Source organism: Callospermophilus lateralis, chromosome 9 (assembly GCF_048772815.1).
Source record: "Callospermophilus lateralis isolate mCalLat2 chromosome 9, mCalLat2.hap1, whole genome shotgun sequence".
NCBI classification, from domain to species: Eukaryota; Metazoa; Chordata; class Mammalia; order Rodentia; family Sciuridae; genus Callospermophilus; species Callospermophilus lateralis.
Genome location: NC_135313.1, coordinates 78,736,351 through 78,808,439, shown reverse-complemented (window position 1 = coordinate 78,808,439; position 72,089 = coordinate 78,736,351). Strand labels below are relative to the sequence as shown.

The window sequence follows — 72,089 nt, the reverse complement described above, 5'->3', positions numbered from 1 at the left end:
TAAAGTTTTGGAAACACTTAAAATTAGTGGAAGAAAGATGAATGCCACACTCCAAATAAAGAGAAGATTCCCTCTGTATAATGCTATGGTAACCATTCTTTGATCAAGAGACAGAAGGCATATGGCCTCATAATCAAAACGCTGGATTTAGAACTGGGTTATTTTGAACATAAGAGCAAATCTGGTTTTGATTTAAATCTAAAGTCTCATATTGTTTCTGTGTATATTTTATACTTCTACATTTTGGGAAGGTCTCTAGAATAAAAATTCCTAGAAAAAAGTAAAATGAAAATATGGCATTCTTAAACAGAGTAGTTAAATAAAAGATGCCAAAACAAGAATTTCTTCAAACTGTCACCCTTCTCCTGAGTAAATGAAAACTGGCAGGCTGTAGCAAACAAGGTTGATTCCCGCGTGGGGTACTCCTTGGCTCCATTCTCTTCCTGTTATTTGAACTTGAAAATGCCTTTTCTTTGGTTCTCAAGAACCTTCGAGTTGAAGAGACCAACAAGCAGAAGCTCCTGGAGTAAATACAGCATCCTTTGAAATGTGAATATATTGCTGGGCATCCTTGTCCAGACATTGTTTATCCTTGGGGAATTGAAGCTTTTTTGATGCAATTGACTGTTCAATCAGATTGGGACAAGACAGAAAGGCAGCTTTTCCCTCTAAGTCTAGCCTTGCCAATGGGCTCCAGAAAAAGAAATGAACATATTTTTAAAGCATTGCTTTTTATGAAAATAAATCTTCAATTGAGACGAGAAATGTCTGAACATCTGTCTCCCTGCAGATGTGAAAATAAAGCATTAAGTATTTAAGAAATCCAAAAGGGGTCCTCTCTGGCCAGTTCACCATTACTGACATTGTAAAAGCCAACTCTAACCTTTTAGCTGATAAGTCTGAAGGAAGAATTAATGTAAAGGGCATTCATTATGTAGGGAAATTCAAGCTGGTGGCTGGACCTTTTTGAAAATCTTTCAAATTGGTCGAAACTCCTGTTTGCAAAGGATAGAACTAACTTGGACTAGTTTGGGCAAAACTAGTATGAATACTGAGGCTACTATAATAATTAGGGGAAGACTTAAAAATTAACCACAAGGCAAGGATTGAACATAGTTGGGGCTCTTCTCTATCTCAGGCAGTAAGCTTCTTTTTCTTATTCTTTTATACATGGGAAAGGAACATGGCATACACATATACCCAAGCTTCCTATTTTGACTCTAGCACCAGAGAGGGCTTATTGTCTTTGTTTGATTGCAGTTGGAAAAATATCCAGGAAAAACTCTGATTTCCCTGGTTGGATCAGATATCCAACCCTGGACCAAACAATAGTGATCAGTCACAGAGCTCCCCTATAGCAATGTGTAATGGGGATCAGGGGAGGACCCATTCCCATAAGAAAGGGAGAGTGGAGGACAGAACTGATTCCAAACACACACTATAACTGGATTTTCATTATTTTAACCTTGTGTTTTGATTTGAAAAGTTGTAATGGAGTGATATTCCATTTTTAAGAGAAGAAAATCATGTTGCTAGGTAACATTCCCATCTTCCGGCATTTGCAGAAACATTCATTTGAGCTACCTTTAACTTTATTTTGCACTTCCAGGCTAATGAGTTATTTCGAATACTGTATTGTTTATAGCAGTGGACATCTGTGTGATTTTCCTGTTCCATTATCCAGGCTGCTTTCTTCAAATGACAGCACCTGGATTTTCCTTTGGAAACCATTACCTCCCCACTCTCAAACTATGTAATTCCAATGAAGTTGACAATAAACCCTTGTCCAGTAACAGAAGTCAGTTGGCCAATTGGAATGTCAAATGATCTTGGCCAGTGATAGATCCAAGATCCCCATCTCAGAAACAGCTGAGAAAGAGACTACTTTGAATGCTTCTGGTGCTGCTGGTAGCCATAGTTTGGGAGAACCCGAGGTAGAATAAAGGCAAAAGGCGGGGGCGGGCAAGGTGAAGTTGAGGTATGAATTCTGCAAACAGGGTTAAAAGTCTGGCTGTGTCTGGATAGTTAAGGAGACAATATAAATTGTCCCTTTTTCTCCCAGTCCCAGCTTTGGTTACAGCCTGTTTGATCTAGATTTCTGAACTTTATAACCAATGTGCCCTGAAAAATGCAATTATCTTTATGAGCTGAATTAAAGTTCCTATTTTGCTTTTTGGCTGTATTTCCTTATGTTCCAGGATTGCTGCTTAACAAATCACCTCAAAACTTAGTGGCTGGAGGCAGTAACTAGCATTTTATTATTGCTCATGTTTTTGTGAGTCAGGAATGTGGAAAGGGCTTGTGTAGCCTGTTCTGAGAGTCTCTGTTTAGTTGCAATCAGGATGGGGTTAGAACTGGAATATTGGGTGGAGAGAAGACAGGAGAAGCTGGGGTCTGGCTGGGCATCTCCCTGTCTTTAGGTAACCTCTGTTGCTCTGTGTGGACTACTTGAGCTTCCTTATATCATGGCAGCCTCAAGGTGCTGAGACTGATTATATAGCATCAAGGGCTTCCGCATGAGTGCTTGCTCCAGAGCACTCAGTTTAAGTTTCATCATCTTCTGTGACCTGGCCTTAGAGGTTACATAGTGTCATTTCTACGACACTTTGGTCAACTGATTAATAAAGTTTGCACAGACTTGAGCAGAGGATGTAGTCTCCATTTCTCAATGAAAGTATGTCAAAGAATTTTTTAGATGTTTTTAAACTACCACATATTTTGAGCAACTCTCAAATTGTAAGAGGTGTACCAGTGGTCAGATTTAAGTAGATTTAACTCCGTGAAGACATGACTTTAGTTTATACTTTGAGGAGTTGAATTAACTCTTTTGGTCATTAGATCACCACCAATTTATCTATACATAGTCAAAATTAAATCAAGATTTGCCATGATCTCTTAAACCTTAGAATTCCACTATGCTTTCATATTAGCCATTTCAAATTTCAATTTGAATAGCATTAGAACATATTTAGATTTTCATTATCTCTACTTCATAATTGTTTTTACATTGACTGAGCACAGAGGTTATGTTTTATAGTACATGGTTCTTAAGTCATTGAGGCTTTCATAAGTGCTTAATTTTCTTCTGGTGACCAGTTTAAGGAGTGGAAGTGTTTACTTTAAGGACTCTACACGGGTGTTAGTTACCTTTTTGTCACTGTGTCAGAATAATCTGAGAAAATCAGTTTAAAGGAGCAAAGATTTGTTTTAGCTCATTATTTCAGAGGTTTCAGAGGTCTGAGTTCATGGTCCTCTGGCTCCACAGTTATGGGCCTGATTTGAGGCAGAGCATCATGATTGAGAGGGTGTGGCAAAGCAGAACTCTTCACCTCATGGCAGCCAGGAAACAGAGAGAAAGAGAGTGCAAGAGAGGAAGGGATCAGGGACAACGTATACCATTCAGAGCCATGCCCATAGTGACCTACTTTATCTGGGTCCCACCTGCGATAGCCCAGTCAACCCCATCATAATCCAATCACAACCCAAAAGCCCCACCTCTGAACATTGTTGCAATGGAGACCAAGCCTTCAACACATGAGTCTTTGGGGGGCATTTCATATCTAAACTATAACAATATAAAATAGTGTATAGATTATAAAACTTGACCTAGGTTACACTTCTGTCGCTTTACCTCTAGAGCTAGTGTAGAAATTCTTCTTTATATTACCCACTACCGTTCCCAGAGTAAAAATTCAGAATGCAGCTCTTCTCAACTTTCTCTCCCGTGAAGAAGTCCAATAGATCTCAAAATAATTTTTTTTCTATTTCTGAACGTAGCAAATAATCCATTGGAATAAAATCAGCAGTTGAGTAACTCATGCAAAGGTAATTTAGAGCACAAATTAAATCTGTCAGAGTGGTATTAGATTTGCAAAAAGCTCATAAATAACAAATGAAAGGTCACAGAGCTGTGAAAATGAGAATGTACTTCTTCATAAAGAGAACTGTGTTCAGGGATAGGATCCACAGTGCATATTCAAACAGCAGCATCATAAAATGGAAACACAGCATATTTTCTAAATGTCTAGAACAGTCCAAAGGCACAGTGGACTGCAGGTAAAAAAAAAAAATCACTGAAATCCAAGAAAAGACCCTTTGTGTCACCAGCACATGTCCAGCATCATATTTGTGAAGCTTGAGGATTAAAGCTCCATCTGCTCCCAAGAATCTGTAGAGAAGGCTGCATCCCCCTCAGCAGAGCCCATATTTCAGTCACTGTTAGACTAATTGTGAATGCATGCCATTCACCTTTCATTTTTCAGTTCCTGGAATATACTAATAGAGTGAGCGGTGCTTCGTGATTGACTGTTGGAATGTAAGCTTTGGTGATACTAATAAATGGTCCTGCCCATCCTATTTCTCTCATGGAAAAAAAAAAAGATGGAAAATATAGCCTTGGCCACTACAAAGTAGATAAGTTATTTTACTGTGCACTGTATGCAGGTGTTTCTTTTTAGTGTTGTGTGGAACTTGACTTTTGCAAGGGAGCAAAACTTATATTTATAAAAATCAATGTGTAGACTTCCTCAATATTAAATCTTTTGTGTGTCAAAGGACATGATTGGAAATGTGAAAAGACAACAGAGAGAATGGGAGAAAATATTTGCGAATCATATATTTTTTTCTGAATGTGCTAGAGTCCAGAATATAGAAAGAACTCAACAATAAAAAGACAATGACCCAATTAACAGATGGGCAAAGAATTAAACACACATTACTCCTATGAAGTGGGCACACAAGCATATGAAAGGCTGTTCAACCTCATAAGTTACGTGAACAATGCATATCAAACTACAGTGAGGTCACACTTCACATTCCATAGATTGGCTATAATTTTTTTTTTAAAAAAGAAAGTGTTGGTGAGGATATTGGAACACTTGTACTTTGCTGATGGAAAGCTGCAGTGGAACCCTGTCTAGCAGTTCCTCAAAAAGTTAACCACACAGGAAATAAACAATTACATTCCTGGGTGTATACCCAAGAAAACAGAAACATATGGTCACTCCCCCAAAAGGGTACAGGAATGTTAATAATAGCACTATTCACAATAGCCAAGAAGTAGAAACTACTCCAATGTCCATCATCTGATAATTAAGCAAATATATAGTATATTCATGCAATATTATACTGATTAATTTCAATATGGATGAACCTTGAAAACATGCTAAGCTAAAGAAACCAGACCAAAAAAGTTCATGTATTGTATGAATCCAGTAGTGGTCATTAGGGCATGGGAGAGGAAGGATTAGGAGGGACTGTTAATGGGTACAGGATTCCTTTATGATAGTAAAGTTCTAGACTAGATAATCCTGATGGTTGTGCAATAATAGGAATATAGCAAATATCATTGATTATAAAATAGTGACTTTTATATTATGTGAATTTTACCTCAGTAAAAAAAAATAACAGTTTGTGCATAAAAAGTAAAATTCTGTCAAATTTATTTTTTAATTTTTTAAAAATATTTATTTTTTAGTTGTAGTTGGACACAGTATCTTTATTTTATTTTTATGTGGTGCTGAGGATCGAAACCAGGGCCTCACATGTGCTAGGCGAGCCCTCTACCGCTAAACCACAATCCCAGCCCTCAACTTTATTTTTAAAAATTCCTCTATATAAAAAAATGCATGTTCATTAAAAATTTTTGAGCATGCAAATTTATATTAAAAGTTTCTAAAATTATACATCATTTTGATATCTATCCTTTGAGCCCTTTTACTAATCATATCTAACCCCAGAAAAGACCTAGTTTTCCTTCTTTCCAAAGAAGGAAAGATTTTTATGGGTAAACTTTTGGGAGTATTGAGATTCAACTACTTTAAGAATTTAGAAATTCCCCCCATTACACGCATAAAATTCATGGTTAAAAAAACTAAGGCCTCCAAATTTGGAAACCCATGCTAACCTAATCAGGGATAAAGAATGCAGCTTGTCTTTCCTATGGATAGTGGAGCTGGATCCTAGTATAGTTTGGAAATGTGTTCCCAAAGGCTCATAGGTTTAAGGGCTGGTTGCCAGCCTGTGGTGCTACTGGGAGATGGTGGAACCATTAGGAGGTAGGACCTAGTAGAAGGAGTCGGACATTGGAGTAGTAGTAGGAGGAGGAGGAGGAGGAGGAGGAGACTTGAGGACCTGGCCTCTCTCTTTTTCCTTGCTTCCTGGGCACCATGAGGTAAGAAACTTCACTTCACCATATGCTTCCTGCCATAGGCTCTGCCTCACTATAGGCCCCAAAGCATAAGATCCAGCCAACCATAGACTCAAATCTCTGGAAGTTGTGAGCCAAAACAAACTTTTCTTTCTTAGGGTTGTTTATTTCAGATATTTTGTTATAATAATGGCAGGCTGACTAACACTCATCTCTTGTAATGAATGAAATAGTTGGTTTAGCTTTACCCATGATAATCCATCATCAGGAGGGCTATGTGTGCATGCACACACAGGACGTGTACCTTGAAAGGGATATAAGGTGGGAGCTCCTGACCTTCATCAATACCTTTTATATAAGTAGAGTCTAGTTAAAGTACATGTGAAAGCATAAAGCATGGGGGTGTAACCTGCCTTGTAGTCTAGCCTACAGCAATACAAGGGGGCAGGTTCTAAGGGCAGCACCCTTTTATTTGCCTCATTGATGAGGGCTGGTGGAAAGTCACCTGGGTCTAAAATGAGCTTCAGGCACATTAAATGTTGGTAGGCAGGTAGGAGGGACCTCCCTCTCTATCCCCAACTCCCCCAACCCCTCACCTCCCCACCCTCGCTGCTGCTGGCTTGGTCCTTGCCTTGGTGACTCTGGGGCAGAGGTCAAGGTGGAAGAGACATATAGATCCTGACTCATCATACTTAGTAGTTTAGAGGAATTTTTACATTTTTCTAACCTAAGGAAAGTGAATTGTACGTTGAACAAAACTAATTTTACCATGTTTACTTGGAAGCTTCACTGATTTTAGACAAAACCATAGTAAACATATTAGGAACTACCACCTGTCATTAATTGTGGGTCAGACACTGTTCTGAGGGCTTTACATATGTTATCTCATTTAATCTTCAAAATAAACTTTTGAGGTAGGTAGTATCCTTATTTTGCAGATAAAGAACCTGAGGAACAGAGTGATTAAGTAACTTGGTTCAAAGCTGCACAGCAAGTAGGTATTGGTGCTTGGTTTCAAACCCAGTCAGTCTAACGTTTAATCTCTGCATGTTAGTCACACATATTCAATACAGGCTATAAAATGAAGATCTGAGGTTGGGTGGTCATGCTATAGTGGTTGCAATAGAGTTAAATGCAGATGACATTCAGATGCATAATGTTTGATGCAAGTACTATGCAGAGAGATCTTTAAATCATTAACTGAAAGGAATATGGTGAGTGAGAAATGCTTTAATAAAAACATGTCACTTGCAGAGCTTGATATATGCGAAGCACTGATGTTGACTTTGAGTTACACATTAGAGAAAAGAACTTAGGTTGGCAACTGGTTGATATTTAATGTGAAGTTATATCAAAATAAAACCAGATAGCTTTCCTCACCATCCAGCACATGAAAGAAATCAATATCAAAGTTTTGATCAGTGTGTGTTTAGCTACAAATGCTGAAGGAACTAGCTTCAGATCTCCAATTAGGGACCTTTTGTGATCTTGAGCAAGTCATTCCCTTATCTGAGCTCAGCTTTCTCACCTGTAAGACAGGAATGATAACCCACAGTGTGTATGTGTATCACACACACATGTGCACTGCTAGACATAAAACCTGCACTTACTGCCTGGTGGCAATGGTGGAGAGTTTGCAGTCTGTTCTGAGAAGTTACTGAGCTTGCTAAGTGGGGAGTGAGAATTTGTGAGTCCCACACTGGCATTCAGTGCTTGTGAAGAGCAAGGTAGGTCTGTGTATGCAGAAACCAAATCAGAGTTTGATCCATCCTGTAGACGATATTGAGGCTCCAAATGGACTTTTGTATAGATTGAATGCATAAACAAGCAAATGGAATTAACTGTGTGTAGACATTTATGTTTTCTCATAGTGATATGTCTACTCCTCCAATGGCAGTTGAGCTTTAAATTATTATTATCATCATTTTTTTTTGCTATATTCGGTATCATTAGTTAGTGAAAGTTGTAGATTGATCCATATGAAGCTGTGAATAAGTAACCAGATACTTCTATGAGTGACTCAAAATCCAGAAAGAAAATTTTAAAGAACTCTATAAAAAATGCAAATGTAGTTTTACTTTTACTTTCTATTCATAAATATACTGTGGTACAAAATGTGATTTTAAAATGGTGTATTCATTTCCTGGAGCTGATGTAATAAATTACTACAAATTTAGTGGTTTAAAACAGCACAAATCGATTACCTTTCAGTTCTGGAAGTTAGATGTATAAACTCAGTCTTGGACTAGCTAAGGTGTGGGCAGGACTGGCCCCTTCGGGGGTTCTAAAGGGGCTCCCCTTCCTCTTGTTTCTAGACTCTGCAGCATTCCTTGGCTTGTGGCCCCTCCCTCATATCATTCCAACCTTATGCTTGTACCTCCTCCTGCTGACTCTGACCCTCTTGCCCGCGACTCACGGCACTTCTGTAGTGACACTGGGCCTACCTGGACACCAGCCTGATTTGCCCACCTCAGGATCCCAACTTAATCACATCTACATCTTCCCTTCTCCACTCCCAGTGTGCCGGGGATTGCGATCTCTATGTCTCAGAGGGTGTATCATTCAGTCGACCATAATGATCACCTTTCTATTCCGTTTATTTTCAAAACTCAGATAATTCCCTACTAAAATTCTTCTACCTACATTTTTAGTGCAGAAGAGACTAGAAAATTTTCAAGTGGATTGCATTTTTGAAGTATTCTGGGAAGAAGCAAGTCTTAGCAGGTAGGCAGAGACTACCAAGAGAAACTTCTAGGAGGAGCTGAACCTCAGTTGTATAACTGAACTCTTTAGCTCCACTATTTTTGAGATAAGTATTTAACACCTTCAAACCCAGGCTGTTTGTCCCACCACAGGTGAGGCGCTATCCAGTAACCATGCTGTCTCTCAGTTCTGCACTTAAATATTTATAAACACTGATTAGATGATGGATAAGTGATGTGGTGGGGAGGAGAGACATATCAGACAATTTCAATACAATATTTTTTATGAAGTGAAAATGGAAAATTCTGCAAAAGATTAGAGTGAAATAGTAAATTAAAAGTTAAAGTGATACCACATCATTATATAAGTTCTTCCCCTCCCCCCCCCCAAGTAACTGGAACAAAAATTTCACCATACTCAATCCTCACCCATTTAACTTTAAATTCTACCAGGAGTTTACATTACTATTTAATTTACCTTGCTATAAAGATAAACTTCCAACTTCTTGATATTGCAGATTTTAAAATGTTACCTCATGATACTTTCCACACCCTAACAGAGATCATATTTTGGATCATAAAATAGATATAGGATATATATGACTTCAAATGAAGTATTATTCTATAGCATGGATCTGGATCTTATTTTTCTTTTTAGCAGATTTGATGATGTTTTTAATCCTTCATCTCTTATGGAAAACCACAGGATGAGCTGGCAAAGGCAATAAGCAGAGGGCAGGAGACCATCCTTGGGATATTAGAAGAGTCTGATGCAAAGACTCCACATTTTACAGGGGAAGTAAAGATAGTCATAGCAAGCTCTAGCCTGTGGGTGCTGATGGCCCCACCACCTGGGGAGCAGATTACACCTCTTGAGATACCTCAGTTCATTTACACCACTGTAAAATTATTAACAATCTCTCTGGGACATACCGTGTAATGGAAAATATTTGAAAAAAAAAATCCTGTGCTATGGAATGAAATGTGGTCACCCCAGATTTATATGTTGAAGCCCTAATCTCTAGCAGCTCTGAATGTGACTATTGTTGGAGAAAGGTCCATTACAAACATGAACAAAATTCAATGACATCATAAAAATGGGGCCTTAATTCAGTACGGACTGGTGTCCTTTGAAGAAGAGGAAGAGACATCTGGAAAAAGTCTATGAGAGGACAGAGCTAGAAGGTGGCCATCTCCAAGCCAAGGAGAAAGTCATGTTTATCAAGTGACCAAGAGCCAATGAATGCAAGTTTTCTGAGAGAACCAAATCATAGCTGGAAGACGGTAGAGTGAGCATGGAATTGGCAAGGCTGTCATTGTTCTATGGTGATGGGGTGATAAGGGCTTGTTGTGGTTTGATTGTGAAGTATCCCCCAAAAGCTCATGTGTAAGACAATGTAGGAAGGCTCAGGGGTGAAATGATTGGGTTATGAGAGCCTTAACCCAATTAGTGAGTTAACCTCCTGATAGGGATGAACTGAGTGGTAACTGAAGGCTAGTAGGGTGTGGTTGGAGGAGGTGGGTCATTGGGGGTGTAACTTTGGGATATATATTTTGTATTTGATAAGTTTCTCTCTGCTTCTTGATCATCACATGAGTCACTTCCCTCCACCACATTCTTTTCTCATGATATTGCTTCACCTAGGTTCCTGAGGAATGGACCTGGCTGTCTATGGACAGAGACCCCTGAAACCATGAGCCTCCCAATTAACTTTTCATCTTCTAAAATTGTTCTGAATAGGTCTTTTAGTCATAGCAGTGAAAAAGCTGACTAAAGCAGGACTCTACTATATTTTCCAACGACTTACCAGTATTAAAAAAATATATAATGAACACACTAATGTATCTGGAGACAATTTTAGTGTATTGTGCATTGTTTGGTTTTAGTTAATTTTTTTTTTTTACAATTTTAATCAAGTTGTTATAATACAATTCATTTTATATTTCCCAGTTCTGTAACTTTGTAAAATTGCTTGCAGGATATATAGTTGGGGTCATTTCTGGGGCTCCTTAAAGTTCTCCATTTTCCAAATTTATTGTCACACTTTTTATCATTCTGTTCGTTTTGATTAATATTGTTTTGTAGTACCTTTTAATATCAGATTGGGTCATATGGATTTTCTGTGCCGAGTGTCTGTTTCATAATATTTTTAGTCACTGTTTGTTTCTACAAAGTAATTTAAAAGTTTATGGCTATTTTAAAAAATCTTATTAAACATTCGTATTAAATTTGTAAACAGAATGTCTACATTATGATTTTTAAACAAGGTGAAAATAAAATGAATATCGAAACCTTGACCCTTGCATGAGAAAGAGAGATGACAGTCCTTGGACAATAGTAGAATATGAGGGGCAAGCTGTGTGGGAAGCTAAGAAGATAGCAGGCAAATAGCAAGCAGGTGCAAATTAGGACATAGCTCTGCATTTGGAGTAAGCTGGATGGTTTGACCCTATTACAAATTCTTACTGCCCTCAATTTGAGTGAAAAGCATAAAATCAGAATAAAGGACAAACAGTAGATGATTACTTAGTGTTAAACAATAACTTGATCTTATGTCATCAGTTTTGTTTATATACCTTGAGTCAGTTTTAGGAAGCACACAATGTGGCCTTACGTTAAAAACTCAGGCTTGAAATCCATACTGCCTGGATTTCATGCAGCTCCTCTACTTATTTGCTGGATTTCAGTTGACTCAAAATGGGATAATCATAGATAATGAGAATGCCTTCTTTATAGGGCTATTAGGAAAATCAATTGATATTTGTAAAGGACTTCAATGGCATCTGACCAACAAACATTGGTTATATTGAGAAGATTTGTGTTCTTGAGATACTTTTTGGCTTGGCAGAAGTCAGCTTACATGTCTTTTCTTTTCTGAATCTGAAAGTGTACCCCGTACAGTTCTGCATGGCCACGACCCAGTAAGGCTGCACCCTCCTGCCTGGTCCACACCGTTATCAAAGAAATGCTTCTGAGCTTTTGTACCTGACTTATTTATTGTTGCTCTCTGGCAGCTATCCCCTGACCTCCTGGCAAAAAATAGCTGGATTTCATTAAAATTCGCTCTCTCTTGATACCATCTCTGTTGGATATTAGAAGGGATTGCTACCAGTGGAGCTTTAGCAACCTGATTAAGAATAGATTTGGACTGGAATGTTCCAAGTGCTCTACAATTACCATTTAGAACGTTTCTCCCCATAGCTCCTCACTTTCCTGAGCACTGGGCTCCCAGTCCCTCCCCAGCCTGTCTCAGCCAGGTGGGAGCCCAGCCAAGGCTCCTGTGGCATTCTCCAGCTGGACACTGAGATGCGTCTTTCTTCATATTTCAGGTGCAAGTTCTCTCCCATCGTCTGGAGTCCCCACTCTGGGGCCCTCTGTATGAGTGACACGTGGCCTGCCATGGAACCTGGCCCTGCTCTGGCCTGGCTCCTGCTCCTGAGCCTGCTGGCTGATTGTCTGAAAGCTGCTCAGTCCCGAGACTTCACAGTGAAAGACATTATCTACCTCCACCCTTCAAGTAAGACTGTTTGTTCTCTTTGCTGCAGAAATGTCACTATTTCAAATAAGAAGTGGCCAGAAAAGTGGCTAGGGGAAGGCAGCCTTTAATGCAAGGGAAACAATCCAGTGATTTAATTGAGAGGTGACTTTAGTTAACAAAAGATGCTTTATGTTTTACCCCCACCTTCTCACAGGATGTTTGGTTTTTAAGTCAAATCACTAGACTTGTTTCCTCTGTTCCCTGCACAATTACTCAGATTCTAAATACCCTTCCCTTTTACTATACCAGTCCTCAATCAGTTATCAAAGTGAACTGCTGTGTCCCAGGAGGCAGATTGTAAAAGATCAGTCCTCTCTAGGTAAGATAATAGCAGGTCTTCCTTTCTGGGCATCTAATTCTCAGTTTCAGCACCAGTGACTCCAACTTCCTATTTCCTCTGCCTTTTTGTTTTCCTGTGTTTAAGGATTCTCTGAAAAGTGCATAAAAGTGAAGCTGCCCAGATCCCTGCCCTGATTTGCATATATCTGGTATTGTACTTGTGGATTCATGCATTCAGCAAAAATTTCAGATCCTCCTGTTGCAGGTATCCTGAGGATCTTACTTTGGGAAGCACAACAGTTCTACTTTCTCCTTTGGTCTCCATCTCTGTATTTATTTTGTTTCCTTTGGTCTTCTTCTGAATTTCCCATGTGGTTGTGAGAACTGGCTATATTGTATGGGTTTTTTTTTTTTTTTTGGTTGGGGGGCTTTACCTTTGGCCTCAAGGTACACTGTTCTTTTAAAATTTTCTGCTCAACAAATATTGTTCCCATATCCACTGTATGGTGGAGCATTGTGATGGGCATGAAAGGTGCACAGGCAAACAAGACATCGCCCTTTCTTTTGAAGACTGTACAGACCCAAAGCAGAGGCAGCCACCTGGACTCCTTCTACCCCACAGGGCTAGAATGTTCCATGTCTGCATGTTTTGAGTTAGCTAAGAGGTGGTAGGTGGAATGCACAGGGGCTTGGAGCTACTGGACTTTGGATCTGTCAGCTGCTTCCTTAGTTCCTGACTTGGAACAAATCCCCTAACTTTGTGAAGATTAAATGGCATAATGCATATGAAGAACTTAGCACAGAGTAAAAGCTGTAGTAGATGCTCAGTCGATGTTGGAAAACATTTATCTCTTCATTTCTAAAACAGTATGTACCCTGTATGGATCAGAAATAGTATCTGTACCACACTAGGCCCATACATAATAGGCAATTGAATGATGGTTGTTTATGTTGTTATCATTGCCTTAGACAACCAACGAAGGGTGCTGAGAATTCACCACTCTTATTTTGTATAGCTGCAAATATACTTTAGCTAGGCAGCAAGAGATTTCTTCAGACTTTATTCTGTACTCTCAGCAGGGCAGTCTGGTGCCTACTGCTTAATTGCATGAAAAACTTTTCTGGCTGCTTATTTTGGTGGGTCTTTTACTTCGTTTTAATAATATCCATGAAAAGAAGATATATTGATACTTGCTCTGTTTTCTAGAATGAGTTTTATTCTTTTCTTCAAACAGCTGTGCTTTTTAATTTAATTACACATTTTGAGGCAGAAACCCAAATGTCAGTCTCTTTTGGTTGACTACCAGGGTTTGTGGCTCCTATGAAGTTCTCTGTCAGCTGTAGTGACAAACTCAGTAGTAAGTGGGATGCAGAACTGGCCTCTGGCCTCTTCTGAGCCTGTGATTGTAAATGAAGGATAAAAGGGAAAATCAAAGTGAATGGGTTTAAGCAAATAAGAACAAAGCAAACATACCATTCCCACTTTAACAGGTTGTGGGCCAATGCCCAGAACAACTGCACCCCTATTTGGAAAGTCGAGTTCAGAATGCTTTTTGAAGGATGAGCTCTGCCAGAGCACAGGGGGGAATCACTTCTGCTCTTTAGAAGTTAATGGAAAAGTTCTGCTATATGACCTATGTTAATTAAAGCTATGACCTGATTAGAAGGAACTTGCCACATATAATGAATTGATGGTGTTTTCTGATATGATTTTGAATCATGGAAGATAAAAGTGACTTCTACCCTAGATTATAAGTAGATGGTTTACCAGCAAGTCTGGATGTGAGTTTTTTTATATAAGAGAGTCTCCATAAGGGGTCACTGGCAACAAAATCCTTATTGGATTGAAGTTACCATGAATGACTTCTACTCGGTTGGAACTTTATTCTGCCCACTTCAAATCAGAGTTAACTTGATTTCTCCAAACTATTTCAGGAGTTTGTGGTGTGCGTTTGTTTTCAGTTTTGATTTTTTAAACAGCTATGGTCCCCTGCCCTTGAGCCCTAGATCACGTTTATATAGAGTGATCTCTCTGCCAATAAGCAGGTTTCTGTTGTAATTTAGGCCATAAAAAATATACGAGGGAAGTGTGAGATTAGTGTGATTTTTGCATAATTTATTTAATTGCCTCGATTTGTGGATGGAGGCACCAAGAGCTTTCTGAGGGTCACTGAGTGAGCCAGATTCCACTAATGTTAGGTAGAAAAGCTAGGCACCTGCCACAGGAGAAATGCAGTGATGCAGGTGATGTGGGAAGACACAGAAACTCAGGGGCCTGGGTCAGCCATCCTGGTGATACCTGCATGAGGCTGGAACCCAGGCAGAGAAAATTCAGCCTCCCATAGCTAATCTCCTTTGCTTTCTGTGTTCCCTAATCTTTGAAGTTTCTAAGCCTTTAAAAGAAAGAAATTTTATATAAGGCTCTCAATGTTGAGGCACTGTCCTCAATAACATTCTATTCTATACTTTCTATGTCCTTTTCTTCTCTTTTTATATGAATAATGATGCTTTCTTCTCCATGATTAAAACACCAACATCTAATAAAAAACTTTCAAAACAAGAGTTATATTAAGAGCAATGGAGATATTTGATTGTCACACCCCACATGATAGCAGAATGTAGTGTACTAAATGACTGCAACCTGTTCTTGGCCTCCATTTATTCTCATAGAATAGAGACCTTTTCTAAAAATATCCAATTTTCCTCTGGATGCATGTTTTGAACCTTTCCTTAGTCATGTGAGTCGAAGAATGATATTCCTGAAGGAGGTTTGTTTATGCCCAGGTCGGGAGCCAACCAAATTTATTCACAATCCTGTGCTACCCAGGTAAGATCGAGGAGACTTTCTAGATCGGAACCAGGAAATGCATTTCTATCAGAAATCTGTTCCTATCAAAATCATACTTACAATATTTTGTTGACAAGTGGACTGAGAAGATTTATTAGATTTTATTAGATTTATTAGATTTCTAGAATTGTAAAAATGATATCCAGTTTCTAAAGACAATGGAAATTAATTTGGTGAGACTAGAAGTCTGGATGCATTACACATCAGCATACATTTCAAAACATCTGTTCTCACCACACTTTGGGTAACTGAAGGCCTTTGTCCAGGCAAAAGTTCCAAGAGATGGAAACAAAGACTAAATCTTTTCCGATGCCTTACGAATGAATTATGGTAGGTTGAACTAGGGCTGACCACGAGAGTTAATGGACAGATTATTTTACAGGAAGTAACTGGGCACTTTGGTGTTTCTTTTTTTCTTTACAATCACCTTTTCTTGAGGGACCAAGGACTTATGCCCTGAAATACAGAGTACTAAGCTTATTAACTCTGTGATCAAGAGCCAAATTAGATTCATTCACAGCTGGGGCCATAACAATCTGAAACTCTGCTTGCTCTGTAATGCTTTGAAGTAACAGAGAAGAAAAAGCACATCTCTCAGGAACCTCTTTCTATCCTTTAAAAGAAAAGAAAATCTCTTTATCAGATGCAGTATCAATTAGCAAGTTAGTGGAGATAGTTGTTTATCTGTAGATCTTATTTGGGGCTAAATATTTCCAGAGGGAAAAATTCATCCATTTTCTTGGGATTGTACCATAATTAGCCACTTAAAGCTGAGTATGTTTACAGAGATTTGTCACAAATCAGCAGTTATTCACTGAATGGTATTACCTTCCAAGATGTCAATAAAAGTTTCCATGAGCAAATATTATGCTGCAGTTATAGAGAATGGACACAGACAGAAGTTGTAGATTTTAAAATAAAACTAGCCCAAAAAGAGCTCATTTGGTTAATTGCCAATGATAGATGCTGATGAAGTCATTCAGGGCAAAGCTTCATTTTGCTGGCTGATGTACTTTAGCTTGTACTTCTGTTTAAATTTCTATATCCTCTGGGTCAGTTTCAGAGTTGAGGCTGACTTATGTAAGAAATGACAGGATTTAATTTGTCACTACTCTTGTATCTTTTTGAAAAGTCTTTTAAGGAATCCAAATTTGGGAACACTACCACTTATTAGTGTTTGGTTCTCAATAACTTTGTTCTCGGAGCAGTTGGATCATCAATCTTCATTCAAACTTCTTAATTTATCTCTTTAATGGGAAAGTTTCCAGGAATAACTAATCCAACATTTCAGCCAAAAATTTTTTGGCTGCAGTGACATACAGATAAAACTGGATGCTCTAGCAAATTAATCATGAAACTGATGTGGTACAGCTAGCTTGCAGTCACAAACCTCGGAGAATATGATGATCATTTTTTTTTTTTTGAGAAATACTGTTTTTTGTCAAACCCTTTCAATGATTTTTTTTTTTTTTTGGTGTGAAAATCCTACTTTGATCATTCTGCTTCAGATTTTATAAGCTGTATTTTAAAGTTTTATTTTTCAAAGTTATATGTAGATTCATTCTTTAAGTTAATAGTGAAACTATTTTTTAGAGTGTCCAATCAAGAGGATTTCCCAAAATATTAAATATGGTTTTTCTCATAATGGTTTTTTTATTAAAAAAAGATAATCAAAATTCTTGTAAGATTATTGAATGGCTTGGGAATTTGAAATGTAATTTGTTTGAAATTCTTTAGGCATGTGCTTAACAAAACAGAATCTGAATTCAAATGTAACTCATTTTGCTAGGTGGTAGAACATGTATATATAAAAAACGTGTGTGTAGTTTCACAAAATACTTTCTTGTGCTTTGTCATAATTATGGGCTGCAAGAGCGTTTTCCTCCTGGTGAAACTGCCTCACGGGAGTGAGGTGGGAGGCGGCTGCCTCCAACCTGCTTTCCCTCACCTTGTGAGATGATCCATACCCCTGCTGTCATTCTGGTTTTGAATTGAGTCACTAACTACTTGGAGGAACATAAAACTCGAATGTGCCATGGAAAGGTCCAGTTACTTGTCTTTTTAGACTAAGTTTATGACTTTTTGACCATGTTAGGGTATTGGATATTGTCACAGTCAGCTCTGTGAAATATTGCAGGCGAGTACATGGATGGGCAGCTATTCTAGGCAAGGTGAAAATCAAAGTTATATCTGGCCCATAATTCTGGCCTTAAGCTGCTGCCTCCTCCTTCATTTATTTTTGATAACATACTTAATTGGTTCCATGTGGGCAAAGCAATTTACCCTGAGATGATTATTTCCGCCAGTGGGATACGCAGGCTCAGCCATCTGCGAGGGAGAACAGTTGGCTCCTGCAGATGAAGTGTTTGAGTGTCTGCAGCTTTCAAATAGGCCAGGTAATTTTACACATTAAAAAGAAATGCACAAGTTTTGTTTATGAAAGGCAGGACTCTAAATAGCAAAGCAAGCAAATGATTACAATTACGAAGTAATTGAAAGCACATTGAGGAAAAGGACAGACATTCCTTGTTGATCCTCATCCTTTTGCTAATGAAAGCACTAGTGTGCTGGGCATTCTCCAGAGCATGACTGTCCATATGAGACCTCCCACCTGAGCCAAAAGTTGGGGCAAAGAACATAGGTACCTGGAGGATAACCTCTTCAGAACACAGGAAGAGGTCAGAATCGATGGGAGGAACTTGTTGGAATTGAATATCTCGTATCTCTTTCCGAATATAGCACATGCTACCATCCCCAAACCTGGTACTAACTTACCTGTACTTCATTTTCAAAATTTTATCAATTTTAAAATGTCACATGAATGAAACCATATGTAACCTTTTGGGGTTGTTTCTTTTTTCCCCCATTAAAAAAGATTCTCTGGAAATTTATCCAAATTGTTAGCTGTATTAATAGTTCATTTCTTTTATGCTGTCTAGTATTCCATAGTATGAATGTACCACATTTTTGTTTAACTGTTCACCCATTGAAGGACACGGGGTTGTTTCCAGTTTGGGGTTATTGCAGATTGAATATCTTATATCTGAAATGCTTGAGACCAGAAAGCGTTCAGATTTGGGATTTTTAAAAATATTTGCATATATAATTAGTTACCTTAGGGATGGAACCCATGTCTAATCATAAAATTCATGTTTTATACATACCTTATATATTATACATTATATATGTATTTATACACACACACACATACCTTATGTATATGACCTACAGATTATTTTATACAATAATTCTGGTGCTCCTACAATTTGATTATGACCTGTCACATGTGGCCCAGGTGTGGAATTTGGGGAGTATCATGAGAGTGCTCAAAAAACTTCATATTTTGGAGCATGTTAGATTTCAGATTCTTAGATTAAGAATGTGCAACCTATACAAATGCTGTCGACATTTATTTACAGATTTTTTTTGTGTGTGTGGACATAAATGTATTTCTCAGGAATATATTTTTAACAGTGAAATTGTTGGGTCATATGTTAGTTAAATGTTTGGTTTTTTAAGACACTGCCAATATGTCTAGAGAATCCTTTTTAAAAAAAAAATGAATATGTCTAACTTCACAGGATTCTGTACTCAGTCTAAAAATCAATCTTTTCTTTTGGCTTTTTTGTAGCCACACCATATCCTGGTGGATTTAAATGTTTCACCTGTGAAAAGGCAGCAGACAATTATGAATGCAACCGATGGGCTCCAGACATCTACTGTCCTCGAGGTAAACTGTCAATAGACAGATTGGGGTCCCCGAAGCTGTTCATGAGTGAGTAGCCCTATAGACCTGGTGCATGCCTGCAATCTCAATGGCTCCTCTAGTCTTAGGTTTAGTATATCTTTTAAGCTGCACCAATAACTTTTCCTCAAAGACTCTCAGAAATATAAAGGGATCCATAATATTGCCCCCTTTCTCATGAAGCATCTGTGGAGCTCTAGAGGACTTAAAAGAGACTTCCCCAGACAGGTCAGCCAAATGCAGAATAGGAAGATAACCGCCAGTTTGTCTGACCCTCTTTGAAGCATTAGTCATTGCATAGTAATTTCTTTCATGTAAAGTAGGCATTGATGCTCATATAAAGATTCCATTTATTACATATCTTACCAGAGACTTCTATACTGAGACTGCATGAAAGCTAGAATTCCAAATGTCATCATTGCCAAAATTAAAAAATCCTGAGCTCTTTTAAATATTAAACTTAATGTTTAAATGGTGTCCCATTTGAAGATTGAAATTGTAACCCAAATCCCCATTTTATAATGAAGGCAAGTCATAGTCAGATCTCTTTTATCCTGACAAGTAAACAAGATTTTTCTTCGTGGCTCTGGAATCATTGTTGATTGGCTGCTGTATTTTGCAGGAGAGTGGATTTGTTTAGTGTGAGGAGGATGATGAGGGAGGGGTATTTTATTGGCAAATGTTTGAGTGAGTCGTTAGCACACTTCACTGCTAATCCAATTCAGTTATTAAAGTGACTGGACACCCCAAATGCATTATTTTTTCAACATAATGCAGGAGCTCTCATGCTCAATCCAAAGAATGGCCTTCTGCTTCTCAAGGTAGAGTGGAAAGTGAGAGAGCCCAGAAAATGCCATTAAAAGACAGATGTCAGCTACCTGAGCCAGTGCTGTTGAACCCAGGAGCCTGTACCTAGGCTGTACAGTAGAAATTCATGTATGACCTTACAGATGTCCCTAAAGCCTGTGTCCTGCCTAGACCAATGGCTCCAAACTTCAGTGCAGTCACTCCAGGGAGAGCTTATTAAAACACCCACTCGCCCTCTCCACCTGAATATCTGCTTCATTACATCTGAGATGGCTTCAAATTTTGCATGTCTAAAGAACCCCCCCCAATGATGCAGATGCTTCTGGTCTGAAGACCACTTCTTAAGAACCACAACTTTATACAAATTAAACAAGCATCTCCAAGATTAGTGTCCTGCACTAGTACTTTTAAATATCCCAGGTGATTTTAATGAGCAGTCAAGGGCAAGAACCACTGGGGCCTCATCTACCTGCTGATCAGGAAATGTGTTGCCATTTCTAGATTCTTCTGTTTATTGTTAGGTAGAGATGTCAGTGGGGCCCCAAAAGATTACAGGGAAGAGAAAAAAATGGAGACACCAAAGACTGCCTTAATCACAAATTAGATGTCCAGTCACCTGGGTAACCAATGGTAAGTCCTGTCCCTAGTGTCTTCTGCTGCCACTGCTCATTTCTGGATGAGCCAGTATTTTCTGACTTTAACACTGCAGGATAAACAACTGGGTAAGGTACTAATGGATGGGATTGAACCACTGCTTCTCAAACGTGGCTGTACATTGAAACCACCTAGTAAAGCTTTGAAAACACTGATGTCTGGGTCCATTCCCAGAATTCCTAATTAACTGGCACATGGGGTATGGCTGGCAATAAGGATTTTCAAAAGTTCCCTGGGTCACTAATATGCAGCAAAATTTGACAATTGTAAACAGTGACTCTGGACAAAAACAGGATGATTTGCTGTGTATCCAGTAACTTCTGAGTTGGTTCCTGCTGGGACAAAGCTAGCCAGTTGTCTTCTGAAACTGTGGCTACTGGTCAGAGATAGTACACAGGAAGTGTATCTTATTCTGTGCTGCTCTAACATAATATCTCAGACACAGTAATTTATAAACAACAGACATTTATTTCTCATAGTTTTGGATGCTGGGAGTCTAACATGGAGGTGTCATGTTAGCAGGTCCAGTGTCTAGTGAGGGCCTCGTTCCCATGCCTGCAAGATAGCATCTTGTTGCATCCCATGGAGGGGAAGAGTGTTGTGTCCTCATATATCAAAAGGCAGAAGGGATGGGAGGGAACACACCTAATCCCTGGAGCCTTTTGTAAGGATCCCAATCTCCCCATGAGGGATCTATTCTCATGACTTAATCACCTCTTAAAGACTGCACCTTTCAATACCATCACATTGACAATTAAGTTTCAACATGAATTGTGGGGGGCACATATAGGCCACGGCAAAGTGTGGCTGTGCTTGTCTTAGGATTGACTCAGCTCTGAGCTACCTTAGCAGATGTTATGCAGAGGAAAAGGAAGGTATGCGAGCTGGTCTTCTCTGCAGACTTGGTTATATACAAGTACATCCCTGTCTCAGAGAAAAACAAACAAACAAAAAGAGCAGGTGACCGGAATCACAGTGGGCATGCTTCTCAGGGAAAGAGAAAGCTCCATCTGGATGTTTTCTTCTAAGATTAGAATCTATCCTTTCAAAGTACAGATACCTAAAAGTACCACAGAGTGATCTTTATACAATTTATCCTTTTCTCTTTTCTCCTCTATACATTTTTATCTTTCTTTTTTTTTGTTTTGTCTTTAAATTTATAGGGATAAATGGAAAGTCTTGCCCTGAGGTTCATGGCAGAAAATGACCAGCCAAGCCCCTGGGGCGATTAAGCAGTGAGAGATTGGAATCTGGTTTCTTCTTTCCAGGAGCAGGCAGTTTAGCCTGGGAGATAAGATCTGAATATATCAAATGTCAAAAATAGCAGGGCAAAATTAAGTGCCAAATGAAACATGGCATTGAGTGCCGTGGGAGTTTAAGGGAAGAAGAGCATCTGGGGGCTGAGTTTTCCAGTGAAAGCATCATGTGCTGGGAACGCTGCAACAGGCCGTTGGACACCTGGGAAATGGGTTCAGAACCCTGGAGAAGGCAAGTCTTCCTGGAAGTCCTTCAGAACCATGGAGACAGGATTTTCCAAGTGTGCTCCGTGGATGAGGAGAGAGACCTCACCTGGGAGTAGCAACCAGTTAGTATGAAAGAATAATAGGAGCAAAATGGTGGAGCCAGGTTGTTTGTGTGGAGCCTTGAGCATCAGGTAAAGGAGGGAGCACTCAAGCCCTAACCTGGGGAAAGGTCTAACCCTAACCCTCATCTTGTTGCACACTCAGCCTCCTGCTTGATCAGCCTTCTTCCCATGGATCTGCTGCTGTTTAATCCATGTTTTCTCCATATATTTTTAATCAAATAAAAATAGCACAATTTTATTATTAGATTAAAATGTAAAATGTCTTTACTAACCAACCCTGTGTTTGTTTTCTGGCTTATCATGCCTGGAGCAGGTCTAAGAATACCAACAGGCTTAGTAAGTGGAGCTCAGAAGCTGCCATGGAAAGGCGTCCTGGCTTTCTGAGACATTTCTGGGGTTTTCTTGCTTGTTTTGTGACATATTTAACTAGGTTTTAATTATTGGAGGTGAAAAAAAAAAGTCATTTCACATAAGCATTTAATTTTATCTATATGGAATTAGCACCCACACCTAATTGTTTGGGAAACGACTTTATTCTGAGAATTTTTGAAAACTCAATTCAGTTAGTGGTTGAACATGGAGACCCAGTGTGTCCTAATGGCTCATGCTTCTGGAGTTGATAGGTTTGTTGTGAATCATCATCGGGCCCATCATGCTTGGAGAAAATCTGGGCCTGACTAGAATCACTCCTCCAGCTGTGGTGGAGTCAGCCAGCCACACTTGTAGCTGACACAGGTTCCCTGTCACTCTTACTTTGGGAATGTGCATTGTGTACATATTTCCTCCTCCATTCCATTGCTTTTACCTCTGTGCTTCCAGATTCCTGGTACCATACTCACTCCCTAAAAACGAGAATTGAAGATGTCCTCCATAAATGGCTCCTATTGCCATACGTGTAATTTCAGGAACTGCACCTGACAAATCTGTTCAATTTCTTGGTTTTGTGAACCAGAATGAGAAAAGATCTTAAAACCGTGTTATAAGAGACCAACTGAAGGAACTGATATGGTAAAATAAAAGCTGAGTGTCACGTACTCGGATCCATGTCATTTCGCCCATGACTTTTCTCTGTGCTGCAAGATTAAAAGTTCCTTGAGAGAGGAACTGTATAAATGTTTAGTAAGTGTCTGTGGAATTAAATGTCAAGTCAAAAACATTACAGTTTTTAAAAAAGACCTGTTCTGCAGCGGACACCTAAGCCAAGGATAGTATGTTCCTTCTTAATTAGGAAGTATAGTTGCCTTCCTCTAAGGCATGATCTTCATGTGAATTTATTGCTGATAGGAAATCAGAAGAAAATTTTTGAGATAGTGGACACATATTCTTTTGACTCGAACCTCTGTGCTGCTCACTGGTTTTCTCTGAAAATAAATGAACGAAGATGTTCCTTGATACCTCTTTCTAGACCAGTTGTCTCATGGTTCCTGGTACAAGCAGGAAATGGAAATGGGATTCCCAGCTCAACTGAAGGTTACAAATGTCCAGGAAAGACTTCTTCATTGACAGACAGAGGCATAGCTGAAATAGATAACATTTTATTTTAACACATAACTGAAGGGTGTTTTTTTTTTCCTTTCTTCTACTCAATTTTACACTTAGAATCTGGCCCTTCAGGGTTTCTATCCTGTATACCTAGGTGTTTCTAAATCCCGTCAAGACCCAAGACAATTTCTTACTATTATCTTTAATATGGCCTCTTCTCCAAGATAGTGAAATCAATACCTGATTCAGGGCAGGCCCATGGAATGAGTCTCCCTGGAGAGTGCATTTGTGCATCTATAAATATGTTGGTTATATTTTATCCACAACTTCTGACTGCTAAGTAATGAGATGTTTTCAAGATTCTCTTTTATTATTATTAATTGCTAAATAGAAGTCTTAGACTTCCTCCTTTTTAAAGAAAAAATTTTAATTAAATGTTAGAATACATACTGGAAAGGGAACGGATCATAGTGTGTAACTTGTGAATTTTTACAAGGTTAGCATTCAGGGTCTACTACCCATGTAAAGCAGTGGACCCCAGAGTCTCTTAGTCATTATGCCCCACTCCATAAAGGGAACATTACTGTGAGTACTGCCTTTGAGCTTCCTATTAGTGGAGCTGTAGGGAATGTATATTCTCCTTGCTTTCACACATTGTAAGTGTGAAATTTATCCATGTTTTGTAAGCAATGAAGTCATTGTTTCTCAAAGATGTATAGTCAATCATTATATGAATATACCAAAATTCATCTATTCTACTGTTGATGGACTTTTGCATTGGGTCCAGTATTTGAAAACCATGAACATTCTTATACCTGTCCTTTGGTACACATATGCATGTATTTCTGCTCACTCTATCCCAGACACATTATTGCCAGGCATGAGGCATGTGAGTATTGTCTTTATCAAATATCACCTAATAGTTTTTTTAAAACTGCCTGTACTGATTACATGCTCAGTAGCCATAAACCCAAGTGCCAGTTGCTGCACAACCTTGCCAACACTTAGTATTGACAGAGACAATAGAAGCCAGCAGTTAATGGCATTTTTTAAAGTGCTAAAAGTGAATAACTGCCAACCTTGAGTTTTAGCCCAAGCCTGTCAGTCTCACCTCTCTCTTGGCTCTGCTGCCAGCTCTGAACTCATGTTTGTGCATCCCAGGCCCCTGGAGAACAACAAAGGCTCTGCCCTACTTCTCTGCCCCTTGGCAGGGCTTTCTGCTTGGTTTCTCAGCCTCTCCACCTGTGCAGTTTTTGCATCAGCAAATGCCTGGAGGGGAGAACAGGTACAGAATGTCAGGGTGAACTTAAAAAAAACACTTTTCTTTCCTCTGTTACCTTGCTCTTCAAATCCTACCCATCCTGGTAGAGCTCCTGCATTTTCATACAGATTTTTGTTATTTTAGTTTTATCCTGCTACTTTAACCTTATTGTGTTTCTTGGTAAAATGATATAAGCTGGCATCTCAGCCTATTTCTCAAATGTATTTAATTAGAATTTTTTCAGCAACTTTGAAGCCCAAAGTGCTACCATTCTATTTTCAGAAAGTTTCATTTTTCTCCAAGCTGAGAGCATCTAACCTGCTTCATTCACAGTGTTTCTATTCAGATATTTTCTGTTCTTTTTTTTTTTTTTTTTTTTTTCAGTGCTGGGATTGAACTCACACGGACTCACACATCAGGCAATGCTCAACACTGAGCCACATCCCCAGCCCTGTCCAGATATTTTCTGTTACCACAGTAGCCTCCGATGGAATCATCCCCTGGATGCTTTTGTCCTCTTTTGTTTTCCCACCGTCACTGTCAAGTCCGGCCTAGCCCCTATACCTTATCCTACCTTTCCAACTGCATCTTTGAACCTTCACCTGGTACCAAGCACATTGCTTCCTAAATTTCAGCATTTTTTTTTTAAAAAAAGAAAGTTTCCTCAAATGAGTATGTCACCTATCCTTCAAGTGTGGATGATGATTTTGGAAAGACAGGGAGGTGTCTGTCTGTCTGGCAGTTTCTGCAAAGGGTACTGACCGCAGGAGGAGGACCTTGGTCATGACTCAGTTTGATTGATGAGCAATTATTTAGATTAAATTTCCACCTGGAGGAATTTCTTACGTGAGACAAGAGAAGGAAACACATCTTTTTCAGGGATCTGTAGAGAGTCATTGATACAAGCAGGAAAACCAAGAGAATAATCTGGTGCCTGGGTGCCAGAGGCTATGTAATAATTCCTAATTGGGGCAAGCTTTAAATAATTCAGCCTCTCTGTGCTCAGTTTGCAGTTCATCCTCTTCATAACTTTATTTTCTTTCATCTTGAGTTCTTTCTTCTTTCACTTTCAATTTCACTGAACTTTGAATTAAGGTATAGCATACACATGGAATATTGAACAGTGTCATGGTTTTATTTTTCACATATTGAACTCACCATGCAAGAAGCATCCAGATGATGAAATCACTATTTCCAGGAGCTCAAAAGTTCCCTCCTGCCATTTCTTCCTTCCTTCTTTCCTTCCTTCCTTCCTTCCTTCCTTCCTTTCTTTCTTTCTTTCTTTCATTCTTTCATTCTTTTCTCTACCAAGTGTCTCTCTTGTGGACTGAGTTGTGTCCTGCCCCCAAATTTATATACTGTGGTTCTGATCCCTAATACCTGTGTTGTGACTGTGACTGTGTTCGGAGATAGGGTCTATGAAGTGGTAATTAAAACTGGATGAAGTCATTGGGCAGATCCTTAATCCTATACAACTGGATCCTTGTAAGAAGAGATTAGAACACAGACATATAGGGATGATGATGTGAAGACACAGGGAGAAGATAGCCATCTACAAGCCAAGGAGAAACCCATTCTGCCAGCACCTTGACTTCAAACTTCTCCAAAACTGTGAGAAAACTTTTGTCAAAGTCAACTACTCTGTGGTAGTTTTCTTATGTCAGCCCTAGAAAACAAATATAGCTCCTGGAAGCCATATGCAGTGTTGTAGGACTGTAATCCTGGAGATTTGGGAGGCCGAGGCAGGAGGATCAAAAGTTTGAGGCCTGCCTCAGGTTTTTAGCAAGACCCTCTGTCAGAATAAAAGATTAAAAGAACTAGGGATGTAGCTCAGTGATAAAGCAACTCTACATTCAATCTGACAATAAACTAGTATTGAGTTCTTTTCAGAAATTGGAATACCTTTTTGTATCTAACTTCTTTCACTCAAAATTCATTTTGTTAGCTAGCTGTCATTATTATATGAATATGTGCCATAATTTATTCTACCATTAATGGCCTTTTTATAGTTTCTAGTTTTCATTTGTTTAGGTAGTTCTTCTAAAAAAGCCTAGGGGCAGAATTTCTGGTTCATATAATATGAATATGTTTATTCTTATGTGATCCAGGCAAATAATTTTCCAAAATAGTTATACTAGATGAAAATTATATTTCCAGTAAAAGTATATTATTTGGGCTGGAGCTATAGCTCAGTGGCAGAGCACTTGCCTACTAAGTGTGAGGCACTGGGTTCGATCCTCAGCACCATGTAAAAATAAACAAATAAAGTAAAGGCATTCTGTCCATCTACAACTACAAAAAAATTTTTAAGTATAGTATTTTATTTTCAAATTGGATGAGACCATTCAAAATACAGACATGGAAGAGATGTTATAGGCACCATAGAGCTAAATGATTTTAATTTGATTCAACTTTGATTAGAAGAGCTAGGCTGGCTGTTTCCTTAGTGCCATTCTGTCTGTGCTCATTGTGAGTGCAGAGTGCAGATTCAATAAGAATTGACCTTCTCCTCAAGGTTTTGATCATAGTATAGAGGTGTCGATCTCAACTAGGAATGATTCCCCTGACTCTGGAGGAAATTGGTTGATATCTGAAGACATTTGGTGATATTGGCATCCAGTTAGAGGAAGTCGTGGATTTTTCTAAACACCCCGGGATGCACAGAACCTTCCCCCAAGTGGAACTGTCTAGCCTAAAGTGTCAGAGGACTGATGACTCCCACTTCTGGAAGTAGGAAGCAGACGTACATTGTCATTCCTTCTGCCAGCTACGACTAAAATTCTGATCTTTGTAGATAAAACAAACGTGAAGACCAATAAACCCCAAACAGCAAAAGACTCTAAAAGGTGGAAAGAGAGAAAATGGCAGACTAGCTATTGACTTCAGGACCCAAAGAACAACACAATGCAGCAGGTGTCCTTTCTGCCTCATGAATTCTAGGCCTGGAGCTGAAGAAGTCAACACCCTGAGAATGTCACAAGCATCAACAAAACGAGCCCTAACAGAAATGTGCTCTTTCTAGCCAAAGGAAAAGAAAAATATCACCTAGAAAGACAGAAAACTTAGATAATAACTACTCTATTTTAACCAAACACCCACATAAAAAAAAAATTGTAGCCCCACCCACACCAGCAAAGGCTGAAAAATGAAGAGCCTTGACATCCATCCACAACAGGACATATAGGCTGAGCTGAGGCACCCCGACCTCCCTGCTGGGATGGTATGAGAGAACAATTAAGGGGAATCTCATCCCGCTCTGGGCAGTCATGAGGTCTCCTCAGTGTCAGTAGAGACTACATGGCTGGTCTCCAAGTCTACCAGCATGGATTCTAGACCTGGGGCTGAGATACCTCTACATCTCCCTGGGGTAGAGTCAGAGGAGACTTAGTGGAGAGACCGGAAATCACTACCATCATTTGTAATAAGGCCATCCTCTCCAAGAGCATTAACAGAAGCCAGTGTGAAGCATTAATGAGGCGTTCCTGCCACTCTGAAGAAGGGAAGAGTCAAAAGATCTAGAGTATTATAATGCCAATATGTTCCTATTTCAATAAAAATTAAAAAAAAAATCCTTGTGCCACAAGAAATATCTCAAATTGAATGAAAAATGGCAATAGTGTATTAGTCTACTTTCTATTATAGCAAATACCTAAGGTAATTAACTTAAAACAAGAACGCTCTATTTTGGCTTTCAGTTTTTGAAGGTTCGGTTCATGGCCAGCTGGCCCACTGTTTTGGGGTCTGTGACAAGGCAGTTCATCATGGGTAGAGCACATGGGAGAAACAATCTGCTCACCTTATGATAGTTAAGAAGCAAAAAGAGAGAGAGAGGGAAAGAACAGCATTCCTCAATCCCCTAAAGGCCATGCCCCCAGTGACCGAACTTCCTATGTTGGCCCCACCTCTTTTTTTTTTTTTTATTGTTCATGACAATACAATGGTCTTGACATAACATAAATTTGAATCAAATGGGGTATAATCTCTCATTTTTCCAAGTGTACAGGTTGCAGAATCGAATTGGTCATACAGTCACGTATATACTTACAGCAATGCTAGTGTCTATTTTATTCTGCTGCCCTTCCTATCCCCCCTTCCCCTCCCCTCCCCTCCCGTCACTTCTCTCTATCCAATCTAATGTGACACATTTCTTTTTTTTCCCCCTCACTTCGTCTTACATGTATTTTGTATAATGATGAGGGTCTCCTTCCATCTTCCGTGCAATTCTCCTTCTCCCTCCCTTTCCCCTCCCACCTCTCTTCGATATTTAGTGGTAATCTTCTCATGCTCTTCCTCCCTACCCCATTTTGAGTCACCCCCCAACCCTTATATCAGACATTCGGCATTTGTTTTTTTTAGGGATTGGCTAACTTCACTTAGCATAATCTATTCTAATGCCATTCATTTCCCTGCAAATTGGCCCCACCTCTTAAAGATTCCTCCACCTCCAAATAGTGCCATCAGCTGGAAAACATGTCTTTAACACATGGGCCTCTGGAAAATACTTAAGATGCTTGCAAACTAGCAAATTCATACTAAACTGAGGTAAACAGAGATGCTACAATTGTCTGAAAAGGATTTTAAAACAGCCACAATAAAAAATGCTTCAATGAGTAACAACTTAGTTGAAACCAATGAAAGACCTCATCAAAGAAAGAGAAAACTTGAAGAAAAATCAAATGAAATTTGAGAACTGTAAAATACCGTATCTGAAATGTAAACAATTCAACAATGAGTAGACCCAGAGGCAGAATGGAAGAAACAGAAGAAAGAATCAGTCAACTGAAGCACAGAAGAATAGAAATTACTCAATCTGAAAGGTGGAAAGAGAGAAAATGACAGACTAGTTATTGACTTTAGGACCCAAAGAACAACACAATGGTGAGGGCAGCATGAATTCTAGACCTGGAGCTAAAGAAGTCAACACCCTGAGAATGTCACAAGCATCAACAATTGGCCTGGACATGGTGGTACATGCCAGTAATCCCAGCAATTCTGGAGGCTAAGGTGGGAGGATCACAAGTTCAAGGTCAGCCTCAGCAATTTAGCAAGACTCTGTCACAATAAAAAATAAAAAGAACTGGGGATATATGTAGCTCAGTGGTAATGTGCGCTTGGGTTTAATTTCCAGTACCAGAAACAACAGTGATAGAGAAAGAGAATAGAATTGAAAAATTAAAAAAGAACAAAGCCCAAGGGATCTGTGGGACTATAACAAAATATATGCCAGAAGAACAGCCCCGAAATTTGCAACGTGTGTCTCAGCCTTTTCTAGCTTTGTGCTTGGGTTGCTTGTCTGAGGACACATCCATATACACTGTTTTGCACCATCAATGGGAACAATTCCACTTGCACAATATTAGATTTTTGAGGGAGGCTTTATTTTATAAGATTTCCTCCCAAATTTTATTGATTTTTTTTCCAACAATATGCAAGAATATCATGCTTTCAGATGGCTGTGTTAAAGTTAATCTGTCTTCATGATGACCATTTTTGTTGTTTTGTAGGAAAATCAAGTCAATGCCTGAGACTTTGAGCATAAGCATTCATTACTTAAAAGGAAATTAAAATTGTGTACTCTTATACATTTTTCAGAGTCATACTGACCTTGGCTTTTTCCATAACCAAGAACTGAGTCCTGAATACCACGTATCCTCTTTAATTGCATAGCAATATGCTGCCTCTTGGTGAAACAGATATAAAGCTACATATCTATGAGAATGGCCAAAATAAAAATAGGGGCAATACCAAAGGCTAGTAAAGATAAGAAGAAATGAGATCATGCATATGTCACTGGTGGGAATATAAAATGGTACTGGAGCTCTGAAAAATAGTTTGGGGATTCTATAACAATTAAACACACAACTACCATCCAACCCAGCAATTACACTTCTGAATGTGGACCCCAGAGAATTGAGAACTTACATTGTCATGGAAATTTTACATGTTTATACCAGCTTTGTTAATACTATCCCCAAATGAAACAACCTAAATGTTCTTTCAGTGGATGATTGGTTGAACCAACTTTGATATACCCATATCACAGACTACTACTCAGTAATAAAAATTACCAAACTGTTGATACACATGATTACCCAGTTGAATTTTCAGTAATGTATACTGAGTGAAAATTCTCAACCCCAAAATGTTGTATACTGTACGATATACCATTTATACACTCTCAAATGGATACAATTATAGAAATGAAATTAATGGTCTCCAAGGGTCAGAAGGGGTGAGGGGAATGGGGAGAGGATGTGACTATAAAAGGTCTACAGGAGGGACAGAAATGTTCTTATCTCAACTGTAATGATGTCATCATCCTGATTGTGATAGTAATGTATGACCTTGTGGGGAAACTGGGCAAAAGGCACATGGGATGTCTCCTTTATTTCTTACCGATGTGAATCTATAACTGTCTTAAAATATTTAATTTTTTAAAATTAACCATTTTAAAAATGATAGTCAATCTTGCCAAGTTTGAGAAATCCTAATCTATAAGGAAAGCCAGATTTATCCAAATTAGGAAGTTAAGGGATAGGGTGCTTGCCCAGCCTAGCATGCTCAATGCCCTGGGTGCCATCCCCAGCACTGGGAAAAAAAATAAAAAAGAAAGGCAACATGGAAGCAAAAAATTAACATCGACCTATTTGAGAGGAAAATCAGGGAAGGTTTCACAGAATTTGTCACATTTGTATTGAGTCTTACAGAACATCAGGTTTCCAAAAATGGATTTTAGACCAAGTTGAAGATGCATAAAATGTCTTCCCATGAAGAACAAAGTTGTGGTACGGCATCTTAAGGAGACAACGATGAGCTCCTTTGGGGCCTTGATCAAGGAGAACCTGGAGTAGTAAGTGCTGAGTTTCAAAGGTGAAGCTCTGAATGGCAGATGTAACTGATGGCACTGTGGGGAGCCCAGCTACTCTTCTACTCTGGTTCCAGCCTCAGGAGCAGGGAGAGGCAGCAGCCTTCATACCTGCTACTCAGGTAAACCAAATACACCTAGCACTGCAGCAGCCAGCACTCCTTGGCAAGTAGGTGGCATTAATATGGAAATAGGTTAGGAAAAGTGCTGGAAGAGGAGACCAGAGATGTAGAAAATAAAAACGACAACACCTCCGATTAGGGAAAGGAATGTAAGCTGATTCCAAAGTTTCTAGTCTTCACTCCCTGCAAAAATGAAGGTGCCCCTCTCAGGAGGTCCCTTCCTGAGGTAGGGCCACATGAAGATAAACAGATTTGAGGAGGGACATGAGGTTTGGTTAGAGACATGTGACTTGTGCGGTGATGCTGGCTGTGTCCAGGAGATAGTTGGAAATTTTCATTCTGTAGCTCAGGAGAAAGAAGCAGACCGAGAGTTGGCATCAGAAGATTGATGAGGTCATTTGAGTGAAAATTGTTTGAAGGATAGAACTTGGGAGAGTATCAACTTTCAGGTTTCTAAAAGTGATGGAAGAGAAGAGACCAGAGATGTAGAAAATAAAAATGACAATACCTCTAAAGTCTGGATGGGGAATCCCACAGAGGAGATCATACACCATAGAGTCCAGAGCTACAGAAAAATCCTGGAGAGGCAGACGTGAGAAAGGAGCATCGCCTGTGACACCTACTCTACTAAAGGCCATTATATTAATATATTTATGTAATTATTATTATATTATTATTTTATATGATTATATTTTATATATTAGTATTCTATACATTACATATAATCATGTGTAATGTAAATATATAACATATATAAATTATATTATTTTATATAATATTATATTTAATCATATAAATTTATATATATTAGATAATATTAATTAATATATGATATATTATTTGTTTTATATTATTTTATTATATAATAGATATTGTGTTTATTATTACATAAACATAATATTTATATTAATGTCATTTATTATAATATACTATTATAGGTCATTGTCTGACAGTCCATGGCAGATGTGAGGGATTGGGCAGGGAGTGTGTGGGCAGATGGCACTAGCGTTTTATTTTTTCCACTATAATCTGTAATGTTTATTATTTAAGTTATTTTCTTTCCATTCATTTTCTTGTACCTAGGGAATTGTCCTATAGCATCACTTTAAACATTATATATCTTTATTTAAAAAAAAAAAAAACTAACAGAGCCCCAGAGAATAATTGAGATAATTGAGTGATAAGAAAGTCTTTTATCTGAGAGGTAAACATGTGTAATGTCTCGTTTTAATTTAAATCATCATATCTATAGTTTGCTTAAATACAGATTCTTTTATTGGAAATGGAATATTGGTGAGTAAATAAAAGTTTTCATTTTAGCTTTGAATTAGTTTTAGATTTCAGAGCTACATTATGGAGCATGTGTGTGTGTGTGTGTATGAGAGAGAGAGAAAGAGAGAGAGAGAATTTTATGAAAATTATATTTTGAGCTTTCCAACTGTTGATTAAGCTCTCTTTTCCATTTCTTATTTTACTGAGAGTCAAAGAGTTTATTTCACAACTTCTGGAAGTATCAGTCAGTAGCAGAGTTTGAGGTTTTAGGGGCTAAAACTAACCTGGTAGAAATTCAAATCCATCTTTTATCTTTTAGATAAAAGTCTTTGAAATCCTTTTAGTGTGAAGTTATCAGCAGGCTTGATTCTCATATAACCTCATTACTAACCCGAAGATTATTCAAAATGCATAGAGGGCAATGCTCTGTGGCTGAAACTTGTTTTTTATCACTACTATGCTCCAGTGATAAGCCCCATGTGGTCCACCTGGTTTTGCTTGGGAAATTCTGTCTGCTTTCTCCAAAACACCTTTGGAATTCACAGACCTCAGAGCGTGTGGAAGACTCCCATAAAATACACACCAAAGAAACCAGTTCATTTTTTTTGAGCATTTCCCAAACTGCAAAACCCTTTTCCACATTAATATTTCATAACTCACCTAGGAATGTTGTAAGATGAGAAATGGAATAGATAATTTGAGGGATCAATGCTTTAGAATTGAGGTCTCTATTGCTGGACATGAAGGCAGTGCTCTCAGCGTACCTTTGTTTTATCAACTGGACTTGGTGAAGTATAAGAACACCCAGCATCTTCAATGATCTGTCTTCTCCCTCTAGAAAGGCAAGATTTGGCTTATTAGGTGCAAGGGTTTTCCATATATTCCTGAAAAAAACTTTTCTTATCAGTTGTTGCTACTACTTTCATTCAATGGAATGAGTGCTTCATTAATAAATAAGGGGGTTTGTTGTAGACAGGAAAGTATAAACAGAATTGATCTATCAAGTTCACCAGTTGTTATTTTAAGGCTTACTTAAAGCAAGATAATTCATTACTTGGGGGACAAACCTAATTTCCCAAACTGAAACCACGTAGTGATTTACTTATTCCATAAGTGTATGATCTTATCTGCTCAGATTTACATTTGGAGCTATAAAACCTCTGGCAGCTGCTCCTAGTTGTCTGCATGAAGAGGAGACAGGAGATAAGAACATTCCAGTTTTTATTGCTTTCCAGAACATTTGAACTTGGGGCGGGGAGGGGAAGGTGCACCTATTGTAGCCATAAATGTCCACTGAGTCTGATACCTGAGAAGTAAACCCAGGCTCTTTGGAAGGTGTGGTAAGTATCTGAAGCCATGGTCCTCCATTTACCAAACTCTGCCTGAGGCTTAAACGAAAAATCAGAAGAGAGCTGCTGCGTGCTCTCTGTCCAAAAAAAAAAATAAGCACCCCAACTTGAAACTAGTGTAGGGCTTTGGAAGAATCATTGCCAAGTGTAAAGCTTTCAATTCTTCATTCTCAGGGTGACCTTACTCACCCTGCTCCCAAATTGCTCCATAGAATTCTGAGCAAGCTTGAGACAGCCTCAACCTGATTCCAAAAACAAAACAAAACAAAACAACAACAACAACAACAAAAAAAATTCCAACATCTAAGCCAGGGTGCAGTGTGGGGACAGCATCTGGGGGAGGATGTTGACCCTATCAATAAGAAGCTATTTGGGATTCCTGATAGGTGGGATGTTTGAGAAGACTTTCAAAACCCTCAATTTTCACTGGGCATTGTGACCCACACCTGTAATTCCTGCCACCCTGGAGACTGAGGTAGGAGGATTGCACGTTTAAGATCAGCCTTAGCAATTTAGCAAGGCCTCTACACAACACAGTGAGACCCAGTCTCAAAAAAAAAAAAAAAAAAAAAAAAAAAAAAAGAGGGTGGAGGGGGGGTCCCAGAGATTGGGGATGCTGGGGATGCAGCTTAGTGGTACAGTGCCCCTGAGTTCAATCTCTGCTACCAAAAATAAATAAATAAATAAAAACAGAGTTTTCTTGACTCAATGCAGTCTACATTAGTTCATTCGGGGGAGCTAAAATTCTTAAGCTTTCTTCTTTGAACATTAGCGCTTTGGTTAAAAGCTGCCAAAATCATGACAGGATCTGGTGGGGGAAATTTTTATGGCCTAATAAATAATATCATAGAAGATCATAATTCCATATTAGCCACTAAATATCCAAAATGTATAAAGCATGCAAACTTGGGTCTAAGATATGGATGAAAAACAGCTCAGTGACATTTCTTAAGAATTATTCATTTTCTTTTTTAATGTGAAAGTAGTAGAACGGGAACATTCTCCTAAATCCCAGGCTTAGAGAGCTGAACGCTGCCTGGAGGCTCTAAAGAATTACGTTGACAAAGCCATTTTTTCTTTAGTTTTTAAATCACCAATAAAATAATTCTCTAAAAAGAACTTTGAAATAAACCTCAAGCTTTCAGACTCATGAGTCTAGAGGAATCCTATGAGCTCCCATCACAGTCATCATCTTCTGTCCCAGAAAGACACTGGAGTCATACTGGGAGAAATGAAGCTTCTTGGACCGCCTGAGTTGTTGGGTTAATCTTTCTTCCTAATACATCCTAGATCCAGCTAGGCTTGGTGGCAAGACATTCTCTTGAAGAGAGTCATTTTCTCAAAGTAAAATGTGTCTCTTTCTAATAGTTCTGCCCTTACATGGGAATGCCTCTCTCTCTCTCTCTCTCTCTCTCTCTCTCTCTCTCTCTCTCTCTCTCTCCACACACACACACACACACACACACTAGCTTCTGCTGCAGTCTTTCATCCCCTGCAAGACCATTGTACCTGCTTAACTTCTTTTCTTTTAGTCCTATATACTTTGAAACTTTTAACCCTTATCTTTCTGAAAATTGCCGCCCTTGTCTCCTAAATCAACCCCCAAACCATTCATCTCCTAAAGATAAGGACAATGGCAAAATTTTTAGAAAGGCAAAGAGGGATCCCTTGAGGTCTCCATTTATGGGGCTCACCATGAATAGAGAGACCTGCGTTCTCTAGAAGGCTGTGTCCTACCATGGCGAGATGGATCTCTCTGGGGAGATCTTTGGGAGTGGACAGATACTAGGGATGGTATACATTCTATGTACTGTTAGACCTTTTCAGTAGCAGAAGTGTTCGCCCTCCTGTGGGGTTCCTTTTTAGGTAGACTGGGCTCACATTTCCCATCTCAATTAAAGCATATTTTCTCTGTTAACAGAGACCAGATACTGCTACACTCAGCACACGATGGAAGTCACTGGAAACAGCATCTCTGTCACCAAACGCTGCGTCCCACTGGAAGAGTGCTTGTCCACTGGCTGCAGAGACTCGGAGCATGAAGGCCACAAGGTTTGGCAACACAGCTCATGATGGCATGGCATAGTCAAGTGTCCCCCTACCTCGGAGGGCTATCTCCCTTCCCCACTTGTAGGCTGCCCCGTCTTAGAGCACTGTGGAAAGAATCCATCCTTTTCTGTCTGCTCTAAAAGAGTATGAATGAACACCAGGGCCCAGGAGGACAGGTATAAATTGTGCAAGCCCACACCAGAAGGATGTGGAGGATGATCTTAAGTCCTTGGTTCACTCAGGAGAGTCATAAAACTACTGGAAGGGAGAGGAATGAGGACCACTTGTGCCACCTTAGCAAACATTGTTACATCCCAGATGGAATAACAATCCATCCACCCGAGGGGGCCCCAGGCAATTTAGCTTTGATAACTTTCTGCAAAGTGAGGGATGCTAGTTTGTGGAAGTCTCCACTGGCTCCTGAGTCATTTGATAGGTGACAAGAGAACCACCTTCCTGTGGATCTGTTCCTCTTAAACTTTGTCAGTGCCTGTCTACAGAAGTGCTTCTGTATAAAATGAAGTTCAGGGGCCAGCCATGAAGGAGGATATAAAGAATCAGAGAGAGGCAGTCTGACTCGTGGTCAGAATGAGCGATGCCCCAGCCTCTCCTGCTGGCTGTGGGTATGCTCTTAACAAATCAGGCCTTGCCCTTTGTGACATCTCCTACTTCTGTCAGGTTGCTTTCCTGGGGATTTAGACAGTTTTTTTTCCTCATACCCTGAAACAGTACTGTCAGTGACAGATGCCTAACTTTCAAGTTTGACTTCTCAAATACACTAAGAATTAAATTCTTATTAAGAACGAAAGCCAACTTGTTCGTGCTTTGAAATAGGAAACATAAAACCAAGGTCATAACCTGACCCCTCCTGCCAGTGGGGCCAGGCTCAAGGGTTGCTGTGGTGTCTGTACCAAGGAGAACATGGAGGATCAGAGAACTTATGTCCTATGTTCAGGTCACACAGCCAGCAAGCAACAGAAACAGGATTCAAACTCATTCCTGACATCTCCCTTCTCAACATTATACTCTTTCCCCATGTCAGTTATGACCAGAGACTCAAATCTCAGCAGGATGATGGTGTAGGATATTAACCATCCTATGAATATGAATCATCTGGGATCTCATTAAAATGCAGATTCTAATTCTCTAAGTCTGAAGCAAGGTTTTGAGATTCTGCATTTCTAACAAGCTCCCAGCTGATGTTGAAGCTGCTGGTCCGTACTTTGTGTAGCGATGGCCTAAAATAATTGCTGTCAGTTACCCTTTGGGTTTATTTCTTTCATATAATTCAGGAGTAAAGCAGTATAAAGCAGCAGTAATTGCATAAATGAAAACCCTTCAAACGTTAACTCACCCACGAGAATGGAGATAATTATGCAGATAGCGATAATGAAAGTAAATATTCAAGTTTAAATTACGGGGGCTGTTGCCACTTCATTTTCACTGTGAAAACTTGGCAGAGGAAGGTGTACTCTCCTGACAGCTGCCTCAAGTAGTCAAAAAGAGCATCTTTGAAATGGAAGAGCAGTTTTCAAAATCCCATTTCACAGATGGAAGAGCTGGAGCCCAAAGGTCATGAAACTTCTTGAGAACCACGTGGCTGAATGTCAAAAACAGAACCCCAGTGCCTTGGAGTTAAGGCTGGGGGGTTTCATTCTGAACATGTTGCTTCTAGCTGGAATTTTATCCCACCCTCCCTAAATGTTGGTTGGCATTTCCTTTGTGGAATAGAGCATTTTCACTTGAGTTTTGCCCTAGGGAGACAGTTACTATAAAGACACCTGTCTCCTACTGGGACCTGCTGGCTCTCACCACCCCCTTTTCCTCTTCCCTTCTTTCAGGTCTGCACCTCCTGCTGTGAAGGAAATATCTGTAACTTGCCACTCCCCCGAAATGAAACTGATGCCACGTTTGCCACAACATCACCTATAAATCAGACAAATGGGCACCCGCACTGCATGTCGGTGATAGTGTCCTGCCTGTGGGTGTGGTTAGGACTCACATTATAGCAGCTCAACAGTACCGTGTTTACTAGGGATCCATGGGATCTCACTGTAACATAGTCATGCATGAATCATTGGCCTGACAATAGTCACCCATGTGAGACTGCACCAATCACAGATGTCATCGTGGCCAGGCATTCCCACTTCCTACGAGACACAAGCATTGCTTCAGTATTGCCATTTGGCGTCTAACCAAGACCGCCCCCCCATCAAAGTCAGCTTGCCCCCCCCGTATGGACCCTGAATTCCGTACCACAACACTTTTTTTTGACTCCAAGAAATAGTTCTGCGTTTATTGTAACCTAGATTATTGATTTGGAATACATGCATGAGCCGGAGGAGGACCTGGAATCCTCTGAGATGTCAGGAGTATGTTATGTGGACATGTGTACACATTTGTTTTTCAGGAGAAAGGCAATGAACCACTGCTTTAATTACAATCATGAATCCAGTTATAGCTTTAGAATTTTAAAACTTTGAATCCAAAACGACTGGACTATTTCCTTTGAGATTCTGACTGAGTTCCTGAAAAAGCAGCCAGCAATTTGCTTAATTTAATTCTCCCAGCCTTTTTCTCTCAGTCATATTCCCTCAGCTGCATGGGAAGATAAAAAGGAAGATGTGAAATTTGGTGTATTTGTAAGGGCGGCTAGAAAAGAATTTCCCCAAACTTAGTGGGACTGATACCCATCAAGCCCTTCATGGAGCTGGGGAGACTGGCCTTGACCTTGGGCCCAGTTATGCCCCAGGAGATCCTGGGTTCCACTTGGGCCAGTGGTGTCCACAGAGTCCCAAAGCAGGATGGGGGTCGTTTTCTTTAGGTGCTGGTTTCTATCCTTGCGTAGCTAATCTAGACAGAGAGGATTTAGAATGAAAGGAAGATGTGTGGGTGTTAGTCATAATTCATTCTGAGGGCCCAGTGACTCAGCCAGCTGCTTTCTCTGTCTACAGTTCCTACTACCAAAGAACCTTCTCCTTCCAAATTCCCAGAGACTCAGGGAGAAGGTTCTGCATTAAATTGTCTCTATATTAATAGTATAATATACTAGAATGAGAAAAAGGTAGATTTTGAGATTAGTAAAGAGACTCCATGAGAAGTTTTTTTTTTGTTTCTTCTAGATCTTACTTTTGAGGTAGAGGATAAAATTTTTGCCATCTTTCCTACATGTTCGGCACCCAAAGTTGTATTTCTTTGTTCTCCCTTGTAAATCCTTTAAACAATGTTTATTTTTGTATGGCATAACTGGAAACTAAAATATATTCTAAAAAAATTCTTTATTCTGAACAAAATGATCAAATTAGAATTACTTATTTTTCAACCATGGTAGAGCTTGTAATATATGTTTGTGGAAAGTTATCTATAATACTTCCACTGGTATTGAGAAAAGTTAATATGTCATGAGCAGGAGTAATGTGTTTGTCTCAAGGTTCTTGCTCATGGTTTCCTTAGTGGTGTTGTCCCAAAAAGATGCTGGTAGAGACCATCACTGGTCTGAACTTTTCTGCAGGGTTATGGGACATGTTTGCATGGAACTTGGAGGAGCCATGACAGTATTGTGAGGATCCATCTGTCCAGCATAGGAAACTCTCTGGCTCATAAAATGAGACCCCCTCAGGGACCCAATATGAACTGACAGCAGTAGCCTTGATACAAAATAATCTAAATTGTATTACATAGCCTTAATTCAGAGTTTGGTAGGCTTATCAACTTGTTGCTTATAATTGGGGCTGGGATAATAGAGGGAAAGTAAGCAAGACACTCATTAAGCAACTCCTGTGTGCCAGGAACTATGCTAAGCACTTTACGTAATTTAGGTCATATAATCCCAGCGAAAGCTCAGTGAGGAATATTACTGGTATTTACACTTTAGAAATGAAGGTACTGAGGCACAAAAAAAAAACCCTTAATAACATGAAGCCTTTTCTTTAGATTTAGATTATATGTGATGAAGCAGGATCTAAGAGGAAAGGAAAGTGGAATTATTCTCCTAGGAAAACTTCCAGGCTTGACTTCATAGAGATTTGTCCATCTTATCATGTGGAATTTATTTTGTGCAGGATGCCTTTGCATGTGTCCCCAGGTGATTTTTTGTTTTTCCTCTAGAAAGTAAGGGTATGGCTTCCTCATTTGTCTCTCTTGCTGAAAGAGGGGATGGTTGATCTTGCATCTAAAGATGCTCTAACCTGGGTTCTCTCCCCAGTACCACAAATAAATGAATAAAGAAATATGCTATAAGACAATGAAAATTTAATGTTGTACATATCTACAAGTATCATTTTTGTGCATGGTCACACTCCACTCACATTTTCCAAGTACTGCATGTGATTTGAACAAGAGATAAGAAAGTGACCACATCAGAGCTTCCCTGGCTGGTGTAGAGGGATCCGGTCCACAGTGGTATAGATTCCTCCACCCCCCGGGAGTTATTGCAGACCGCACAGATGTGCTGCATGCACCCCCTACACCTATTAAAATGGTTTTTGTTTAATTCTCTTGAAAGAAAGCAGTTTGTTCACCATCCCCAGCCTCAAGGAACCAAGGAAGGGCCATTCATGTTGAAGGTCCAGGACTGGTCAGCCATCTGACTTTTCTACCACATTAAATTTTCCATTAAATCCTCACCATTGGTGATGGCTTGGAGTGCAAAGAGCCATGATGTGTATATTAACCTATGTGCCACATATTTATTTTTAGATTCTCTTCATTCATGTCAATATGAGATTAATGCCTAGATGTTGTAAATATTGTACATTTTGTAAATCAATGAATAAAGATTTTAAGTGTTATCTCAACAGACTCCTTTCTGCAAATGTGCATGTCAATCAAAGATTAATGCATCCAGGTTATGTACAATGCTCTGGGCTTAGTACCACAGGATACTTCCCTTCAGAAGCTCCCTTTCCAGTTGTACAGATAAGACATACATGCATGAAAAGATTCAAGGCAATTTACCCATCCCAAATGATTCATATGGACTATAAGTATTATAAAAAATTAAAGAAAGATTTATCAAGCTTCAATCACATCTACACTTCCCCTTGAACATTCCTTTGTTACATCAGGAAATATAAAGGTGTTATGTATGTGTATTGTATAAATAGATCATCCAATAACTTTTATTTATTTTTGTTTTACTTATATTTATTTATTCTTTTGTAATGCTGGGGATCAAATACAGGGCCACATGCATGCTAGAAGTGCTATATCCCCAACAAATTTTAAATATTATTCTATTCTTAGGGTGAATTATTTTAATGATGAACAATAGAAAATATCAACTCTTGATGATTTCTCCTGCAACAAGAAACATATTCATTTTTATCTATACAATGCATTTATTTTATTTCTCTTATTAAAACAATAGATTGAAAGCAAACTTGAAAAGCTTCAGCTTGTTTGTGACTCCAGGTTATTATTTAATGTTCTATAGTTTTAAATTTCTAGGAAAAATATGCCTTTTCTCCAAAGTTAGAGGTTTTCTATTAGGTTTTTTTTTTTATCAGTGATGTAATTGCTGTTTCTTAAAGTGTTGCAATTACATAAAGATAGTTCTAGCATTGACCTCCATGAGCAGCTCCGTGTATGTAACATAAACAGCACTGCAGGTGGACAATGTTTTTAGAAAATATGATTTTGAAAACACAAACTTACATGTTTAAAAAGATCTTTCACTTTATAAATGCATTCCTAACATATTTATAAGACTTTATTTACAAAATTTAGGTCATATCAGTATGTGAAGTCAGAGGTGATGCTTTGTCTACATTATAGTTTAATTTAACTGAAATGCTTAAAAACGACTCACAAATGTTCTTAATAAATTTTCCTTAACTTACAGAGTAGGAGTGAAATATTTGAAAATGCTTTGAGCATGTGTTATTAATCCTTACTGTAACTGGGAGAATTTGACCTTAGAGAGTCAGACATTTTTCTATGATTGCACAGAAACTTGGGGCAACACTGAGCCATAAATATGAAGCATTATGGCTTCAGTTTGGAGTCCTCTCCTTTGGGATCTACTGTGAAACACATCTATGAATTTTTTAAATATAAAAGTTTCTGACCTATTTTGGTGCCATAAAACCAATGCAGATTTCCAATATGCCATTCAAAGTAGGCTTTATTCTCATCACTCTCATAGCTGACTTTTAAAACCACGACTTCTCCCATTAGCAAATTGCTATTATCTTAGTATTACCTTTTGCAAAATTGAACTTCGTTGCAGTTTCTGGAATTAATAAGATAGGTAGAAAAATTCTATGTATGGTATTTTAAACTAAGCAGAAACTTAAAATCCAGAGCTGAGAAATGACTCCTCAAGGATTCTCTTTTCTTTTCTCCTAATAGCAAGCATGATTGTTTTACATTATTTTATTTTCAAAGCACTTTCATATACATTTCTTTAGTTGATCAACATGACCTCATTTCAGTTTTGATAGCTAAAGCATTGCAGTGGTTAAGGAGGCCCCACTGTTGGTTTATACTACAAGAACTTTGATTCCTGATCCACAGCTCTTTGTTCCAGGATGATACACATGATGGCCTCACCTTTCTTTGGCATTTTACGAAAAAGCAATTTCTCAGGTCACAAAACCATCTTGTCCACTTTTTAATTTTATACAGGAGAGAAAAGAACCCCAGAGAACTCTGATCATTTGTCTCTGAGAGTACCACATTACTGTATTAAAGAAAGCATAGAACTCATCAAAATGTCCTTTATTTGATACTCAAAGCAATTATGACCTGGGTAATGGGAAACAGCCTAAAGGTATTCTCTTTCTTTACTTACGCTGCAGCATCAGAAGTACATGAGGACTATCATGGTGGGGAAGGACAGAGAAAAATCACTAAAAAGGGCAAACTTTTGCCAAAAATGCAAGCTAGCCTGATGGAAAAAGATTGTTCATTCTAACTGGAAAAGAAAATATTCTTCAAAATAATCACCATCAAAATCATGTCCAAAAAAAGCAGAATAGTTTGTTGAAGTTAGAGAGTGTTATTCATAAACAGTTTTCTCAAGGGGCTATTGCACATCCAGAATCAAACCTGGAGTTTATGCATCCACAGAAGTCCCCCTGTGGAGGTCATAGGGAGCATGTTGTCAAAGCAGGGAAAGTGTGTCTAAAAATGAACAAAAGACCACCAGAATGCAGTCATGTTGCAAAAGGAAAGCTAAAAATAAGTCACACCCTCAATAAGTTCATTCATCTTTGAGAAGATTTCACAATCAAGACACCATATGATCCTTACTCAATCTACAGAGGAGCATGACTTTTGTGTCCCACAGAGTCTGCACCAGAGTCTGAGCACACCATCTGTCTTCTCCCTGGGGTTCACTGGGTGATAGTTGTTGGTCCAACCACACAGCTGCCTCTGGCTTTGCTCCCACCCTAGCCTCTCCCAACAGTAGAATAGGACCATGAGCAACTTGGAACCTCCATCACAAAGTGACTGAGAAGACAAGTGAGATCATGCTTGAATCACATCACATTGAGGTGTTTGGGGTGAGGTGCTGGGCAGACCTCAGCAGTGAGAGAGGACATATTTGGACTCATTGATGATTCAGCCTGGCTTGACTGGCACATGTCAACTCTGGGCTTATCCCTACCTTATCCCTACTGATAGAATTGGGCCCACCCCTGACTTGAATATGTTTAACTAATGACCCTGTGTGTTTTGCATAGAATCTAAATACCAACCAAGTGTAGTAGGTAGAGATACACCCTTCTTGATGTGTGACAGCCCAAGACCAATGTGAATTGTGCAATCAGACCTCCCATGAACTCTCTTCTAAGACAGAAGCTCTGAAAAGTCTGTTTGGAGTACAATATTTGGGACATGAGCATAGATGGTGTGTTTAGATTACACTACAGTTGAAGATGTTGAGAAGAGCCAGAATAGATACTGGCTTCATTTTGGAGGTGATAGAAGACTCAGGAAAAGTGGTATTTAATCCAAGACACAAAAACCGAAGAGTTAACTTGTAGGACATACATCAAAAGGTCCTGGACATTGGATTTTAGGAAAGATAAGAGGTCAATCAATCTTAGGAGAAGATGGTAATTAACTGTGGATAAATATAACTGGAAAATGAAGAAGTCTGTGTTACTCAACTTTTCATCCCTATAACAAAGACACCTGACAAGAACTACTCAGAGGAAGACAATTTTATTTGAGGCTCACAGTTTCATAGGTTCAATCCAGGGATGACCAACTCTGTTGCTCTGGGTCCAAGGTGAGGCAGGACAGTGTGGCAGAAGAACATGGTGGAGGAAATCTACTCAGCTCATGGCATCTGGGAAGCATAGGAGAGAGAGGGGGGGAGAAGGGAGGGAGAAAGGGGTAGGGAAGAATATTAACTCTCCAGGGCACGGCCCTAGTGACCTGCTTCCTTCAGCCATGACCCACCTGCCATAAGCCACTACCTAGTAGTCCATTCAAATTACTAATCCATTGAATGAATTAATGCACTGATGAGGTTACAGCTCTCATAATCCAATCATTTCACCTCTGACATTCCTGTATTACATAACACATAAGCCTGTCAGGGGACACCTCATATCCAAACCATAACACAGTCCAAATTTTATTTTTTCTAGACTGATCTTTAATAAGCCACATCTGTATTTACTATTGTCATCCCTGATGGTTGTTTTGCATGTCATGTCTGTTAGCTATTGGCTTCCCATTAAAATCACCAGCAGTTGAGAGAACTTTAAAACTACCTGATGTTTTAAAGCTCCCTAGACCAAATTGATTAGCTCCCCAGACCAAATCAATCACCTTCATGTTACAGGAAGTGGGACAGCGAGGGTATCTCTGTGTGTTCACTTCAATAACACTAGGGTATGAAGTGGCCTTCTGGGAATCTAATTGGTACTAGGATCCCTAGATCCTCTCTTGAATGGCCCCAAATTGTCAGAAGACAGGGATCTCGCTCTCTGGTCCACTGAGGTGAATATTTCATTTAGTTTAGGAAAGGCTTCTTTTGAAAGCATTTCCTGGATTCTTACTTTCACTTTAAGATTTGTCAGATGCCTGGTACCCAGAGATCATTATTTTTGGTACCTGCACAAAGGGAATGATAGAGTTGACAGAACAGAGCAACCTTTGGAAGGTCTCAGAGAGCAACTTGCATGAAATATTGTAGATTATAGTGGATAACAACCATCTTCCGATTTGGAGAGCAAGGTGAAGCGCATCAAGAGAAACAATGACAGGGCTGAGGACGGGCTGCTCCTGATGGAGAGCAGTCAGCATGGCAGGATGGACCCTGGGAGTTTCCAGAAGTGAATTGTGTAAGGATATAAAGTCAGAATTACCAAGGTTAGCACCAAGTTCACACCAAGAAAGGGCAAGAGCCTGTTCAATCCCACATGTGGATAAGGGGTAGGTCTCAGATGAGGTGGCAGAAGGATCACCTGATGATGCTATGTACAGGAGGCTAGAGTGGAAGGAAGCAAATGTCCCTCTTCTAATTCTGCACCTTCACTCTGAAACTTGAGCTTTGATATGCTGAGACTAAACCCCAATGTGCTCAGGACCCCTGGCATACTACAACAGTGAATCCCAAAGCCAGCTACACAACAGAAGCACCTGAGCTTTCAAAAAATAATAAGGACCAGACCCCACTTCTAGCAATTCTAAATGAATTCTGCTGGGATGCCTTAAGCCATTGAACAGTTTTAAAGTTCCACCCACTCCTGGTGATTCTATTGGACAGCTATTAACCAACAGACCTGAAGATCTAAATAACTATCAGGGATGAACAATCATGATTACAAAAGTAGCCTTAGTGAAGAAGAGTCTAGAAAAATTAACGACTGTTTCATGTCCATTCAACTTTCAAGTTATATTCATGTTCACCAGGAACAAATGGTACCTGAACACAGAAGGCACATCCTAAGATTTTGTTGAATAAATACATGAAGTGATGGAAAAGATTAAAGCACCATCTCCAAGCATCACAGCTCGTTAGTGACCGAACAAGAGTTAAAACCAAGATTGCCTTTCTGCTAGTTCTGGCCTCCATCTGACACATTTTCACATATTAAATTTGCACCAAAACATTTATAATGTCAAATGCTGCAAAACTAGCATCTCTTGCTGGTTGCAGCATGAATAGTTAGAGCTCTTTTGCAAAGCAATTAGGCTGATGTGTTGAGGGCTATGAGAATGGACATATCCTGACCCAATAATCCTATTTCTATTAATGGCCTGAAATACAGAAACACTGCTATGAAGAAATTTGTTCCTTGCAGCATTATTTGTGATTCAAAAAAAAAAATCAGGACAATTTAAATGTGCAGGAGTAGGGGAATAGCTAAGTCAATAACTGCACTTCCCCTTGGTGTAGTATCATCAAAAAGGATTGCCCTGAAGACGTTTTCAATGTCAACTGAAAATAGGAGCAGCACTAATGTCATATGTTCAATGTGTCATACCACCTAGGAAGCAAACATGTATATTTGGAGAAAATAAACCAAAATGCTTTCATTGTTTATGTAATGATGATAACTTTTTATTTTCCCTTTTTAAAGAATATTTTCCAATTTTTATGCAATGTGGTTATATTACTTTTGTAATGAAAAGCATAAATATAATAAACATTTAACACTATACATGTTAAGTTAATGGTTGTGATTACTTTGCAGGCTGCTCCTTTGTGTAGTTGTTAACCTAGGATAGCCCTTCAACTCCTAGAGCCTGTTTTTCAGTGCTGGCTGCTCACAGCAGTCCCCAGGAAGCTTTCAAAACCTGGACCCCAGCCCCAGAGATTCCGATTATGCTGATCTTGGATGAGAAATCTGAATATTATGTTTTAAAAAGATTCCTTTTTAATAAAACTATTTATTCTAAAATAATTTCAAACTTAGACAGGTCTAAGAAGATCCATTAATTTTGCCACATTTGAGTTATCATTTGCCTTCTCTTTCATCATACAATAATTGTTACTTATCTTCTGAGCCATTTTTTAAAAGTTTTCAAACATCATGCCCTTTATCCCTCACTACCATTTGGAGATGACATAAATCGAAGGTTCATATGCTGGAGACTGTCCCCAGGGTGGCCGTGTTTGAGATGGTGAAATCTTCAAGAAGGTAGTCCCAGTGGAAGGTAAGTAGGTCATTAGGGGAGTGCTGCCCTTGGAAGGGATTAATGTAGCTCTGGTGGGACCCCATGGGCTCCTGAGAGAGCCGGTGGTTATAAAAAGAGTAAGCCTGTCCCTTGTACCTTGTGGCTTCCTGTGTTACCTTGTGACCTCTTCTGCTTGTTCTCCCCCAAAGTGAAGCCATCCATTACCAAGCCTTCCCCGGAGGCCAAACAGACATGGCCACCTACTTTTGGCCTTTCAGCCTCTGAAAGTTTGAGCTAAATAAACCTCCTTTCTTTATACACTACCCATCCTCATGGACTATAATGTTATTATAAAAGAAAACAAACTAAATCACCCCTTAGGAAATCTTAGCATTTCCTAAGAACAAAGACATTCACTAACATAACCAGAATGAAGTTATCAAAATCAAAAAAATTAACATTGAGACAATAATTGACAATCCATATTCGGATTCTAAAATAAGCATTGTCAAAGAAAGTAGTTCTTGTGGGGAAATAGTCTGCCTTCTAATTGCTACTCTGGCTATAAAAGCCAAGAGCTACACTAGGGCAGAAACCAGCCCTTACCCTAGAAGTAAGCCCTTTCCTTCTTTATCTGTTTTTTCAGCCTCCCTCCAATTCTGTGAGCTTCCCTTTGTTCTTATAACCAAGGCCCCTTTATTCCAGTGAAGTCCTCGTGTTAGCTGGGGTTGATTTCTGTTGCTTGCCACCTAAGACCCTGCTGGTTTGGAGTAGTAGAGCTGAAATTGCTCTAATACTTGGCTCCTTTCTGGGGTTCCTTAGGCCTGTATGAACTGTCCTAGGATATTGCCCCCTCTCTTTTATAGGACATAAGATGGTCCATGATACAGAAATTGGTAGAAGACTAGTGTCATTCCTGTCCACAGGAAATCACATCAGGCCAGGGATCCAGGGATCAAATGCTCAATGGGAACCTTGGATCTCCCATCCAAGAGTTCTTAAGAAAAGCCCTGGCAGACTGGGGCTTTAAGTGAGCAGAGAGCATGTGGAAAATCTGCTTCTCCCAGCCCTGATGGCAGCCACAGCCAGGAATCTACAGCCACAGAATTTGAAAGTTTATTGCTCTGACTGGATGGGAACCAAGCTGAGGTTTGGTAAGCCTGAGCCTGTTGCGATCACTCCTTCATGGCTGAGTGAAACAAAAAGTGGTATCTATGGACCCAGGGGATACACCAGCCCCTGGGCAGGATGTCAGAGCTGCTTTTGTCCAGCATTCTGCATTCAGGCATTCAGGTGCAGGGCTCTATGATAAGAGAGCTTTGACCAGGGATCCTCTGTCTCGGCATGTCTGCTCAGCCCCAGGAACTGTGAGCTGTATATTTCCCTGGAGGATGTTAGGTGTTGAACAAAGCATTCTTTTCCTTTCTGCTTCCCACTCTCCACCCTATGTTGGTCAAATATGTGGGCATGTTGTGCCAAGAAGGATGGGGGATCCAAGGTTCCCATTGAGCATTAGCGGGTTCCTCCCTCCCCTCTCTCCTTCAGGACCTCTTCCTTCTCTCAAGCTTGTATACCAGGTCAAGAATAGCTCCAAATATTCATTAATAGGAGGAAGATTTAGACTCAAACTCTGGCCATGAAAAGAATGTAATTGTGGGAGTAAATATTTGCTATTTTCAGTTGGTCAAAAACATAGATTTTAAATGTTCCCAACCACAAGAAATTTATAAGCATATGAGGTGATATATTAATTAGCTCGATTTAGCTCGATTTAGCCACTAAACAATATATATATATATATATATATATATATATATATATATATCAGTGCTGAAAATCCAGAAATAAACAGTGTATGCTGTAGTGAAGAGAAAAGGTGAGATGGAATGAGCATCAGTTTTGGATTAACAGGCTGATTCAGTCATAGCTTGGTCACCAAAAAGCTAAGTGATCTCAGTCAAATTTCTTCACATTGTGTTGGTGCTCAAAGGGACCATGGGAAATCTCTTAGGGATGTACCTAGCAAACACTGAGGTGATGACAAATGTGTGTTGGTCTCTCTCCTAGTCAGCCTCTTGAACAAGGAGCATCATTTTTTTAACCTCCTGCATCTGGCACATAGTAACTGCTGAAAATTGTCATCAACTTGAATTGTATAAATTTATAGTAGTGTCATCTGATTTAGGTTTGAAATTCATAAGACTATTCACTATTCCCATTAGACTAAATAGGGACCCAACCTGACCTTTTTAGTGTGGACTAATTGTCCCTAACATGTAATTTATTGCAAAATAAGTGATCTCATGGCAGCATTGGTAGATTGCAGCTTGAGGATAGAGCTGGGATATATTTAATAACACATAAGAAATGTCATTATGCCAGAGTTTATGTCCAATGGGAAATCCATTTTCAGATCACAAACAAGCAGAAATCTCAAATAACTTTTGTAAGTACAGAGAGAAGAAAGCCTGGATCCCATGGAGAGACCACAAATGGCAGTGAAAAATCAGATACAGATGCAGATCTCCAATAGGTTCAGAGCTACTGCATAGCACATGCCCAGGATGTGGTTGACAGAGCAAAGCTTTCCTTAGAAATCAATGGGGCAAAGTTGTCAGGTTGATCTTAAAACAGAGGGATAGGCAGTGACCAATAATGGGAACTTGGATTAAGAAATGGTCCTGGTAGGAAAAGAACAAAGTGGGATAAGGAGAAGCACATCAAAATCAAAAGGGTTATAATGAGCAAATGAGAAATTTAGGTGAAAAATTCATAAATTATACAACAGTACTACATTGGGATCATTATTATTTCTCTATATTCTCAAAGGATGTGTGTAGCAGCTCTACCCATATCCAGATTGAAAACTCAACAATACAGCAACATCCGGTTAGCTTCTCAGCCTTGGAAGACATCCTATCCTGAGACATCGGATTTTGCATATGGCGTGCCTCGTGTCAGATCTGCAGGAAGAGTTCATAACCAGTCTCCCACTGACCCATCAGCACAAATCAAAAGGTATCAAGGTACAAGTGATCAAAGCTAAAAGCCAAGGAAGGAGGAAATGTTTGCACCTTAAGCTGGAGAAGAGAAAGACATTTCCTTAAGCTCCTGAGGAGAAATCACTTTTTGAAATTTTGTAATGAAATGATGCATTGGTAGACTGAAGTAAAGCAACTGTTTTTACTCAGAACAAAATTGAGTAATTCATTGGAAAAAGCATTCAATTGAGTGATGAGGACAATTTTCTTACTATTTTAATACACTTATTGAGGTTAAATGTGTGCAGTTCAAGCAAACATTGGAGTTGATAGAGCATAGCTCTCAGGTGTTTGGAGGACAGTGACATTGAATGCTACATAAATACTCATTGTGGTGTTGCATTCCTGCTGCATGCTACTGCTTTTACCTGTGGGTCATCAATGAATTGGAACTATTCTAATAAGCTGTCGGTACAAATGGATGTGAAAATGTCATGTCCTATGTCATAAAAACTGTTCTGTTCGTCTGATGCTGAGTGAGGCAGCGACCTCAGATTCTGGCAGAGCCCAGCAGCTCATCCTGTATTAGCAGCATGGCAAATGTTAAGGGGTGTGGCTTCCATGTTTATACATAATCTTTTCAAAGTACTTTAAGATAGTATTGTTGACCTTGTCAGAAAGGTGAGCTCATAGGTGGGCATGGTGGCACACCTATATCTCAGTGATTTGGGACACTGAGACTGGAGGATCGCAAATTCAAGACCAGCCTCAGCAATTTATCAAGGCCCTAAACAACTTAGTGAAACCCGGTATCAAACAAAGGTGGGGAGGGGCTGGGGATGTGATTCAGTGATAAAGTACCCCTGAGTTCAATCCTCAGTACCAAAACAAAACAAAACAAAACAAAAACCCCACAAAACTCATTAACGTTAGCCCTGCCTGAAAGGTGGGAATATAAAAACACAAAAATGTAAGTTGGGGAAAAGTACCAGAAAATTCTGTAGGCAACAACATATGGTCTTAATGAAATCACCTAATTCCACTAGACCTTGGGGGCATCATTTGATGAAGGAACAGAGATTCAATCAGTGATTTGAAAAGTGGTTTTCTTGTTGCCCTGCATACTAATATTTTGCAGAGTAATTCAATGCACACATTTCTTTGTATACAAAAATATAACTGAAATGTTGCACAAAAATTTATGAACCAGGCTGGGGTTGTGACTCAGTGGTAACGCACTTGCCTAGCATGCATGAGGCACTGGGTTTGATTCTCAGCACCTCATACAAATAAATAAAATAAAGGTCCATCAACAACTAAAGAAATATTTTTTTAAAAATTTATGAAGTGCCACAATATACATTATTTTATAATGTGTTAATATTGTCTATATTCAATTCTATTCCAGTTTTTTTTTTTCCAGTGCTAGGAATTGAACCCAAGGCCTTCTGCATGGTAGGCAGGTACTCTGCCACTGAGTTATATCTCCAGCCCTCCAGTTCACAATTTTTTTTTGAAAAAAAATATTTATTTTGATACACTACGTTAGTTTCATGACCAGCTATGGGTTACAAATTTAGTTTGAAATTGACGAATTTTGATCACTAATCACCCTTCCAGTGTTCATTTCCTATTATATTCCTAAAGACAGGAAATTGGGACTCAATGTCTGGTCTAGATAATAATCCCCCTCATTGCTAGGGTGTTGTGATAGGGTAAGGATTTCATATACACTCTTCTACTAATTCAATCTGATGTGGCCCTGAGATCTTTCTACAAGTCATTTCATCAATCAGTGGTTTGAAATTTTTTGATTTGTTGATTAATTTACTCTACAAATCTTTTATTTTCAAAGACAAACTTGGGTTTGAATCAAAGCTTCACTAGCTAAATGCCCTCCCTAATCTTCAAACTCTTGCTTATAAAATGGGGATAAATGAGCTTGTGGAGAGGATGGACCATAAGCTACGTGAGCCTGCAGCACAGTGCTGGCTTGGGGTGGGCACCTAATAAATGGCACTTTCTGGACAGCTTGCTGGGCACTGTGCTGGCCCCAGTGTAATAAGGAGAACAGCCTGGAGGTCATCCATAAGTGACTGCAATGGTTCTTGTGCTCACACTCCTGCTTCTTTTTGTTTTGTTTTGTTAACTGCTTTTTAAATTTAGCAATACATCACCCACATTTTTCTGTCAGCAAGTAGAATTGTAGGAGCTAATTTTTAATGGTTGGTTAGTATTACATTTTATGGTTGTACCATAATTTATTTCACCATTTCCTCGTCCTTTTTTTTTTTTACAAAAGGCATTTCTGTTTTTATATTTTGAAAAAAAAATTACATAGAGGTAATGTATGAACATTGAAATATGAAGTAATTAAGTAGAAAACTTGCAATCAGAAAGGTAAAACCTCCTTTTCTACTCTCATCTCTTCCCATTCTGCAGCAATTACTACTCTTTGAGTATGCTTTTATGTGTGTTCTATTGTGAATATATTTATATAATTATGTGAATGAGTTCATATATACATATAGAAAGCAAGTTCTTCAGTATGTCTTTTAAAATTAAAAGGGGACATCTTTATTGTTAGCCCAAGTGGATCTACTTCATTCTCTAAGCAGCTCTATGAATTTTATTTCATGGATAGACCATAATTTATTCAAACCATCTCCTACTGATCCAAATTCAGCACACTTTAAAAGTTGTTCTAGATTTTGCTATCATAAACAATTATGCAGTGATGCCTGTGCACCCTGTGGAGCTTATGCTAGAATAACTAATAAAAGTGGGATGGTTTTATGCATTTAAAAAGTTTTGTTCTATGTTGCCAAGTGACTCTGTAGTGTGCCAATTTAGGCTAATACCAACAGCATATGAGTCTATATCCATACACCCTCCCCAAAAGTTACTATTCCATCAATATTTTATATTTGATCTCTTATTTTCTCATTTGGAAATATTAACAAGAATACTGACATCAACTCAGAGGAGGAAAGTATCAGTAAGGGAGGTTGCCCTCCTTGCCCTTTCTGGAATTATTTGGGCAAAGAGCTCCTCAAAGGAAAAGTCATTATACCTTCCAGGAGAGATCTGACATTGGCCATTGTCTCTACCTGCAGGACACAAGTTTTTCCTGAAGTCTTGAAGTACCCTCTGTGTGTCAGATCATGAATCAAAAGACAAACAACAAGCCTGGATACTATTAGCTCTCTCCAACATGGGCTATGATGCCTCTGGTATGACTGATGTTACCTCCTTTCCTTTATTCTACCAACTGAAAGGTAGTTATAATAACACAACGTTTTGTTGTATAAGACTTGCTGATGAAGAAAGGACTCTGGGAGCCCAGTATAATTCAACAAGAACAGATGTTGAAATTATGTTGAGTAGCTTTGGGATTGTCCTCTTAATTTACTTGCCATCTTCAGGCAGAAGAAAATCCTCCTTCACCATAACTCTTGCTCCTGATTCTTTGCAAATCTGCATATGTCTTCTGGAGATACACACACACATAAATATATATGCATTATGATTTGGGGGTCAATTGATATTTAAACATAACAGAGTGCTGGATAATGAAAAATATCTATTGTCAAAGTCAAAATATCAATAATGATAATAATGAAGAACTGGTAAACTGGCTTAAGACAACTACAGTAGATTCAAATGACCAGCTGATACATATAGAAGCAAAACAATCCCTACTATTGTAAAGCTTAAATGAACTTATAAATAATTAAATAATTAAACCAAATATCCTCAAAGCAGAGAGGTTGTGTAACTCATCCCAAGTCATACAGTATGTTGGTGGCACCTATATAACCTACAATAATACCAAATGAGAAATACATGTTGAAACTTTAACAGCATACAGATGTTTGGTGTTGAAAGAATACTGTTTTAATATATAGAATACTCCCATGCATGCTGAATAAAATGAAGTATGGAATCCACTTAAATGGATACAAGATCCAGTTGATTCTATATTTCCAGTTTTTTTTTTAATAGACTATTGTTATTACCTTCCTGGTGTGATTTCTGTTTCCTCTAGAACAACATTCCTGACCAGCACCACGTTCTGTGAAACTCTAGATTTAAAAATAAATAAATAAATAAATAAATAAATAAATAAATAAATAAATAAATAAATAAATAAATAAAATTAAAAAATCCCCTGTAACTATAAAGATCTCATCTTGGTCCTGTTAAAATAGGATGGGCATAGGCAGGTTCTGGGCTACACCCACATTCGAGGAATATTTGACCAAAAGTCTTTTATCTTCTCCGAGAAGCTGCTGTTGTCACTAATAGCAAAATCAATAGGAAAAAATAACTTTAATTTGGGAAATTCTAGTACTTCCAACTATGATACAGAAAAGATAGTTAGCAAGCTCAGGAGACATCAGTGAGAAATTTGGGAAGTTTCCCTTTGGAAATTGGGTGAGACACTGGAGCTTCTCCTGAATTAAAAAAAAAAAATCTAGCTCTTTTGAGAAGCAGGGCAGAAACTGCTTATCAGCTTGTGTGGTAGAAGCAGAATATTCATCACACCTGGCCTTGCGGAAAGAAAGACTCACTAGGGCAAAGTTCCTTGTGCACCTGCTATAAGGAGCACCTGCTGGCGGCCATAGAGAAGTGATAGAGCAGCACTCTGGCGCCTACTGTGTGACATATTTAAAATTTATTATTATTTTAAAATTCATTATCATCTGCAAGTTGGCTCCATGAATCTTCTTCTGGAATTAAGGCTTAAAGCCGAACTGACCTCTGGAATATTCATTCTTTTGTAAAAGACTATGGGGAAGCAGGTCACTGATGGAAAACCACAACGCTATCGAAGCTTTCCACCAGGAACTACGCAGGTTCATATTCTTTCGCATTTCATTGGCCAAAGAAGTCATGTGGCCACGCTACTGTCAGCGGGGCAGGGTAATGCAATACACGCCTCCGCCGTCAGGGGGCTCTGCAAACCACCTGGCGAGGACAAACCCAGTGGGAAGGACCGGACCGTTCAGGAACAATTACACAACCTACCTCTGGGACTTCGACCCATCTGAATGAACCCAGAAACAGTGTTCTTCAAAAATCATCAGGCTCATGCCTTCTGGACTGTGCTAACTGGTTGCTCTCAGGTCAAGGGCACCAATGTTAGGTTATGATTTTAAAACTAGAGATGGATTAAGGTCAAGTTTAACAGGGGTGTGGTTTTTACTCTGTGCAACCCCCATCATCCCACATCCTTTTCTCAGTACTATTGTAGGTAGGTTTGATGTGGTTCCTGTGTTTTCCAAAACTAGACAACCAGAAAATGCCCATAGGCTATTTTTCTAAAAGGCTAATACTCTGTCTTTTTTAATATGGAAAAATTGTTGAAAAGGGTGTTTTGAGTTGCGGCTGTAAAAGAAAAGTCCAACTTTGAACAATTGCTAAGTCAATTTTCCTTTCTTGTGTGTTTAGATAAAACAGGAGGAAAGGCCAGCTGGTAGATTGGCAGTTTAAAAAAAAAAAAAAAAAAAAAGAATTGTACTTTTTTTTGGTAGTGGTTGTTCATGAAAATCAGTTTCAGATGATAATGAATCTGAAATACAAGTTCTGCTCCAGCAAAAGGTTTTCAAGGGATTGTTTTGACTGTTTCTGGATAGCACCCTCAGGCCCTCTACCAGTAAAGATTCTTCTGGCAGTACCTTGTTTGAGCCAGGAATCTACTCAGCAAAAATGCAAGATGCAGAAACTTGGGGCTAGGAACTTTGCCAGGGGGATTTACCAGGATGAGTTCTGCACAGCCCCTCCCCTCAAGAGGTAGTAGACACAGAGGGGAGACACAAGTAAACAGGAAATTATACAAGAGTGACAGAACTTGTTAATTACAAAGGAGGAAAGTGTAACTCACTCTTACAAAATGGGGAAGATGTTCTAGAGAGAATAACCTGTAAACTGAGAAACGAAGAATGAAGTGACATCATCCAAGGGAAAGGAATCCTGGAGATTCTTTTGTGGGGCTCAATTGTAGATCCTCAGAAGGAGGCGAAAAGGGCAGGGCCCTGTGATTCCCTCACTGAAGCCTGGAACACTTAGCTTTCTATGATAGAGCCTCTCACCTTTCCAGTTTTTGTGTTTTTTTCAAAATATTTATAAACTTATAATTTATTTTTTTGTTTTGCTAAAATATTTAAAAATACCAAAAAAGAACAAAATATGCATGTACCTACAACTCAGGATTAGCAAACATTATTGTTATGTTATTTTATTTAATCTTTTAGAAATACACGACTACCAATAAATTTGGAGTTTTCTAATAACTTTTTCCTGGTTACATTTCTCTTCATTCTTCTCTCCTCGGAGTTAACTGCTATTATGAATTTTATAACTAGTTCTTATTTTTATGTTTATCAAAATGTATTAATAAATAACATTGTTTTATGTATGCAAATTTTATGTAAATAATCCCCTGTACATAATATTTTGTAAAGTGAATGTTTTTCAGTATTATTCATCATATGAATACTCCAAGATTAATTTGGCTGTATCGCAGCTATCAACATATGGATTATTGTCCACTTTTTGTTCTCACCAGGAAGACTGCAGTAAAAGTCTTGGCATGGAGTTATTTATCTACTTACTTATGTTTTCATGTTTGGTTAGGGCATTAACTGAAAATATGATGGCTGGTCATCGAGAAATCACATTTTAAGTTTCACTGAACATTACTATCTCATAATAAATTATTTGTTCCCATTTATTTTCTTCCTGAAGTCTTGATGAAGGTGTTTCTTTTCTCTTTATCTTCACTGCTTGCTGTCCTGTGTTAATTCATTTTAATTTGCAATTCTCTCATGAGTGAAAGTCTATGAGATATAATCTTTTTTATTATTGTAAATAATACTTCTCTTTTTTTAAAAAAAAGCTTTAGTTGTTCTTTTTAGATATACATGACAGTAGAGTGTATTTTGACATATTGTACATACATGGAGTATAACTTACTCTAATCAGGAACCCATTCTTGTGGTTGAACATGATGTGGAACTACACTGGTGGTGTATTCATATCTGAGCATAGGAAAGTTGGATGTAGTCTTTCTCTAATACCTGAATATATCCCTCCTCATTCCCTCTTCCCTTGGTGATGTTGATTCCTTTCTCTTATCTTCAGATCCAGTGATCCTTTCCTCTCATGTACTCTCAATGGATGACTTCACTTCTTATTTCATGGAAAAAAAATATTTAAAAATCAGAATAAAATGACATGATAAACCACCTTTGGATTTATCAGTGTTGCCTGTCTTCTCTCTAATTATGGAGAAAGGTTCTTGCTCCAATTTAAGGACAGTTCTTCTTCTTATAACATAAATCCTACCTCTCTTCATCTCTTGAAGCCTATTGTCCCTCCACTTTCCTCTCTGTGTCTTTCATTAGGGCAGCACACTTTTTCTGGTAAACAGCCGATAATAAGAGCCTTATGATATCAGTCTCTATGTCCTCATTAGAAGAAGGGGGGGGAGAAACAAAAAACAAAGAAAAAAAGAAAAAATCTTTTTAAGTGAGCAGAAGTGTGGATTTGGTTTGCAGTAATAGTTTGTCAGTCCTTGTCCTATATCATCTGTCATTTCTCCAGCTTTACTAGCTTTTCCCCCATCCATATGTAAGTATGCTGTAATGCCACCCATCTTAATAAACACTACTTCAACTAGGAAGTCAGTCATGATTTCTCATCGGAGCTCAAATGAAGTGGGAATCTATGTGGCAAGATGGAAAGTGCATTGTAATAGGAGTAAGGAGAACTGGTTTTATCTACTTCTGTTGTAAAAAGAAAATGTATATATATATATATTTAGACCTGGGACCTCTCTAGCTAGTGCCTCAGTTTCTCTACTTCCCTTTAAATTAAAATTTCCTAAAAGGGTGGTCTGTACTTGCCATATCCATTTCTTCTCCCCCTTTCTCTCTTGAACCTATTTCAATCAGTTTTGAGTCCTCCTGCATGAAGCTATTATTTTCAAGGTTAGCAGCCTCCATCATGCCAACTCCAAAGGCCAATTCCTAGTCTTCATCTTAATCTCTGAGTGCCCTTTGAAACCCCTTCTTAACCTATTTCCTCCTTCTGGGTTCCTCCCATACCTCATGGCTGTTGTGGTTTCTCTCCTTGACTAAATGCTTGGACATCCAGACCCTGGCTCTCTTCTGTCTTCTCTTCTAGATCTACCCTTTGTTCCCCAGATGATTCCATCCAGTCAGATGGCTTTAAATTTCAGCTTTATACTGATGACTCCAAAATTCATATCTTCTGTCCAAATCTCTGCCCTGAGCAACACACCTACACACTCACCTTAAATTGGATGCCTAAAGGATAGCTCAAGATTACTCACATCTAAAACAAAATCTGGATGTCTACCTTCTGAACAGTTTTCCCAAGATTGCCTTCGGATCATATCTTGAGTATGACTACATCTAAACAGCAACATTTTTTAAAAAATTACATGTGAAGAAAGAAAGTTGTTTACCCAAAGTAGCATCTGACATGTAAGAAGCCTCTTAGTAAATACTGGCTGATGATTGTTTACTTGAAAGTAGAAAGGATTTTAAGCACAGCTCCAAGACCACTTCTTTGTACCTCATGTGCTTCTATCATGGGGCTCTGGGGGACCGTGCTAAGAGCTCTGATGTGTGATGCCTGTGGCATAGATGCAGTGTTACCACGCCAGTGGAGGACGGTGCTGGGGCTTTTCCTGGCACCATTCATTCCCACCCTGCCATTTAACCCCATTTGTCAACAATGGCTCTGTCCCTCTTACCACCTTTGTGGTTCGGAGACGGCTCCCCAATCTGTCTCATCTGCTGGGCCAGTGGCATCCAGTATGGATGGGGAAGGCCTGCCAAATTAGCTGTCTCCTTAGAAGTGAAGAATTAGAAGGTCACAGAATAGGCTTCTAGATCTAATTCACTATCCTTGTAGTTCATGGAAATTCCCCCTGGATTGGGGCAATAGCTTGATTATCAGTACTTGTCCTCTCTGGTGTTACAAACTGACATTTCTTTCTAAATTTCCTGGAGTTTTAGTGGAAAGTCAAGAGAGAAAGCATCAGTATCTTCAAACTACTTTCTGCTGTTAAGTGCAACTTCCTTTCTCCCCAGTGTTGCCCCAGCCAACCGATGAAAGAATTTGCCTCTGGCCCCAACCCCTCATATCCAGAATATCCAGAAATGAGAATCCAATCATTAGGCAGAGTTTATAATTTTTATTAAAGGTTCTGCTTTTTTCATTTCTCAAATGCTACTTTCAGAAGGGTGAGGGTCTCACTAAAAGGCAGTTAATTCTGTAGTTCACTTTCTTAGACTCTGGGTTTGAACTGAATACACTTACATGGTGAGAATGGGAAAAGCAGGCGGCAGCTCTTGGGACCGAGGAGGGTTTTCTGCCTGTGTATCCCTCTTCACCCCTTACCCTCTACTGTGACTGTGGCAGCTTGCCCCTGTAAATATATATGACAAGCAGAGACATGGCCTCTTTCAGGGCTCCGTGCTGCAGCCGGGGGACCTAGCAGAGGGAGAGGCAGCTTATTCAAGGGGAACAACGAGTTCTCCTACTGTACTGGGTCTCAAATGTAGACACTGGATCTGTCAAAGGAGCTTCTCTGTTCTCCATATTGACAGCTCCTTCTCGCTCTATGACGTGTGTGCTGCAGAAACATGACCTGGAACTGATGTATTCTGACAGAAACAAGCTGGAAGATTTTAGGCTCTTTTCCTTTTTCTCTCTTCCTGATGGTGCAGAACTGTTGAAGGGGGAGGGAGGCATGTGGCTGTCAGAAGAGGGCCTGAGTCCCATGGTCACAGCTAGCCTCAAAGCTGGGCTCCAAGGCCCACTGAATCTATATGTGGTTCCTTGGATTCTTGAAAGGTGACGCTGTTCCCTGCATGTGGAATTTTACTATATAAAATAAAACAATGTTGGAATATCTGCAAAATGGGGACTAAGAAGAATGGAGGAAATAAAAATCAAACTGAAGCTTTGCAGACCTCAGGTAAATGTGATAACCAAGATAACAAGAAAGCAATACAGAAAAAGGAGGCAATGAACTGCTTATTCAGTCCAATGTATGCAATCAGTTTTAATCTTGGAAGATAATCTATTATGATCAAGCCTGATTGCCTATATTAATAAAATTGAACTCTCTCTGGGTAGCTTTAAATTTTCTTTTCAGGAATTTTTTTTTTTTTAATTCTACCTAGGTGATCAAAGCATTATGTTAATCAATCCATTCAGCAAATATTTAAAAGCATTTTCTATGTGTTAAGTCCTGTGGCTACAACAGTATGGAGGAGAAGGAAGAGTCCATGGGGTTTATCTTTATTAGGGGTTGACTATATAAACAAGAACACAACATCTGACAAATGGATGGTGAAAACAAAAGAAAGACTTCAAAAGAGGATGTGAAGGAGAGTTTCAGAGAATGAGAAGAAGTGGTCCTACGAGGATGGAGAAGGGCCTCTGGGTGGAAGAGGCCCTGCAAAGGAAAAGGGCAAGATGTGTTCAAGGAACTGAAAGAAAGCAAGGTGGCAGAAGCCAGGAAGGACAAGAGGGGGAAGAGGAGCTAGGGCTGTTCAGAGGCAGAACAGGCAGAGTTGGTGAGGGTGTTGGGATTTTATTCTAAGTGTGTTAGAATGCCAATAAAGAGTTTTATGTAGAGAAGGATGTAATACAAAACACACACACACACACACACACACACACACACCTTTATATATATAAAAGCAACAATCTCAAACTGCAAGTAGTTTCCCCCACCCCAAAACCATATGATAATAAGCTGCAGTATAAAGCCCTACATTAGTTACAATTTGTGCTGTAATTGCCCCGAAATTTAGTAGCACGAGACAACATTTGTTATCTCAGAATTTTTGTGAGTCAAAAGCCAGGATATACAAAGAAATAAAAAAATCTTAACACCAAAAAAAAAAAAAAACAAAAAAACCACAAATAACACAATCAAAAAATGGGCAAAGGAACTGAACAGACACTTCTCAAAAGAAGAAATATAGGGCTGGGGTTGTAGTTCAGTAGTAGAGTGCTTGTCTAGCATGTGTGAGGCACTAGTTCAATTCTCAGCACCACATATAAATAAATAAAGGTCCATTGACAACTAAAAAATTTTTTAAAAAATAAGAAATATGAAGGTCACCAGATATATGAAAAAAATGTTTAACATCTCTAGCAATATGAAAATGAAAATTAAAACTACACTGAGATCTAATTTCAACCACCATTTGACCCAGCTATCCCACTCCTTGGTATATATCCAAAGGATTTAAAATCAGCATACACAGTGACCCAGCCACATCAATGTTTTTAACAGCACAATTCACAATAGCTAAGTTATGGAACCAACATACATATCCATCAATAGATGAATGCATAAAGAAATTGTGGTACATACATACAATGGAATATTACTCAGTCATAAATAAAAATGACTTTATGACATTTGCCAGAAAATGGATGGATCTGGAGACAATCATGCTAAGTGAAATAAGCCAATCCCCAAATACCAAAGGTCAAATACCTTTCCTGATATGTGGATTCTAATCCACGATAAAATGAGGGGAGGAGGAAAATACAAGTTCAGTGGATTAGACAAAGGGGAATGAAGGGAAGGGAGGGGGATAGGAATAGGAAAGACAATGAAATGAATCTAATATAACTTTCCTATGTACATATATGATTATACCACAGTGAATCTCATCATCATGTATACCCACAAGACTAATATCCTATTTAGAATAAGATATATTTCATGCTTATATATCAAAAGAGACTCTACTGTCATGTATAACTAAAAAGAATTACTTAAAAATAGCCGAGTCTTTTGACTTATACTCTCACAAGGTGGCAAACCTGGTGTTGGCTAGGGCTGTGGTCCCACCGAGTGTTGGACTTCTAAGCTCACTCACGTGGTTGTGTGCAGGACTAAGTTAAAGACTACTAACCCACAGCCTTTAGTTCTCTGCTAAGGATTCTGTTGCCTCAGGAATACAGCTAGTGCCTGCCCTGAGCCTTTGCGTTGTTCTCTCTAAAGGGCAGCTCACAACATGGCAGCTGATGGGCACAGAGAGGGCCAAGAAGGAAGCCACCATCTTTCCTAAGCAATATTCTATCACTTGCTGCATTCTGTTAATTAGAAGTGAGCCACTAGGTGTAGCTCACCCTCAGTGGGAGGGCAGGGATTATATGAATATCAACAAGCAGGGATGACACTGAGCATCTTAAAGGACCCCTGCCACCTGACTCATCATCCCAGATACTTCCCAGCAAGGAAGTAACTGGGATAAAATAAAATAGAAATAAAATCTGGGATAAAATAAAATAGAATAAAATCACAAAGTATCTGGGATAAAAATAAAAGTATCTGGGATAAAATAAAATAGAATAAAATCACAAATAAAAGTATCTGGGATAAAATAAAATAGAATAAAATCACAAAGATTAGAAATTAAATCATTACCTTACTATTAAATAACCCTCAGACCCTATCTAAGCTTTGCCAACTGTCATAAAAACATCTCACTTTATAGGAAGAGGATACAGTTCAGACTTTTGTCTTTAGTTTACTTTCCTCCAATCACCTATAGTTTCTCAGCTTACCTTCACATTTTGAAGACTGTAGGCAGTTGCTTTGTAGACAGTCTCTCCATTTGGATTTTTCTGATGTTACTTGATGATTTTTCTTAGAAATACCATAGAAATGATACATTATATCATATCAAGTTATAATTGCAACCCATTAATTGCTGATGATTTTAATTTTGATTCCCTAATTCAGGGAATATCAGCCCTGTTTCTCCACTATAAAATTACTCTCCCCACCCCCACTGTAATTAATAAGTATTTTGTAGAGAGACACTTTAAAACTATGCAAATATTCCATTCCCCAGACAATATTTACTCATTTATTGATTTATGTCTGTATGGACTGGTAAATTTTAATTTATTTAATGCATAATTTAATGCATATTATCATCACTATGTATTTTGGTGTGAAAATAATTCCAGATTTAAACAGTGGGAAACCCTTCAAACTGACTTCTGTGTGTGTGTGTGTGTGTGTGTGTGTGTGTGAGTGTGTGTGTGGGCGTATAATGTTCCCATTATTTTCTGAGCATTTTCTTACTTTGTGACATAAAACATGTTCCAGGATCATCTGGTGCTTCTGCACCCTAGTCTTGGGATTCCTTTTCCCTATGGAGTCCAGAAGCCTTTTAGTGGTGAATGGTATTTAACACCCCAGATCCGTGCTTATTGCCATTGAGAGTATCACTATTCCAATACTTTCTCAGTGGACAGAGAAATATGATATGTATGTCTATGAGTATATATTTATTCATATTTACATCTATATTTACTTTTATGTCTATCAATACATATTGGAAACCATGACTTCACACTGTTATCTCCAATTCAATGCAACAGCATTGGAATTGCATATTTTCCATATTTCTACCCCTGGCCTTCTCCCTCAGTGAGAAAACTGATTTCCATTGCCTTTATTTATTTATTCTTGATAATGGGGTTTGAACCAAGGGGTGGTTAACCACTGAGATACATTCCCAGCCTTTTGTATACTTTATTCTGAGACAGTGTCTTGTTAAGTTGTTTTTTAGGGTCTCACTAAGTTGCTGAGGATGGCTTTAAACTCGCCATCCTCCTGCCTCAGCCTCCCAAGCCACTGGAATTACAGGCATCCACCACCACGCTGGACGTATTTACTTATTTGATCTGAGTCCCTGCATATAATGAAAGTCACTGGATATCTTGACAATATTAAATCCAGTGGGATGGCCTGGAAGAAAGCTGACTGCAGTGGACCCAATAGTTTAAGAGATATAAGGGAATGCAATGGAGTGTGAGACACTTTCTTTTGACAGGTCTGCTCAGAATGATGGAGGAGACCGTGTTACAGTTGGAGGAGCAACTGGCGTCAAAATGAGGAATTTAAAAATGGATGCTATTGGGATCAATATGCTGAGGGCAGTAATCTCAGAAGAAGAGTCTGACAAGGAAGAGTAATTTTTGAGGGTGCTGGTGACTCTGGTCACAGAAGGAGTTGAACATTGACTTTTAATGTCACTGACCTCAAAGGTAATGAGAAAGGAAAAATATTCTGGATGAACAGATAACATTTGACAAGTCCTAATATATATTTTTTTTCTATCACCTTTTTTATTGGAAGGCTCAATCACAAATATTATTGCCCCAGGAAAGAAATGGAGGACACTGCCTCATACAAAGCCTGAAGAACAGAAGAGAAAAAAAAAGTGGCACAAAGGGAGTCCCTGTCAGTTAGGCAAGGGAAGGAGGAAGACAAGAGAGACGGAGAGGAGAGGAAGTTTAAAAGAAAGCAATAGCCATGCAAATACTCTTGAGGTCTAACCTGAGAGTATGTTATGTTGGAATGTTCCAGATAGATTTGTAAGAAACACAATCTAAATGGCTGGCGCTTACTTTCTTGGGGGATAGCCTGGGGTAGCAGAAATTCTCTCAAATCAGCCTGACATTTGATTTGGCTTTACATCCAGCAAAGCACCAGAATAGGAGAAAATCAAAGCTGAAAGAGAAGCTCTAGAGCTTCCTCAGGGATTTTTCTCACTAGCATCAATCCACTCCCACAGGTGGGAAGAGCAGCTGGTTCCCTAGGGAACGCTGGGAAGATCAGAGGTGCAGACTAGACCTGAGAATAGGGCGAGGAATCTGTAATGTGGCCTGAGTCCAGAGCACCCTCTGTGGCCACTGCAGGACAGGTAGGAGCCAACTAGAATGAGTCATTCCCTAGCAGGACTCTGAAGGGTCGAAGTACAGCAAGGGGGTCAGCAGTCTTTCTCTGGCTGCTGTAAACACCCAGGAGCTGCCACTCAAGGAAAAGGGGAAGACACCAGGGAGTGGAAAACACATGGAAAGATTGAGTGCATACTCTGCAGAGAATATTTAGTCTCCAGCTTCTTTCAAGTTGAAAGAAACTAAATTACTTTAAAAAAATTGTTTTAGTTGTAGATGGACACAGTGCCTTTGTTTGTTTATTTAAATGTAGTGCTAAGGCTTGAATCCAGTACCTCACATGTGCTAGGCAAGCACTCTACCACTGAGCCGCAACTCCAGTCCCACAAGTTACTTTTATTAAGCTTGTTTTCATTTTCTCCATTGAAATGGGACCACCAGAGAAAGATGAAGCCAATTACCAGAAAAGGAAAAAAGAATGACCATTTTCCCAAACTTGGGCTGCAGCATGAATTTTGACAGCAGCAAGGCAGGTCTGTTGGTGTGAATAGGTTGCACCAAGTGACTTCCATTTTGCCCATGAAATGAGGATTGAGCTCCAGTTCAGAGGGAGGGTTAAGAAGAGTAATTTGAATCAAGATGAAAAGGTATAAAGTTATCATCTCAAAGGATTTCAAAATGCATATCAGTATCTCAAACTCTCGGAGAAGCCCTATTTTGTGAAAAAGACATCTATTGGAAATTAAATATAAGCCGGATCTGATTCACGTTTGATGGATACCAAAGTTTTCAGAATTTGAAGGCCCTCTTTAAGTAAAAGAACAAAATTATGCACATAAAATTCAGAACAGAGCCTTGGAAGGGATCAGTGGAAACCAGGATGCCTACACTTTTAGCTTCATTAGCACCATAGCAAACCCCCTCCTACCTCCACGTTAAATGATTGCGTGCCTCACACCTGCTAATACCTCCCAGAGCAGGTTCATTGGATACCAGGTTGGGATGTGCCATTATGACTTCTCCTAACTTGCCTCCCTTCTCTCATCCCTCACCTCAAACACCAAATCATCATCCCACGGCTGCTCCTCATTTTCTTTGAATGTCAGTCATATCCCCACATTCCAGCTCTATCCCTGACTGTCTCTTTAGACAGGGGTCTTCCAAACTTTTTAGACAATGACCTATAATGAGAAATGCGTTTTATATTGTAATTCCTTATCTGTGCATAGTATTGAAAAAATGTTTCAAAAGAAATATTAATTTTCCATGTGCAAGGTACTCTAATATTTTCTAGCTGATATATTCTGTATATGAGAATAATTTTATTTGGGCCATACTAACATGACTTTTACAACCAAAAGATTGAGAAGCACTCTCTGGTCAGTGGGGTACCTCTAATGCATTTTTTTTTTACATTGCCATTTTTGCTCTGGGGCTCCCTTACTATGGATTGCTCTTAAACTCTGCTGCTACAATTCTGAAAATCTTTTTTTATCCCTTCAGTTTCAATTACAACTCTACCTTTTAGATAAAGCTGTCTATTGAATCTTCTCTGCTCTTCTGTATTTTGTACTCATATCTCTATGAAAAATATTATTCCGGTTTTGGTTCTAGTTAATTATTTAAAATTCAGTCCTTTTTACTTCATTTTAAAGTCTTAAAGGCAGGATCAGGTCTGATTGTGACAAGGTCATTTCTATGATTCCTCCAGCACCCAGAACCTAGCATGTGGCAAATTTGTTAGGAAGGAGAAAAATAATGGCTCCTGGGGTTTTTGTGCCCAATTCAATGAAACAATACACTTAAATAAGACAGATCTACCTAATGTTTATTATGCCTTGTTTTGTAAGTGAAGTAATTGACTTCAGGTCACAAAAATAGTAACTGGTTGTTATGGTTTAAATATTAATTTTCCCCAAAGCTCATATGTGAGAGAATGTAAGAATTTTCACAAGTGAAATGATTAGATTGTGATAGTTGTAACCTAAGCAGTGGATTAATTCACTGATATGGATTAACTGGGTGGTAAATGTAGGAAAGTAGGGGGTGGCTGAAGGAGGTAGGTCACTGGGGGCATGACTTTGGTGTTTATATTTAATCCTGGTGAGCAGAGCTCTCAGCTTCCTGGTGACTGTGTTCTGAGATGCTTTCCTCCATCACACCCTTCTGCCATGATATTCTCTCTCACCTTGGGCCTAGAGATATGGAGTCAACCATCTATGGACTTAGACTTCTGAAACCATGAGCCCCAAACAAACTTTTCCTCCCTTAAATTGTTCTTGTTAGCTCTTTTTTGCCATAGAGACAAAAAACTCACTAAAACCTTGGGATAGCCAGGAGACAAGATAAGCCCCATAGTCGTAGCCACCATGTGATTCTCAGTGAAGTGCTTAACCCACAGGAAGCACTCAGTTTCTGTTTACCATTATTATCACTTAACCAAAGGGCGTTGGATCAAAGCTGAATGAATGTATTTGGCAGAAACTGTAGATTATCTGAAATAGCCTTTGGGTCCAAGGATAATTCCATTCATCATTCTGCTATTAGTTTTCTATTTAATCTGCTGTTTTATTTTTCTGTGTGAGTGGCAGTGACTACATGATTAAAAATCACCAGATCAGGAAAATGAATTCACTGTCTTTGGTAGTCTTAACGACCACATTAAATTAACTGCAAGACTGATTCAACTGTGCAAAAATTAGATATTAAGATAGATGAAAAGAATCCAATTTGACCAAAAATGATTTTTGAGACTGTATAGATCAAACTAATTTTCTTCCTTTGTGCAATTCAGTTCAGTGTAACCCTTCAAATGTGTCATGCAAAGCATTGCCGGGGATTGCAAGAAAAATCAGCAACAGCCTTTGTTGCTAAGGAGTTTATAATCAAATGTGAGTACCTTATGGGTTGGAGGTAGAGGGAACATGATGTCTGTACAAATTTCCCTAATAAAAGGCAAGAAGAATAAGGTTTATTTCATGAAGTTTCGATGAGTTCGGAAATAGAGGAATGAGCTATTTTCCCAGTGAGGGAATTGTGGAGAGGAGAGGTATTAAAAGACAAGGTGGAGGCTGGGGTTGTGACTCAGTGGTAGGGCACTCGCCTAGCACATGCGGAGCTCTGGGTTTGATCCTCAGCACCATATAAAAATAAATAAAATAAAAGCATTGGTGTCCAACTACAACTCAAAATAAATATTCCAAAAAAGGCAAGGTGGGCAAATGTAATTCTCATTCTCAAAATGAAGATGAGGTGTCCTCCTCAGTAAAAATCAGTGGGGATTTCATAGACTCTTAAGTAAGATTCTAGGATTAATTATTAATAGGGTGGTGGGGAGAGCTTATATATGAAAAGTAATCCAGTGATCACTAAACACTGAGGAATTTTGTAATGGTTTGAATTTTTTATTCCCTCAAAACTCATGTTGAAACTAAATCCCCAATTCAACAATCTTAGGAGATATAGTCTTTGGGAAGGCCATGATTGAGACCTGTGGGATCCATCCCCAAGAATGAGATTAGGAGATGCCCTTATTAAAGGGCACATGGAGGGAATTTCCTCTTTTTTGCCCTTCCACCTTCTGCCATGTAAGGACACAATGCCCCTTCTCTCCAGGGGACTGAGTGCTCAAGGTACTGACATTTTAATCTTGGACCTTCCTGTCACCAGAATTGTGAAAAAAACAAACAAACAAACATTTTTTTTTCTAATAAATTAATTACCCAGGCTGTGGCATTCTGTCGTAGGAGCACAAAATGGTCTAAGATAAAGTCATACCAAATTAATCCTTTTTTTGGAGGTGGTCATGGTGGCTATTAAATTGGTACAAATGAGAAATGCAATATATATAAAGCAGCCAAATTTCAGGATAGCCTTGGGGACAAAACAGAAAAAAAAAATGAGGCACATTAAAATTGATGAATTGAACAATTGCATTCAAAGGATGCTGATTAATAGATAGATGGTACCCTGAAGGACACTCCTTAGTATCCTTTCATAGTCCTCTAACTTTTATACTGCTTGATTCATATTTAATCAGAAACTTGAATACAGATGTAGAAGACGTGTTCATTAATCCTCAGTTGAACTGGAGCTGGAAGAATAGCAAACAAACATGGGCAAAATCAAGATCTAAAAGAATCTTTGCTATGTTGAAATGATGGCTCCAATCTCCCAAGATAAAGCTCAAGCATCCTAATATTGGTCAAGTCAGAAGTGCCTGCACAAGATGATGGAGAACAGTTTAAAAAAAAAAAAAACTTTAAGTTTTAATTAGTTGATTGTGATAAGAGTATTATAGGATCAGTAAAATTATCACCACCTCTACTACTACCATAACTATCACCACCACCACTATTACCACTGAAAGGAAAGTGACCACAACACTCGGAGCAACCAAGAGATCTTTATTGCAACAGTGCAACAGAGGAGAAAAGAGAGAAAGAGAAGCTGGGGTGGGGGGCGGCAGGGGAAGGCTTTTATAGCCCTTCTGCTGTGCTGCCTAAATCTAACAGAGTCTCTGGGTTTGCAAGCTGCCTTGTTGGCACAAGGTGGGTTGAGTGTCCAGCCTTGAGTGGGGGCTTGGATGTTTGGGCTTGAAGCAAACAGGTGATAAAGAACCAGACAGAAGGTTTGAGTGGCCAGGTCATCCTGAAGCTAACTTTGTTTGGCAAGCCCTGCAGACAACTTATTCAGCCTGTCCTGCACATAACAACCACCACCACCACTACCACCACCACGCCACACTATCAACACTACCCTCATTACCACCACTACCATTACTTCTGCCACCACAGCACACCACTACATCACCACCAAGGCCATCTCAGCTCTTAATCTGTGTCCATGGAAAGACCATCTCTGGAAGGAGGAAGCGGTTCCACCAATCACATGACATTGAGATTGGTGGGTACTCTTGTGTGTGCCACATGCACAACCTGAAGGATGCTCACAGGGAGAGTAATGACACAGGTGAAGAAACCCCAATCTGTGTTATACGGAGGAAGTTTAAAGGCCCTGGAGTTTGTTATCCTAGAATAGAGAAGTCTTAGAAGAAATACGATAAAAGTTTCCAAATGATCCAAGGGTTATCATATGAAAAGAACAATTTAATTTCTTTTATGGAACTTCAAAAAGCAGGACTGTGACAGTAACATTAACAAGAAAATACGGACTTTAGATTATTAAAGAATTTTCTCAAAGCTAGAATTGTTTGAAAATGGAAAGAGTGGATCCTGCTATAGTGTGTTTCCTATCACCTACTGAGGTTTAGAGTAGGAGTCCAAGGGTTGAGGAGTTTGAATTTGACATTTCTAATTCCTAGAGTGACATCATTAAGCATGGTGGGGACCCGGGGAATTAGGGGAAAGGCTAGTGAGAGAATGCTCTAGTTAGATGGCGGAATCCAATGAGGGAAGTTCCTCTAGTTGTGGATGGGAGGCAAGGGGACAATAATCTAGAGGTGACTGTAAGTAACTTGCTGACTCTGGTTCAGGACTTAGTGATGGGGTACAACATGAGAGGAGTGGAGAGAGTGATACTGCTGAGGAGATTCTCTACAGTTAGGAAGGATAAAGATAAAGGTAAATATCAGTGGTAGATATTTATGCGGAAAAGTCTGATAGCCCAGGAAGTTGTTGGTGATAGAATAAAAATAAAAAAAATAAATACACAGGAAGCAACTAGAGGGATGATGGGAGGCTGTGAATGGGGGTGAAGTTTGAATTGAAAAGTCCAAGAGTCCTGGAGCAGATGATCAGAACACTTGGGACTAGAACAGCAACCATAGACAATGAGGGTGGAGAAAGCAGGGATTGGAAGGCCAGTCTGGGCATCATGCAGGCAACGAAGAGAAAAAATGATGAGAAGCAGAATTGGAGTAATGCTTTCCTGGCCCTCTTCCCTGCTTCTCCCTGTCTCACCCTCAGTTTCCACACATAGGACTCCATTTGGCCAGCATGCAGGGTGACCTGGACTCTTGTCCCATGTAAGTACTTGAACGGAAACCCAAGAGATCTGACTTCATAGGTCTCTCTCCTTCTCATACAGGGTTCATATTTGCTTTTCTAATCTCTCATTTGGGGAACCCAATCTAGAACAAATCCTGTGAGTGGTTGGTATTCTGGAAATCACTTAGAAAAGATTTCAGACTCTAGAGCAAAGAGGAGGTAGAGGAAGTGCCTCCTCCCTTCACAGGAGTGGCCGAGGTAAAGCACATGGTTTAAGAGTCATTGAACCTTTGCATTACGAATTAAGAATGGACTTATTGTTTTTGTGCTCTAGGGCTTATTACATAGTGACATTAATCAGTGTCATATGATTGATAGAGGACAGGCTCAATGTGTGAACTGGCCATTCCTGACAGTTCATTCCCAGAGCACCTCAGCTCTGGCCGTCCCCTCCCTTCCCTTTGCCATTCTAACAGACATGGACCTCAGCATCCAATGCCGAACTTAAGGCAAATGTCTATTTCTAAAGCAAAGGTTTTGAAACAAGGACTCATAAGTAAGCAGGATTTTTTTTTCCCCTCTTCAAATCATGAGAAATTTTGTCTGAGTAA

At 39.1% G+C, this 72,089-nt stretch overlaps 1 protein-coding gene across 1 annotated transcript; it reads left to right on the top strand.

Moving 5' to 3' along the window:
• The first annotated feature begins 12,250 nt into the window (after positions 1-12,250).
• Positions 12,251-38,716, top strand: Lypd6 (LY6/PLAUR domain containing 6). Its single transcript, XM_076866514.1, has 4 exons — positions 12,251-12,368; positions 19,148-19,246; positions 36,580-36,710; positions 38,549-38,716. Exons 1-4 carry the CDS (start codon positions 12,251-12,253, stop codon positions 38,714-38,716), a joined length of 516 nt encoding a protein of 171 aa, XP_076722629.1.
• Positions 38,717-72,089: the final 33,373 nt, after the last annotated feature.

Excerpts from the sequence above, each read along its gene's own strand:
- Lypd6 (XM_076866514.1), top strand. The coding sequence starts at position 12,251 with ATGGAACCTGGCCCTGCTCTGGCCTGGCTCCTGCTCCTGAGCCTGCTG. Across the intron at positions 12,369-19,147 it reads TATCTACCTCCACCCTTCAA|CCACACCATATCCTGGTGGA; the intron begins GTAAGACTGTTT and ends GCTTTTTTGTAG. Across the intron at positions 19,247-36,579 it reads AGACATCTACTGTCCTCGAG|AGACCAGATACTGCTACACT; the intron begins GTAAACTGTCAA and ends CTCTGTTAACAG.